We start from the raw sequence: 71,288 nt of genomic DNA, 5'->3' as shown, positions 1-71,288 counted from the left end.
TTAGAATTAATTGAACTGATTGTCAAAATTAAACAATTTTAATTAAAATAAAAAATTACAGCCTATTAAAAAATTTACACCTTTGTTTTTTGATAAATTAATAATTCTTGAATTAAATTAAACCATTTTTATTTAAATTACCATTATTAATTATTGTTAAATAATTTATTAAATATTAAATAAATTTTTCATTAAGAAACATGTTAGTAATACAAGAGATATGCATTAATCACTTATTATTTCTTTTTTTTTTTTAATTCAATATGTCAAACCAAGCAATTGGCATGGTGCAAGTTTTATTTCATTACTATGAATAGAAGTAAATGGCAGTAGCGTGCCAACACCACCACCCTATAATAGGATAAGCTAGTTAACCTTAGGATTAGGGGATCAATCTAGAAAAACTTTTCAAATTAGGTGACCTCTACATTAGTGTTTTAATTCTCCTCCTTATTATTAGAGGTATTTTAAAGATACATCTTATAACACGAACTCAAATTTATATAAAAATAAATTTAATAAAATTTAAATTAAATATTTATATTATATTTTATGAAAAATCAATAAATTTATAAATTACAATATACATATTTAATTTAAAAATTATGTCTCTCACTTGTGCTCTAAATTCAATTTATAGATATAATTTGTAAATCTTTCAAATTAGGTGATCTATACACTTAGTTCCCCCTCTATGTGACCATGGTTAGGGATATCTTAAAATAACATCATCAATGAAGTTTAAATTATTTCTTTATCCAAATATAAAGACGCCTTCCTTTTTAATTAATACTCACGTCTCTCACTAATTAATACAATTAAATATTATCATTTAGAAAATAGGACTCAACATTTAGAAAATAGTTATATAAATTTAATAATTATTAAATTAGATATCTATATTAATATATTTATCAAATTAAATTAAATAATTTAAATAAATAATTATTCTACTTAAAAATTAAAATTTACAAAAATAATACACCCCAAAAATTAAACAAATGATAAAATAATTTTTTAATAAAAATAAAATAATATAGTTTTTCGCATAAAATTAACTCGTGCAAACAGCGCCTTCGTCGACAATTAAGAAGGCTTGTTTATCCTCTCTAGTTGCGGTCGCGTAAGGAAAGTAAAACCGTCGGCGTGCTGTCACGTCGCCGTCAACTTAACAATTCCGGTCACATCAACCGTGACGTGGATTTTAATATAGAAACAAAATTTTAGCTCCTCAATTTTTTCGTTATTTTATTGCAAAACATTCACAAAAGTCTACCCTTTTATTTTTTTAATATTTCTATTATTTTCATAAGTTTGCTTTTATCAATTTCATTATTTTTAATTTTATTAAAAAATTACTTAAACAGTAATTTTATTTGAAACGTGGTAAATTTCTTATTACATTTTATTAAATGTGGTAATTTTTTTAATATGAAGACAGTGTGATGTGAGAGAGAGGAAGCGAAACCCTGAGAGGTGTGGATAAGCTAAGGAGTGACGTGGATCTCAAGGAGTGATGTCGACCACACATGACACATGTCATGCAACGGGGACCCACACGTCTCTCCATTTCTAAGTGGAGATGCAAATATTACGGACCTGGTGGGACCCTTCATTATTTATTTATTTTTTTACCATGAAGGTGCGGACACGTGTTCTCCTCGCTAATCTGAAGCCCGGCTCCCGCAATCACCGTAGCCGATTCACTTCACAAATTTTCGCATCGAAATTTCGCGATTACTTGTACAAGGAGTAAAACCGAAGGATAAATATAAAATCTATATTTGATTATCAAGCTATTTTTATTATTTTATATTTATTGTAGCAATTAATAATAAAAAAATTATTAACATACTAAAATAAATATTTTTATATATCATAAAAGTAAAATATATTTACTGGACTTAGCTTTTGGAACTGGGTAAAATATATATTATGAGATCAATAATTGATTTAGGCATAATAATATATATTATGGGAGTTGATTGCGTTTATGGGATAAACTTGACTAGTTGATTTAAGCTTGGTTTCTAACCTTAAGTTAAAGGTTGGGATTTAATTAGTGCTTAATTGTTTTATAAAAGTGTGATTTTATGCAAGGAGTCAAAGACGTATTTCAACTACATTCTTGCTTTTTCTTCAATCTTCTAGTTTTATGTATATCTATTAAAAGAAGATCTCTCTCCTGATTGTGTTCTAATCTCCTGTCCATTTGATGGGATGGACTTTGGTCATGGGGCTTGATCATTTCTCAATAATTCTCCTCTCTCTCTCTCTCTCTCTCTCTCATTATAATTGAGATAAGGTTCTTAATATTCAAAATCAACCAAAGAAATAAGTTTTGTGCGACTATAAACAGTGCTTAGCAAATTGGGTGAGCCTTATTTTACTACGAAACTCAAGATGGGATGTAATTAATCATGGCCTATTTCACCGATCGCTTTGATTAATAGTACTAAAATTCTCTCTAGTATTTCATGTAATTATTATTCTTTACATTATAAAACTATAATAATTAATCAACGAGAATTGATTATTCAAGAATGAAATTCTTAACACTAAATCGAGAGCCTTCTCTAAACCTTTCTTAATTCAATATATCCACTCGATTCTGCTATCAATGGATGGTGGATATATGCATGCAAAATTTGGTTACTCTTGTGAGGTTGACATGCATTTCTCTAGGGTTTGTAGATATAGAGAGATATTTCTTGGGTTTGGATTAGGCTTCTACGAGGACACGTGGTGGGTGGGTAGCGTGCTCAAGGCCAACCATCCTCATTCGGCTAAGATAAAAAAAAGGGTACCTTCGGATTTGAATTCAAAGGTGGAGAGCTGTGTCAAGTGGCTCCATACAGTGATTCCTCCTCTCCACTTTGAGGATAAAGAGAGAAAATGATTTTTTTTCTTTTATAATTATTTTCTTTTTTCAATGTTCATGTAAAATTTGGAATTATCTACTTCATATTATAGAGTGAAAACAGCTTCTCGTGATGATTAGGAGAGGAGTGCGTGAGTGTGAGGAGGTTTGAGAAACAAGGCAAAAGAAAAATCTCAATTAAATCACACGTTAAGTAGGTAGATATGTAACGATGATTACATGCAAAAGGAAAAAAGCAAGGCACCACACCACGTCCACGTGATCCTTCTCTCTAACTATCATGAGCTTAATGGCTTTAGATGTTGGGAAAGTAAAGAAATGGAGGGCAACCCATCCACTCATGTGCACGTTACATGTCACATAACAAGTGTTTTAAAAATTAAAAAAAAAATTATTATTAAGTTATTTTTACTCAATTTAATTGGTTTAATTCAATTAAAATTAATTATAAAATAATTTTAAAATAATAATAATTATCAATTTAATTTATTTTAAAAATATCTCAGAAAAATCCTATATATTCGGCTGTTTTATATATATGAATTTTTTCCTTATTTAAATTCGATGATTTAATTTTTACTCTTGCATGGTGGTTGGAGTACATGTCAAGTGAGACCCACGTGGCGCGTTATGTGTCCTCTACTTTACAGGTGCTGCAGATTAAGGAAGGAAAGGCTTCCTTTGATCCCTATCACGTGGAGAGTTGCATGTTCACTTGTGTGATTTGTACGTACACATGGGCCCGCTGGGGTTTAGGCAAGAAATCAGAATCGGACCAACAGTTTTGGTTTGAATAGTTAGAGACTCGGGATTGGATTAAAGGGTACTCTTTATGATTTTAGTTTAATTTTAATTCAATTTCAATTCAATCTCAATTTGATTCATTTGATTTGAACCTATTCAATCTGGTACTTATAATCAAATTGAAGGTTAATTTAAAAAAAATGAAAATTTAATTTAATTTAAAATCAACCGAATTAATGAAAATTGATTTAATTTAATTTTATTTCAATTAAAAATAATTATGATAAAAATTTTTAATTTTAATTTTAATCAATCCGATTTACGTACAATTTTAATCCAAACTACAATCAAGCCATATCTACTTTTTTTTTTTTTTTTCAATCGTAGCCTCAGCAAATATAGCAAGTAAGGTTAGGCACCGACATGAGGAGACAGAGCACGAATCCTACCACAATTAGTGCCATTATTATTTCCATTTGTGGACTAAGATAACTCTTGCCACTAGCAAGGTGGCTACTTCCCTTCCTTCCTCTCCATTGCCACGCCTATGCCTTTGCAATTCTCATTCTTGACCCACCATTACTACCATCATAATAGATATTATTTTAAAAATTTATTGATATTTTAATATTTTAAAAAAATTTCATCTCACTCTTCAATTTTAAAAATGTAAAATTAAATAAGGAAATAAGAGGAAAGATGAAGCGGCTGAGGAGTTTGTTGAGAAATGCGATAAATGAAAGAGGTGGGATCCTCTCCTATGCAACGTTACTGCAGAGAGATGAGAGATGGATGGAGATCATCGACTATGGAAGTGTAACCTCCTCTGTGCTAATATGCTAAAATTAGGACAGAATCTGTTTCGCACAGGGGCCCTACCTTGTGCTGGAACATTTACAGACAAGTGCGTTGTTTCCTACGAGTGGCGCACGGCTCTTTTCTGGATTAGATACGTGGCACAGTCACATACACGTTGCTAATCCCCTCCATTAGCCACGTAATATTAATAAAAAACGAAAATTATTATCTATATTGCTATGTACGAACACCTATCAAAATTCATCAAATTATATTTGTTTTATAATATAATTTATTATAAATTTTAATAGTACAAATATTAATTAAGTGGCAGTTAAAAAAAATATGAATTGAGTGAATATAATATATGTACTTATATATATATTATAATATTTTAAATATTTTAAAAAATTAACAAAAAATATTTTTTTAATAAAAAAATTAAATCATTTTAAAAAAATAATTATTCTTTTGACTTAATTTATTAAAAGAGTATGTTATTTAATATTTTTTTAAAATTAATTTTTATAAAAAATATTTTTTAAAAAATATTTTTTTAAAAAAATATTTTTTATATATAAATTATTTTTTATAAAATTAATAAAATTTTAGATTTTATTTGTTAACAAAAGTATTTTTTAACTTTTAAGATACTTAAAAAAAGTAATTAACAAAAATTATTTTTCTAAATAAAGAAAAAAATTAAATTGTTTACAAAAAAAATAAGTTTCTGTTTTCAACTTTCTCTTTCAACAAAAGAAAGTTATTTTTTATTTTTGAAAATTTAATAATTTTATAAAATATAAAATATATATATATAATAAATATATATCATTAATTTAATATTATAATCAAATAAAAAAATATTTTTATAAAAAATTTTAAAAAATATTTTTATAAAATATTTTAAAAAATATTTTTATAAAATATTTTTATAATAAATATTTTTTATATATATTATTTTCTATAAAATAAATGGATACTTAAACATAAATAAAAAGTTAAAAATATTGAATTAAAAATTAAATAATTAAATAATTATTAAGTATAAAATTAAATAATAATGTTTTATTTTAATTTTAACCCGATTTAAAATATTTCTAATAAATTTGAACCTCAATCCAAATCGGTTCCATGAATAGTAGCCGTTCCGTTTAGGGTCAACAAATTTGACGCCAAGGTACAAGCCAGCACTCGTTGCAATTTTGTTTTCTTCGATTTGGCATTGTTTGGAGACGACAAGGAGCCGCATTGGGGTGGCCCCCTGCTGCTGACCCTGACCCTGACCCTGTGCTCCGCCTCCTTGGCTCGCGTGATTTTACTTCGATTCTCCTTGCTCCTTGCGTGGATTACAAGTGATGTACAAATTCAAATTTGTGCTTCCTTCTTCACATGGTAATAATTTGAAATAATTAAATTATTAACGTAAAAAATTCCTTTTATTTACAAGATTCAACTTTCCATACAATAATTCATTTCACTCGTTTAATTACTTTTTCATGACAATTAAGAGAGATATATTACTAATACAAGATTTATGCTTTGAACGTGTGAATGGGATGAAGAAGATCATAACAATTAAGCAATTGGGTCGATTACTTTTTATGTAAAGAGACAATGTCGTTTCAGCCACTAAAAAACGTACGATAAAAGAACATGAGAACAATTGAAACACATGGTGGAATCTACACCACAATTGTGTGAATTTAAAGGTCATTTGGTAAGACCTTTTTTCATTCACAACCTTAAAAAGGAGGCCTTCGATGTGATGTAGAAATGCAGAAGACATATTCGGTAATTAATCATCCCCATTTGGTGGTACTTAGAACTCACACGTTCCTTGGTTTTTTGCCATTTGTATGTTGCAATAACACCTCGGAAGGTGGTGGAAGATTAGGTGCAAACTCATGGTGAGTGGTTGTAGATACAAGCTCGCAGGTGTGTTATGTAATCAAATTAGTTGAAAAACATGTCTATACCCAATTCACTATAAAGTTAAAATATAGCTTATATATAATATTTTAGGTCTACCATGCTTGAGTTTTAAAAAAAAAATTTCCATATTGTGTTTTAAAGCAAAGTGGCTATCATAGTTGGAGCAAGGATATTTGATTTTAAGGTAAAAAAATTAATGTATCAAGCTATAAATAAAACCCTAACGTAGAATTAAGTCAATCTCTCATTCCTTATTTAAGCACAACGCGTTGGGATTTGGAGGGATTTATAACTTGAACAGGTTGAAAAGATCTCACAAAATAAAAAAATATAGAATCTGATCTCAGTTAACACAGAATTTTCAGGAGACAATACAGAGGATGTTGCTTAACGCATTAGTCATTGGTTAGACCAGACTCCCCTCGTAACTGATGTGAGTGAGAAGTGAGAACTTGGAAAAGGGCTGGCTGTGGCTGGCATATGTTTGCTCACGTGATGCCCTTTGGCACAGGTAGAGTATGGTTCAAGCCAATGAATTTTGTGCATCGTTTTCACTGGACAGTGTGGACTGTGAAAAACTGAAAATCGATAATTAATTTATTCTTTTTACCACGGTAATAATTAATAATAATATTGAAATGAAATTGGAGCCCAAGAACAAGATAGACAAAAACACAGTGGAAAGTCGATAACCATTTTGCACAGCAGTCAGATTATGGTCTTCTTGCAATTGATTGTGGTTGGCATATTAGGCCCACATGTCTGTCATCCAATTTCAATTTGCCCTTTTTTTTAATTAGAGGATGAGTCGAAGACTATAGGATTTTAAATATTTACACATAATATGCATGGTAGGAATTAGGAGTCTGCCGTGTGCAGATGAAAGGGCAACAAGGGCCGTTGATATAAAGTTGACAAGATATAAAATTGATTGCATATGATCAGTGGCTGCTCTACAAAAAAGTAAAGAAAGAAAAAAAAAAATTTTGACAGTCGTTTGACCAGTCTAATTCATCATGTGAAGCTTTGCTTTTTCTTTCTTTTTCAGTATTCATTATTCACAGGAACAGAGAGAGAGAGAGAGGTTGTGAAGAAGAACACGCCACCTCATGAATCCTTCCTCCTTCTCCTACTGTGACTGAGACTCCAATTTAACATTTTGTCCTTTGCCTATGATTCATGTTGTCTCTGCCACTTACGTGACTATTCATTCACAGTAGAAAAATCTTAGAACCTTTCCTAGCTCCTTTTCTTTTTCTTCCCTTGTGTAAATGTACAAGCTTCGCTTATATAATTCCACAAATGACAGAAACATCCTCTGAGAAACGAATGGGATTGGTAGGGGTTTTCTTGGCATTTAAGGGAATAATTTCGCCTCTTGGCCTCTTGGGTCTCACTGATTAATTGGCCGTGCAAGCAACAAGTGGTTTGCTTTTTGCCTCCCAGTTCTGCGACAAGAACTAGTTTGCCTTTACGTGCATGGTAAGTGAGATTCAAGCTACCACAAAAATAACCAAAGGCTAGCCACCTACTTCTTCTACTTACATGTTCCCTCCAAAACAATATGAGAATTGTACTAGCAACCACCTTTTTTCCTCTCAAGGCCATGTTTCCCTGCAGCTCTTGAACCCAATCTTGTGCAACAGGAATGGATATATTTTCTAGTTAATTAACAAATAACTAAAAATTTTATAAACAAATTATAAATTTCTTAAAAGGGATGAAGATTTTCAATATATGAAATATTAATTTCTTAATTACATTCTGAGATCAATACTTATTACTAAATTATTAGTTTAATAACGTTGAATTATTTTTTTATAAATAAAATTACGTCGAGTCAAATGATAAAATTATGCTTTATTTATTTCATGAAAAATAATTTATTTATGAATTATTTAGTTATAATATCAAATTAATAATATATATTTATTTATTTATTTATGTTATGTATATATAAGTGTTTTAATATCTTAATAAAATTTTTAAAATTTATAAAATAAAAAATAACTTATTTTTTTTATCAAATAAAATATTTTATGTTAATCAACTTTTTAAGTATTTTAAATATTAGAAAATATAGATTTTAATTTTTTACTTTTTAAAAAATTGGAAGTTATATTATTTATATTTAATATTATTGGTAAGTATAAGAGGAAAATTCACTTTCAAAAAACATGGTGGATGAAAAATAGTAGGAAATTAAAACAGATAAGGTAGGATGAGGCATGTGTGGTGGAATATTAAATCTTTTCATTTCCCATCTTACCTTCGTGTGGTAGAGAATACGTTTATTTTAATCAAGTGGATTGTAACTAATCCTAGTCATGTTCTAGGAAAACAACTATAAAACGTGGCTTGAACCAAAAAGAATATTCTATTCGGTTAGGATTTAAATGGCTAAACTCAAAGTTAATGCGATTTTAATACCACTAAAATTGAAAAAGATATTTTATAAAGTTAAAACTCAAATATCCTTTTAACTCGAACCGTCAAATTAAAATTCACAAATAAAAATTAAATAATTTTAATTTTGAGACATATAAATTTTCTAAGAAAATATAAAATATATTTTAATATAAATTTAGATATTAAATTATTAATTAAATTTAAATAAAATAATATTATTTTCACAAATATCGCATGTACTATCTTCTGCAATTCATAGGTTAAATAAATGGCGTTAACTTGGATAACCGTAAGATAACGGCGGTTATATAAGCATAACAGCGTGAAAGGGCAGTTGCCATACGCGATGTAAAGTAAAAAAAAAAAATTAATTAGGAGAGGGAAACGGTGATATGGCAGCTCAAGGTAGCGTAAAAATCTATCATTCTCTGCTTCATTCCTTATAAAGGACATAAATTAATTAGAAAGAGTTAATTGGGATTTGTGAGAATTTAGCGTAACGAACCGTAAATCGGATTAAATAAGAGGGAACTAAGGATGTTGCTTAACGCATTTGGCATCTCTCTTCTCCTTATTATTAATTATTATTATCTAATTTCCACTTAAATATAGGGTAGAGATAGGTATGGTTTGATTCAAAATTAAAATTAAATTGATTTAATTAATTTAAAATTAAAATTAAATCTTGGTAGCTCGAATTAAAATTAAAATAAATCAAAATTAAATAATTAAAAGACATTTATCTATTTAATTTTGAATCAAATTAAAATTTTTTTATTTAAAAAAATAAATTAGTTAATTATTAAATTTAATAAAATCAAAAGTAAACCAAAATTGAAATTAAACTGACATTAAGAAAAAAATTTAAGGGATTAATTTTTATCCTCTAAATCGTAAATCAAAATCACAAATTCAAGCCTCAAACCGAACCGTAAGATCATTAAGGAGAGGAGGGGTGATGAAGGTCCCTTCTTTCCCTCCTTGGGCATCGTGTAGAATCCTAGTGAGCGTGCACACGTGCTGGCCCAATGCTTGAGTAATTCTTAAGCTGTCTAACATTCTCTGTCTCATTATCTTTCTATATAATTTCTTTTCATTATTATATATATAATTATATATTTTCTTCAGATATTATAAATGAATTGTTATAAATAAATTAAAAAAAAATAAAACTCATTTGAGGCTTTTTCCATTTTTACAGAAGTCATGTATAAGGTCAAAGTCAATGTTTTTGCTTATCCTTTCTTGTCCTCTTCTTCCTCTTTCTAAGTTTTATTTTTCTTTTTTTTTTCTTCTTATTTTTTAATAACATTCATAAATTTCAAGTTTTAAACTTGATATTTAATTAGGTATTAGTACTGTAATTCCATAATTAATTATCTATCTTATAATATAAAAAAATAAAAAAAAAACTTTCAATAATATTTAAAGGGCTTTTTGATTAAATAAATCTAAATATTTATATTAATTATGATTATATTCTAAATTTTTAATTTTTTTATAATTTAATTATAACTTTCAAAATTAAAAAAATTTTATTCAAAATTTAAAAATTAATTTGAGAATTTTTATTTTTTTATACTTAGATTGTCATGTCACATTTTCTATTTTTTTAATTTGATTCATTTCTCTCTGTCTCATTCTTTCTCTCTCTTATGAGCAATCAATCTCACTTTCTCTCTCTTATGAGTAATCAATCTCACTTGGTATGAAACTTTTATTCTTTTATTTTGAGAGAGAGAGAGAGTGAGAGATAGAGAGAGAACAATTCAAATAAATAAAAAATAAAAAATGTGACATGACATGTTATATAGTAATTTAAGTGTAAACAATTAAAATCTTTAAATTAATTTTTAAATTTTGAATAAAAAATTTTTAATTTTAAAAATTATTATTAAATTACTTAAAATTAAAAGTTTTAGATATAAAAAATAATTAATATAAATATTTAAATTTATTTATCAATAAATCTATTTAAAAATATTTTTTTTAACTATATTTTCAACAATAATATATAATAAATCTTAATTTAAAATTTTTAGTTTTAGATAACATGAGAATATGTAATTTGCACTATTTTCTCATGATGATGATCACGAAAATGATTGCGTATCCACATCATTAAGAAAGGATGAATTCCTTAAGATGTGATTTAAAAATCTCTATTAAATTATTAAATTAATATTATAAATCACATTTTTGGATGATTAATCAGCGTAACTTGAAGGGCGTTCTAACGCTACCTATTATTATTAATTGCTTCACATGGCAAAATAAAAATAAAAATAAAAAAAATAAACAAAGTAAATTAGTAAACATTGCTTACTGCCCTCCGATTCTGAAACACCCTTTTCTTGAGTGGTAAGTGAAAGATTGAAGATTACCGATACATATTTTTCTTTAAAATTAAGCTTTCTATGTAAATTATATGATTAATAAGAATATAAGTTTATTTTACGGAAAATATATTTTTATATATTTAAATTAATAAAAAATAATTATATGAAGAAAAACGTGAAAAAATTAAAAAAATTAAAAAAAAAATCCAATACGGCTATTACGGCCTTTTGGATAGTTCCATATGCATGCATCTTGAAGGGCAACTACGAAGACGTCATGGTTGAGAGCTCCGTTTAATCTAACTTCTCATCATTTGTATATTTCTTAAAAGTTGACCACGAAATTAATTAGAATGATAATCATAATTTATACATATTATAATTAAGGTTGACTGCGACGGAACAAACACATAAGATGGTGACGGAATCCGGCCGTCCAAAAGACCGACAAGTTAATATTCCTGTGAAAAAATATTAAAGGGTTGGATTAGGTTAAGTTTAGCAAGTAATTCCATCTATTAAAAACAAAATTTCTGATGTTTGGTCGGTGTCTACTCTTTAACCTCCCTCTAATCTCTTTCTTTTTATTTCTTTTTCTCTAATATAAATATTTAATTTATTTTTCAAATTATTAATTATAGTCACATCACATCTGGAAAATTGGGTGGGATCATAATTTAGTTAGAATTAGAATTAGTAATTAATTAAGTATTTTTGAACGTTCAATTTAATCAAAGTTTATTGAGATGCATTTAAATAATAAAAAATAAATATTCAGATTTTAAAAAATAATATTCACACGCATTGAGTTTAGATTCTATATGTTAGGTGATAATTAAATATAAAATATATATCTTTATAGTTATGTTTATAATTTTTATATATTATGTTTTAAATAAATAGGATTGAGATATCTTATAAAATTATTACATTTTGAAGTATAATTAATTATTAATAAAAATATTATTTATGCAAATTATCAATTAAAATTATAAAACTAAACAGGTTTGGATATTATTTGAATAATAATTATTGAGTTTTGAATAAGTTGAAATAATTTAAGATAAATTTTAATTAAATTTAAAACGAATTCAAATATTAAAAATACTAATCGGACTTTAATTTAATACTGTTTAAAGACACTCTAATCATTAATCTCCAATTTGAATTGAAATTGAATCGATCGAATCCTTAAATTATTGGGACAATTAGTTGTATGAGTGACATAGATTCCATTGATTTTAAGGGTTCGTAAATCTAACTCATGCCATGCAATTAAGTACTAATATTTAGTTAATTATTGTTTTTTTTTTCTTAATTTCAACTTTCGGGAAGCTAAATTGATTATAAAAGTGATAATGCAAATAGAATTCTATTATTAAACGATGTCCAAACTCTAGATGGATGTTAATATAATATGCAAAAGGTATATGGTTGGTTTTAGGAGTATGCACACACACTAAATTCATATTAATTACATTGTTTAGGGTTGCATGATAAGTGCATAATTAGAGTCATTAGGGCTGTCAATATCATAAACGGTGTATCTAATGTCGTAATCCATCGTCATGATTAATACTGATAGGCTGACAGCAAAAGATCAAAGCTTTAATAATATTAGCAATTAGCTAGTAAATCATGACATATGTTCAAACAACTCATTGTATTGCTTCCTGGTTGTTATATATATATATATATATATATATATATATAATTTCAGGTCAAATATATAAAAATTTATGATGTTAAACTTGGCAAATTAACTTGAGATGAATTAATTAAAGGAGTTGGTCATGAATTTATCAAATTGAAAAATTAAGAGAAAATGATTTGGCTTATGTGCATACATCACATCGTGCAGATGGGGGTTTATAATTATGAAGTCAACCCAAAAAAAATCCAAACTTGTGGGGGATTCAAGAAGTTTTAATTAGCTAGCTTTTTCCAAAAGTAAAAAATAACTAGATGGGGTGGTTGGCTGCTTAACCAACAAGAAAGGGTATTGTTTGATTTTTGCCCATTTTTTAAGTCTGTGTACTCCCTAAAATTGTACAAAATTATTTGAAATTAGATTGCTATCAATAATATGGTCCCTTTGTGTGGTTGTGTTATTTTTCTGGCTGGCAACAACATACATATATATATTTCTTTCCAAGACAGTAAACACATGATTATCAACACAGAAACATTTCATGTTCATCATAATTATCAAACACTTCTCATCATGAAACATTAGAATATCATATATGCACACATTTCTTTTAATAAAAGAGGCTAAAACAACAGTAAAAATTACACTAAGGTTACTTGGAATGAGAAATTATTCTACCTCTAAAGTCTCAATCTTTCACCATTAACTGATCCCTTTTGTTGAGTGTGAGGTTCTGGGATACTTTATTTTTCATGACCACCACTTGGAGTTGACCTACTGAAAACAAGACCTACAAGAATACTACTGCAAATGCTTTGCCACCATTGTTCTGATACTTACATCAGCCCACTTAAAGAAACTGGACCAAGCAATTACAAAATTGATGACTTCCATTAAAGCAATGGTCACACCGCTATTGTGATGGAGATGTCATCTTCCTAGGGTTATTAAAATGCTTCCCCTACACTGTGAGGATGAAAAAATCTCAACTATTAGTTGATGGTGATGTTACCTTGGGGTTATAATATTCACAAAATGCCCCATAAAAATTAAAATAGTCCTATCTTTGGTACTACTTGCAATGTACTCACAAATTTCAGACTAGGTGAGTAATGGAATTAGAATCATAGTATGCACTGAAGTTGTGTAATCTATGAGTAGTAATGGAAGCAACTAGCATGTGAAAACATGAACTGATAAATCTTATGATAATTTTTTTGGGGCCAAGTGACCCAAAGGAACATCCGACACTATAATCATACCTTTTAGAGAGTATGGCAAAGTTGTTATAGTAATTATAACAAAACCAATGTTGCACATTATTTAGTACTTTCAGAAAGTTATATGAACCATAATATCATTGTTCTGAAATTTTTCTTTTCTCCCACACAAGTCAATCATGCCCAGGACTGCCTCTTCGCTTCTAGACTCCGCAACTAAGCAAGGATGAAAATGACCTCTTGTAGAATTTGAATAATTGCTTCTATACATTGACCCTACTTACCAATTTTTCAATTTCGGTGTTCTATGATAGTAACTTGCAGTTTCTGTTGATTTCTATTCTGTAGTTACTCCATTTGAAACAATAGATTTAAATACGTTATTTTCAGGGATTATTGGGTGATCTTGAAGCAATGAAAAAAAAAATATAAATTTCATTTTTTTCATAAATAAGGAAAAATTAAATATAACGAATATCTACTATATATAAATTTCCTATACTACATGATATAATTCTAAGGCAACATGATTAGGAGAATGGCTTTTGGTGTAATTCATGTAAGACATAATTGCAAGTACTAATAGCTAGCACATGCATGCATGGAAAAAGTAGAGGAAAGGAATTCAATTTCCAAGTGAGAGAGAAGATAGAAGAATCATGCATATATGGTAGACCAAAGGGATTTTGCTAAATTCTATCAAGCATGCTTTGATATTGTTGTTAGACCTCAAAACATTCATTAATTACAATCATATGTGTAATCTTTTAACCAACCACCATTTGCTTCCTTAAAAGGCCCAGAATGGTCCTGGTTGGTGGCAGTGTCCTGGCAAAGAGAGAACCTGCTTTTCAAGTTGAGAGAAAAAGGCACAGCATTTTTGCTCCTAAGGCTACCAAACTAGATCTCCTGGTCGGTGCTTTTTACTGTGGAGTAAATATATGGCTAATTATTTTGATTTTTCTAATTACACTACATAGTGGGATTAATTAATTTGCTATCTTTACATCTCAGGAAAGATTAATTATAGCCCTTTGAAATCATGTGCAGCTTTGCAAGTAAAAATCATTTTTCATTACAGAAACATATCTGTTTTACTTTTTACTAAATCCTGATTAAAATTTTATAAAAATCTCTAAATTTTGATTAAAATTCGAATTCAAAATCTTACTATTCTGAAAAATGATTTCAGAATCAAAACTTATTAATAAACTTTTTACTTTATAATTATGGATCGATGAACGTTACTATTTAATCATTAATCATTAATCGCATCTGTCAAATAAAACATACCCTAAATAGAGGAACTAAACTTTTCTTGAAAGCTAATTATCATTTTGGTTCCAACTAAAGTAAATACAATATTTTAACTTTTTTTTTTAATTAATTTTTTAGGGATTTCAGTAGAGATTGCACCCAAAATATAAATTTGTAGGTTGAAGGCAAGCATGGGAAAACATGAGGCATTATGTGAGGGTGGTGTTACAGAGAGCAAAATTGATTAGATTTTCCAATTAGGGATTTGGAGGACAAGTTGGGAAAAGGAAATGATAGTAAAGTATGTGGCAGTGGGCCTGATTTTTATCTACTTGGAAGTGATACAAATGGGAGCTGTGATTTCCCCTTGGATATGAGGATAAGAACCCAGCTGTGGCAGCACCCTATGCTGGATTCTCCACTCTTTTTCTCCCAAACAAAAACCTTTTTTTTTTTTTTTTCTGGAAGTTTTGCTTTTATGCAATTTTTTTTTTATTTTATGTTTTATTAATTATTTCTAAGTTTTTTTTGCTAACATAAACACTCTAAAGAGGGGGATTTTAATGATTTTTAGTATTAGAGAAAATAATAATTGAGATTCTCATTTTAAAATTTTTTTAATTTTAATTAAAATTTAAATTCAAAAATTTCTAATTTTAAAAATAATTTTTATATTACTAAATTAAAGTTCATTAATTCAAATATTCAGATATATGGATCATGACAAAATTTAAAAATATTTTAAATGTTTGGACTCTTATGAGGAACTCTATTTTGTTTAGGTTTTAACTTTATAGTTATAACACGTGATTTTTAGGAGTTATTTCTAGTTATTTATATTAATGTGGTATTTTTAAATTAAAAAATTATATTTTCTTAAGTTGATAGTTTTAGGTAAATAGGTTATGGATTATTTAATTGTTGATCTATTTTAATCATTGAGATTGTGGATAGACAGAGAATAAAATTAAAATTTTTTTCTTTATACGTATCAAATTAATAAAATGAAAATATAATTTTTAATTTAACAAGTGTTATGTCTACAAAAATAATAAAAAAAATATTAAAAATTTTATGTTATTTAAATTAAAAATTAGGGTATTTTGTGTTATAAATTAATGTTATGTATCATACCATTATATGTCTTTAAGTTAAGATACTATTTATATAATTTACCCTTATTTGTACAGTGTTTTAGGTATAGCAAAGAGTTTTCCCAATGATTAATTTTCATTTTACTTGCAAATTATAAAAGGGAAAACCTAGTTCTAGTCTTCTAGACTTTTGTTGGAGGTTTCAGTCTTTTTGATGGGCGAGTTCGAACTTATAAAAACAGCCCAATCAATTCAAAGAGATCGTCATGATTTTGCCTGACCCAAATTACGAGTTCCAACTCAGAACTCACAGCAATGTCCATAAAACATTGCCCTTTCTTCTGCAACTAGGCTCTTATTCGACAAACATGAAGAATAGGCCATGCCCAGCAAAAGCAGTTATATGAACCCGAAGTTGGGTAAGGCTTTAGGCCTAATGCATTCCACTAAAAGGTCTAGTTCAAAATCTGTTGCCATTAATGCCTTTTGTCCCATAAGAGTCAAATGTGTAGGCTGTGGCAAGTGCATCAGAACACTAGCTTAACTATTATCACCTGCTAGGCCCAATGGCCAATTGCAGCAGATATTTAGATTATATGAACCAGGCGGCGGAGGATGTGAGCCACCAATTTGTGATTAACCCAACTAGGCAAAGGACGTGGATATAGAAAGTTTTGATATCAGATTCTGCATGCCACATGGCAACCCATTAGCCAATTACATATTCTTTCTCCTATCCTTTGAGATAAGCCCCTCTATACGTTAACAAATTTGCATCCATATCAACCTCCACAAACCATTCCAACACAGCACAATCTCATTCAAGAAGAAGAAATTGGCCAAAAATGGCTTCTGTTTGTGCTTCTTCTGCCATTGCAGCTGTTGCTATATTCTCTCCCAGGCAAGTTCTCTCAAAACCCATATCAGCAACTGTAATTTATGATGCTATTACCTAATTTTCTAAGCTACATTATGCATTTATAATCACTTTTTATAATATCATGTAGATGGATTGGCAATAATAATAGTTGAATCCGTAATTACTGATACATTGGAAAGGTAATAATATGAGAAGTACAAAGTAAATGATGCAAAGTCAATGTTGCAGTTCCCAGAAGACTGGATCCATAGGAGGGGCAACAAAGGCTTCTTTCCTTAGCGGGAAGAAATTGAGACTGAGAAACTACACATCACCAGTTGCTTCACGATCTGTTACAGTTTGTGTTGCAGCCGACCCTGATAGACCCCTCTGGTTCCCAGGCAGCACCCCTCCCCCATGGCTCGATGGAAGGTTTAGTTCTTTGGGTTTTTTCTCTGTGTTTCCATACACATGTTAGGGCTTAAATGATATGCTTCTAATGTGTTTCTTGAATTGAATCTTTCAAATGCAGTCTCCCAGGAGACTTTGGTTTTGATCCCTTGGGTCTTGGTAAGTTAAAGCTAAAATCTTCAGCTACTGTTCACTTGCCTAATCTAAATCAAGGAGCTTGTTTTTCTGTGAAATGCTCACGTATGTTTTAAATGGTTATTGAATAGGTTCTGATCCTGAAACCCTGAGATGGAATGTACAATCAGAGCTTGTGCACTGCAGATGGGCAATGTTGGGTGCTGCTGGTATTTTCATTCCAGAATTCCTGACCAAGATTGGCATCCTAAACACTCCATCATGGTACGATGCTGGAAAGCTGGAATACTTTACTGATACGACAACCCTTTTCATCACTGAGCTCATCTTTATCGGCTGGGCCGAGGGGAGAAGATGGGCAGATATTCTCAAGCCAGGGTGTGTTAACACAGACCCCATCTTCCCCAACAACAAGCTCACTGGGACTGATGTTGGTTACCCAGGTGGGCTGTGGTTTGATCCTCTTGGATGGGGAACTGGTTCCCCTGAGAAGATCAAGGAATTGAGGACAAAGGAGATCAAGAATGGGAGATTGGCAATGTTGGCTGTGATGGGTGCTTGGTTCCAACACATCTACACAGGGACTGGCCCCATTGACAACCTCTTTGCCCACCTTGCTGATCCTGGACACGCCACCGTTTTTGCTGTAAGCGCATCCCTTTTGCTCTCTCCCATATTACAAGTAACAGCTTAGTTACATTGAATCTGACTATTTACATAATGTGTTTCAGGCTTTCACCCCGAAATGAAAAACGCGGAGAGAATGCCAAGAAATGGCTTGAAAGATCTGTACTTGTGGAAAGAAAATCTTCCTGTCATTAGAACTTGTAATGCCTGTGTTTATGATAGCTTTCTATGCTCTTGTAGTGTACAAAAATTATAACTTAGATGCCCATGAATATATTTTAGCTAGTTACAAAAACTGTCCAGAAAAGCACCCATGCATTATGGGGTCTTGATTAAACAATTTAATTGAGGTCTTGATTAAACAATTTAATTAAGTGGCACTAACAAAGATTACTACCATTGAGTCCCCAGAGATCAATTAATTAAACAGTGCAACTTTAGCCATCCTTCTCACTCAAACCGTTCTGGATGAGTAACAGAATAGAATCACAATCAGCATAGTGGATCCACCACAGGTACAGTGGATGCCATAGAGTACACTATTTGAGGAGAAAGGAAAGGACTGCTGTTGCTATAAGAAAAATTAAATTGTCCAAAAAGAAACCATTCCCACCAGCAGAGTGAAGATTAGGAATTTTCCAATAAAACTTGCGTTCTATGAATTATGAAAGAGCAGAAACGTCCTTTTTGCATAATTCCTCCAATAAATGGGGTAAAAAAATGCATATATAATCTTTTTATATAAAGAAAACAACAGAATAGACTAATTCGTAAATTAGCAAACAAAAATAATGAATGATTACATCTCCGTTCACACTTTTTTCCTCCTACGCAATTAATTAACACACCAACCTGAAAAAGGATGAAACTCCCTTGGCTGCATTTAATCATTCTTTAATCCCATTGTAATCTACTTTCTAGCCTAGTTGGCTAGCATATCAGACTGCTTAAAGGCTTTCAATGCTGCGATATAGCTGGAAAGAGGAAAGATAAAACAACTCTTTCAGAACTCTTCTTTTTCACCATTCCCTGTTATCTTTCAACCAGTAAGTGATTCTCACGTATAAGGTCACTTAAGCATAGTTTGGGTGCCAGCTACCATGCATAAATCAACATGCATAGAATAATAAGCTGAATTGCTCACAACACCACTATACATTCCATTAAGTAGATATGCCCAATCGGCCAATCCAATCATTTTATGAATTATTAAACACTACAGTACTCTGCCCAACATACACTTCTTGCAAATTTGAGCAACTATTTTGGCTTTTTTTTTTTTTCGTATTGGTCACAGCACTTGAGAGAAAGACCTATAGTACTCACTTCTAACTATCCACAAATATACCAATTGAGCTTAACTAGCAATAAAATGTAATTTGAGAATGTTAACACTTCACAGGTCTGAAGTTATTGCTAAAATCTAAAATTTAGCAAGAAAGCAAATATGGAAGCACGTGATAGTCAAGAGAAGGCAAACCAAGGTCTGAAATTCAGTCTAGCACCCATGACTCCAAATAATCTAAAATTTCCACACCATAGCCATCCCTAATACTGCTCCAATCTAGTACACAAATCTTGGTTCAAAGAATGTAAATAATAGGCAAATACAAAGGCTATTAATTTCAGCTTTTCTTGTTGATTTGGCTTTAGCTAATAAAACATACAACTCCAGTTCATACTGAACCTTCTTTTATTGTTATCAATATATAATTAATGAAATTTCAGAATCCATATTTTATAAGAATTGGTTCCAATTTATCCAAATCCAACCTTATATCTTCTCCGAGACACTGTCTTGAGAGAATTTACGCTCATATTACTAACGTTCATACAAATTTCAGCAACTAGAAAGTGAGATTTTTTAAAAAAAAATAAAAAAGAAAGAAAATAGAAACCATAAGCCACTAACCAGAAAGAAATTAAATTAGATTATAAACTTATCGATTTTATAAGAATCTCAGTAGCCAATACATTACAAGTTAAACCTACTAAATCTCCCATCTCTTCCTTTTCGGTATCTTCAATTTTTAAATTACACAATTTAATTTTGTAATTTGGGAAAAAAATTACATAAAAATATAAGAGAGAAACGGGAGCTATATAAATCTCTAATCACAAACCACTTACGACGGGCGGTTCGTCGGCCTGGCAGATATTCGAACCGGAATTGGTCGACCAGTACCGGAACCACCGCAACTACTACACACCATGCGACCGGAGCCAGCACAAGTCCGACATCCCACATCTCCATCTGACCAGCGAGAGCAGAGACAAGTAACTCGACCTGTGCCGTTGCAAGTTGAGCACCGCTGGAATGGACCAGCCATGGGCTTCTGTTCCATCACCGATTTGACGAGGACGGCTCCGGCCAGCACGCTAAGGCCCGTCGCAAGCTGAGTCAAGACAATCGGTCCCATTTTCAGGCGGATCAGAGAGAGAGAGAGGGGGAAAGAGAAGTTCCGGAGCGAAATGAGAGAGGAGGAGGAAAGATTTTTGCTTGGGAAGTTAAATTGGTGTTTGTTATTTTTTTTGGAAAAATATTTATAGCAAAATAAATAATAAAGTGGCAATAGAATTGTACACGTAGACGCGTGATTGTCTGGCGGTGGCTTTGAGGGGATTTTTGGAGGATAGCGAGTATGCTATTGGTGGGCGTTGCTTTGCTTCCATGCTTTGCTTTGCTTTCTGCCGCAATTCATAAATCGTCCCTTCTTTCATTTAGTTAAGAATTTTTTTTATATTGAATTTTAATATAATTGGAATTAGAATAGGATGAGTTTAAATTAAAATTAGAATGAATTAAATTTGACATTAAATCGGATTTAAATCAAGTGATTAAATTTTAAACCGAATTGCAATATTCTCTTTTAAAAAATTAAAAACAGTTGAAAAAATTTCAATTATTAAATTTAATTAAAATTTAAACTAAATCGAAGACAAATAAAATAAAAATCAGAATCGAAAGAACCACTAAAAAATCAATTTCAATCCCTAAATTTTGAACATAATTCAGTCCTTGATTAGCTCTAAACATAATCATAAAAGAGTGAGTTTTTAAAATCATGTTTTAGTTTTAATTGTTAAAATTAACGAAGTAGCTTAATTAAGACTAAATAATTATGTTTAAAATTCCCATTTGTACTTGTCTACTAACTGGAGAAAGAAAGCCGATTCCAGTCCACTACTTGCTCTCTGATTGACCAGGCATGAGCATCAATACAAACAAAAATAAATTTTATAACCGCATGATCGGATGAGATGTAGTACGATTCGTGGCAGCCGCCGCCCAACGCAATCAGTCCACAGATGGAAGACTGCCTCAAGGCATGTACCGAGAAAATTCGAAATAAAGAAATTGCTTTTGACCGGTCTTCCTACACCTTTTCAAGGTGTTCGCTTTTACCTAGTCAATTACAGCTTACGAGTAAGCCCAGTTATGGTCCGATTTCAGTATAGAACTAAAATGACAAAGCCAATTTAGACTTTGACTAACCTTAGTGACAAAAGCCAATTTCCAATTCAAAATGACATATTCAATAATTTGCTGAAGACTTAAAAAAAGAGAAACTTCATTACAAAAATTTGAACCGTCAACTAAATCCTATTTTCTTGTTTGACTCGTGTAAGTCTTCATTCCCTCAGCAATAGCAATTGGGTCTTTTCCCATGTTAATTATTAGGTGCATTCGGTGCACTAAAAAATAGTGATCTCTCTCTCACAGAAAGTGAGTCATTCCTATTATATAGAAAGTGAGTCCCACATGATTGTGAGAGAGGGTGTATATGCACCGAGTGTACCTAGTAATTCCTCATTTTTCCATTGTCTCTTTTCTATTCTTTCTTATCTATTATTTGGCCCTTCAACTGAAAAGAAATCAGTATTTTTAATGCTATACTCATTATTTCTTTGTTCTAATGCTTCAGAGATCTTCAACAATTTCATCAATTTTCCATCAGTGTGTCCTTAACCCTTACTATGGGGAGGCCTTTTCATTTGGACACTAATTAAAAGCTCACAATTTGGAAGGCAGAGAATCAGTATGCTCTAGTTTAGGTCTTCAGTATCAGAAAACTTAGAGCCTGAAAGTTAAAAATTTACCATGAAAGCATTCCCTTGCTTCACCAGCCATAATCACCACTTGGGAGAAACATGGCTATTGGTGAATCCTCCCTAGATTTTCCTCCCAAAATGGAAAATAGTTTATTATTGCAGCTTCTGGGTGGAATTCTTCTCCCATATGCATTGCAGCCAATCTTTTAGCCAGTTGATAGAGTGCTTCAGGGATCTTGTTATATGGGAGAGAGAGAGAGTGTAATTCCACTAAAAACTCATTCTGCTTGTTAAGGGTCTCCGTCGATATGTTATGTCGGGTTTGATTTGTTGGCCTCCAGCATACTGAATCAATCTACCTAGGCACCAAAAGATATAGATAAAACAAGAATAAAGAAACTTAAAAGCTACTGTAAGTCTTAGAATTATAACTCAAAATTCTAATGGTATTTGGAGAGAGATATTTTCCTAATTTGAGCGTGAGAAATATTCTTCAATAGAACAGAGGAATATTTCTTATAATGAGTAGAACTTATTTTAGTGTTATTCCTAAATTGAGTATGACTCCTAATCAGATAAGAATTAAGGGAATTAACACTATAAATAGGGAGATAATGGAAAAGGTTATTTGACCTTTTGCCCATTGAAAAGAGTGACTTTCAGCTCATGGGGTGAGGTTATTGCTCATTGTAGAGAAGGGCCTTGCCAATTACTGCGTAACCATTGATAAGTGGCTCTTACCCATTGCAGTCCTATGCAGGGAAATAGGCTTTGGCCTGAGGTGGAGAAATGACATAGAATTCAAGATAAGGAATTTTTGTCTATTGATGAGAGGACTCTTGCATTAATTAATATATTTACTATGAGCAGTTTGATGTAATGTGGGTCTCTTAGATGTAATTGGGTTAATGGGTAGTATAGCTATAAGCTTGTAATAATGATTTATTGATTGTTGATAGTAGAAGATGATATGCCCGTAGATGTAGCTCAATATTGAGAGAGTAAACCACATAAATATTAATATTTTATATATTTATTTTATTTTTTTGCAGTTTACACACTTTCACAATGTATAATAATAAGCTGAAGTTTTTCCATGTGATTTCACCACGACTGGCTAAACAGAGTTGCTACCTTCAGCCTTGAGGGCACAACCTACATACAAAATGAGAAGAAATTGCCATTGTCCAGCCACCAGGCATACGACGCTATGACCTTCTACTAGTTCCAAATACAAGATATCATGAGTACAACATATCATGACTATGAATCATTTATCATGCTGTGAGTCTTTTTGACCGATCTTCGTATATTAATCTTGTAAAGTATAAAGAATAAGTGAGTTTTATGATCCATTAAACAATCACTCTAATGCTCAAGTTAAATTAATGATTGATTGAGAGATTAGAGAATTGTGAGAGCAAAGCCCAATATAATATATTGAGCTATTGTGCTTTCCAATTGAACCATTAGTTACGGAGCTCTAATTCACCGAAATTGCATGGATTTGAATATATTGGGTTTTCTCATCTGCAAGTGAAACTCAGGATAGCCAAGAAAATATAGTAAACATAATAGTCATAACTCACCCATATATGTAATCATTATTATAAGTGTTTAAAAAACATGTTTATGAATATTAGCATAATTACAGCAATTAGCATGATTATAGGAGATTTGTGTAACATAATTACAGCAATTAGCATGATTATAGGAGATTTGTGTAGCATAATTATAGCAATTATTATTCTTGTCCAAATTAGTTCATATTTTCATGTATAAATAGATGTAATATCTCTATAAATGAGACACAGACAAATACACAATCATTTTCTTCATTACTTGTATTCTTTCTTCTAACATGGTATCAGAGCCATAAAGCTTTTATTTCTAGTTTTTTTGGGTCTCTCTGCTCTCTCTACAAGCTATTCTGGTTCATTCTTTCATACCTATTATTATACCATTCTTTCATACCTATTATTATACCTATCGTGAGGCAAGTACTGACCCTCTTTGGCAGCAAGCTATGACTGACGAACTTCAGGCTTTAGAGAAAACTCATACTTGGGATGTAGTTGATCTTCCACCAAACAAGACCCCTATTGGTTGCAAATGGATTTACAAAATCAAGACACGTTCTGATGGAACTATTGAACGCTACAAAGCTCGCTTAGTAGCCAAAGGGTACACTCAAGAGTATGGTATCGACTATGAAGAAACTTTTGCTCCAGTGACCCGATTAACATTTATTCGCAGTCTCTTAGCTATTGCTACAGTTCGTAAATGGAAACTTTTCCAGATGGATGTCAAAAATGCTTTTCTTCATGGTGATTTAACAGAAGAGGTTTATATGCATCCTCCACCTGGTTATCATTCTCCTCATAAGGTTTGCAAACTTCGACGAGCCTTATATGGATTAAAACAAGCTCCCAGGGCCTGGTTTGCCAAATTTAGTTCCACTCTTGCTCAACTTGGTTTTCTCTCTAGTCCACATAATTCTGCATTATTCACTCGCCGAACTGACAGTGGTATTGTTCTTCTGTTGCTTTATGTTGATGATATGATAATAACAGGAGATGATTCATCTGGTATTCTAGAGTTACAACATTATCTCAATCAACATTTTGAAATGAAAGACCTGGGTTCTCTCATATATTTTTTGGGTCTTGAAGTTTCTCAAAATTCTGATGGCTATTATCTATCTCAAGCCAAGTATGCATCCGACTTACTTTCTCGAGCAGGCATCACTAATAGCAAAACAGTATCAACCCCATTGGAGCTCAATTGCAAACTTACACCTCTTGATGACACTCCTCTTGATGATCCTACTTTATATCGACAGCTTGTCGAGAGTCTTGTTTATCTCACAGTTACTCGACTTGATATTTCATATGCTGTTCATCTGGTCAGCCAGTTTATGTCTGCTCCTCGCTCAACTCATTTCTCTGCAGTACTTCGAATCCTTCGTTATATCAAAGGCACTCTTTTTCATGGTTTGCACTTTTCCGCTACCTCCTCCCTAGTATTATCTGGCTACTCTGATGCTGATTGGGCTGGTGATCTGACAGATCGTCGCTCTACAACTGGTTCTTGTTTCTTCTTGGGTAATTCTCTTATCTCTTGGCGTAGCAAAAAGCAAACTATTGTTGCACGTTCTAGCACAGAATCTGAATATCGTGCTCTTGCTGATGCTACATCTGAATTACTTTGGTTACGGTGGTTATTAACTGATTTGGGTGTCACTCATTCTTCTGCCACAATGCTTCATTGCGATAATAGAAGTGCCATACAGATTTCTCATAATGATGTATTTCATGAGCGTACCAAACACATCGAAATTGATTGTCATTTTGTACGTCATCATGTTGCTCATGGCACTATATGTTTGATTCCTGTCTCCTCTGTCAGCCAAACCGCTGATATATTCACCAAAACGCATCCTCCCGCTCGCTTTCAGGATCTCTTAAGCAAACTCAAGTTGGCACTTGTGCTACCACCTTGAGTTTGAGGGGGGGTGTTAGCATAATTACAGCAATTAGTATGATTATAGGAGATTTGTGTAACATAATTACAGCAATTAGCATGATTATAGGAGATTTGTGTAGCATAATTATTGCAATTATTATTCTTGTCCAAATTAGTTCATATTTTCATGTATAAATAGATGTAATATCTCTGTAAATGAGACACAGACAAATACACAATCCTTTTCTTCATTACTTGTATTCTTTCTTCTAACAATGAAAAAAAATTTTCTTTGATTTTATGCTTTATTATTATTTCATTCTAATTAAAATTTAAATTTAAAATCTCATAATATTTAAAACGCTTTCAATATTATTAAACAATATTATGAAGTTGAACAAAAAAAAAACTAATATTTAACAAAGTCAAAATATGATTATTTAATATTTTGGCATTAGAAACATAAAATTATATTTGATGAGAATTAATATTAGCATCCCTATTAGGTTTTTATTCTCAGGTTGAACAATAAGAGTTAAAGAAGGCAATCACTCATTTTTAAAATCAGCGTTTTTAAGACTAAAGAGTGAACGAAAAAGAATAGAGCTCTCCGTTCTTGATTTTCCTATAGGTGAATTTTTCAGAATCACAAAATTCTTTAATTAGAATAGAATTTCAACTCAACACCTTTTGAGATAATTTATTTTTGTATCATTAATTTAATTTATTTTGAAATACAGAGATGAAAAGTGTGCACTTCGATAGATAAATATTGAAGTAATTCACTTCAAACTCACTTTATAACTTAAAGATTAGTTACTTAAAAATTCACCTTATTCAAAATCAAATACTTTTAATATCTAAAATTGTACTAAATTTGATTATTATTAATTAAATAATGCTATCTAAATTAGTATAGCTTTATATATTTTAACTAATATTTATATAAAATATATTTTTATTAATAATTTTATAAAATATTTAAATTTTATTTTTTTTAAAAATATAACATATAAAAATATATAAATATTATTATAAAATATATATTTAAATTTAATTAATTATTTATATAAATAAATTAGAATAACAAGTAATCAATACATAAAATTTAAATTCAATCCAAACAACGATAATATTTACTAAAACTTAAATCTATTTAAAATTTGATTATATTATTATTAAAATTCTCTAATAAAATTTAGTCGCATCAATCAGCTAAAAAAAATTTCAATTCATTACTATTTCTATTATAGCCTATGTTATGAATACTTAATTTCATGATTAAGTTGATCTTTTAGAGATTTTTATCATTAACTCGAAATTAATAATATATTGAAAAAAATTTACTACACTGAGTATATATACTCAGCTAACTTATAAATAATACATTGTATAAAATCATAATAAATTTTAACTAAAATTATAATAACACATTTTTTTATGGCACATAGTAAGACTAAAATTATATTTTACTAATTTTGTTATTAATGGAGTGTATTTACATGCGTACAGAGTTTTCCTACTTTGTTGGGAAAACTGCCACGTCACCGATGATAGGGAAAAAAAAAATCTCGCTAATCGGATAGCCAAAACCAAATGCAACATAAAATAGTTGCGTAAATGGAAGAAAACCAGAAATGGCTTGCCGGACCCTTGTGCGTTGCTCTGTGTTCATAACAGAGCCTTGGAGACCTCTGCACTACCAAAATCGATCTCTCTATTCGCTTCCTTCGAGAACCGCTGCCTCTGGATTTTCAAGCCTTAAATCGAGCTGCGGATTTTGTAGGAGAAGCATTAGGGCTCGCGATTTCCACTGCGCGAGACCAAGTCACCTCAATTGCTCTGCTTCTAGTGGTGATAATACCTCTCCAGCTTCCGAGGATGAACAGGACCAAGAGCCTCCACAAGAAGCTGTTCTCAAAGCTATTTCAGGTTCTTATTTAACCATTTCCTTTCAAATTATTGCTTCGGTTGTGGTTTTTTATTGTATTGATAGATAATTTTGCTTGTGTTTGGTTCCAGAGGTGTCTAAGTCGGAAGGGAGGGTTGGGCAGACGACTAATGTGGTTATTGGAGGTACAGTAACGGATGATTCCACTAACGAATGGCTTGCTTTGGATCAGAAGGTATCGATTCGTTGCTTTGTTTTGATTCCCACTTTGCTTTGGTTTGTTATCTTTCCTGCTTGTATAAAATTCTAGACACTATTCTCCATGTTGCTTGTGGATTCAAACTGCATTTTAGATGATATATTAATCATAATTAAATATTTGAAAATGCAGTAAACGGTTAAAAACAGCTTGTAATACTTTAGTGTTTCCTTAATCCCCTGTTTGGATCATGGAAAGTCATGGTTTATTAACGTAGTGTATGGTTCTTAATTGTATTTGGGAAGAATGGCAAGTCCTGGTCATGGTATTCCATGGTTTAAAAACTATGAGATTTTCCAAGTTTTTGAAATCACTAAATCGATGGGTAATGATTTTCCAATCTCATTTTTATTTTAAAATTGCTCATAAATAATTAATAAAGTTACCTTTTTGTCCCATACATAATTAACAAATACAAATTATGAAGTTTAATAAATTATGTTTTTAATTACTGTAATGAGTAATTCTTTATAAATTAATATTTTATTTAAAAACATATATTCTAAATCATTTATATATTTAAAACAGGTAAAGAGCATTTTAGTAATTTTTCTGTTTTATTTTATCATACTATCAAACTAAATAAGAAAAAGTTATTAAAACATACCATAACATCAGAATAATTACTGTACCATATCATATAGTACCATACAATACCATACATTACTAAACCATCTTACACTCAATCCAAATGGAGGGTAAAAGAAATGTGAAGTAGACTTGTGATTTTATCCGTTTGGGAATAGTGTCTTGACCTTAAAGCATATCTTTCACTCTCCAGGTAAACTCATACCCAACAGTTAGAGGGTTTACAGCGATTGGAACTGGAGGTGATGATTTTGTGCAAGCTATGGTTGTTGCTGTTGAATCTGTAATTCAGCAACCAATTCCTGAGGTGCATATCCTTTTTCTCCCATGTTGATGCAATTGGATTTAAAGATGATGTTTACTCGCTGGATACTGATGCATTGAAGGGGGAAAATCGAGGTGGCTTGTTTGTGCAAGTGTTTTGTGTTTCTTACCATATATTGGGTAGATTTCTTCGAAAGTTTGTTAGTTTAGGGTATTACTGGGTATCTATCCTCTGCTTTAAAAAAGTGGCGATCATTACAAGACAGTCTAGTGCAATATAAAAGAGAAGGAAAGCATAACATGAATGAACAATTGTCAGCAAACACTTTTATCTCCTGAGTGGATATTTGTAAAGATGTTAATCCAATGCATGCAGTAAGTAGAACTGTAGAACATGACAGAAATTTAAATATTTCATAGTTACTTTTTTATCCTTGCCAGCTGAGATTGGAAAACATTGTGTGTTGAATGATCATTTACATAGGTGATTTTTTTACTAACTTGAACAGTTCAATTCATTGCAAGTGTTGTTACCTGCTGAGATTGCATTCATCCAAACCTGAAATTTCTGAATGAAGGAATATTTAGATGGAGAATGTCTTATCATTACATCAGTGAAATATTCAATATTATATAGTTTACTAGACTAATGAAGGCAACACATTGCTCTAGAGAGTAATGACTGAAGATTTTTTTTTTTTTTTTGTCCCCAACACTTGATATAATAGCAAATTAAGGATCTGTGTAGAATTTGTTTTCAATTCTGACTTTTGGTCTCATAAATAGTGAAATTTGGGGTTCTTATTAAAGAGTGATACTTGTTATTACTTTTGAACTCATTTGTTTTATTGTCAGTGATTGCAGAGTCAGGAATTGTGAAGTTGTATTTAATTATTGGCTATTTGTTTCAAATCTCTTATTGTTCTAGAACTTCTTGCTATTTGAAATAAATATAATTGCTGATCATAGATAGGCAAATTTGATTCTGATGCTCGCTTCGTAGACTGGTGAAAATGTGTGATGACCAGTTGAAATTAACTTCCCACAATAATTTTAATTGAGAACACATATCTGATTCGAAAAAAAATGTTGTCAGGGTCATGTGAAGCAGAAAGTATCATCGAGGGGCAAGTACGTATCTGTCAACATTGGTCCAGTTCAAGTTGTTTCCAGTGAACAGGTCTCTTTGTATCCCTCTCTTCCTCACTTTCAAAACACATGCATGCATGCAGAGAACACAAAAGTATTAGTGCCGTACTGCTTGTCAATTTGTCTTTGTCATGGAAAATAAAAGAAAGAGGTTGATATGTGGACACTCGTGATTTTAATGCCTCCTCCCTGCCTAAAGGGGAAGGTAACAAAAATGGGGGAGAGAAGGAAATTTTATGATTTGTTTTGGCATCAATCAAAATACCGGGGAAACTTGGTTCACTATTAATAAATGATATGCCATATCTTTTTGCTTTGATGTGGACATAATAGAACAAAATTCGTTGATACGAACCTTTTGTTTTGCTTTCCAGGTCCAAGCTGTATACATTGCCATGAGGAGAGATGATCGGATGAAGTACTTTTTGTAGTATGGAATTTCTTTCGTATAGAGTGCTAATCATGTGGGGCCCTACAATTGCCTCTCCCCAAATTTTCTTTACCGTCTCTCAGTTGTGTTCTTTTGATTAAGCCATGTGTTCCTTGTGAAGAAATCATGATTTATTATGATCTGTTCCACACATGCACAAGATGTATATTACAGTGATTTGATGGTAAAAACTAGGCTGCAAATTTATCCATTCATTGTCTGTAATATCATGTTTAATCAGCAATAGATGAGTTGGTTATGGATAAGCACTACTTATTGGTCAGGTGAAATGAATTAATTTCGTTATTTAACTTTTGTTGTGTTTTGAATGCATTGAAAGCGTGGAAGTTATTAGCATCCGCTACTATTTGAGTCGTTGAAGTGCAGAGAATGTGAGACTGGTACCTGCAAATTTTGCCCTCCACCCCCAACCCCAAATTGCCGTCTACCCGTTTAAGTTGCATCCCATTTGTTCATATTTCTAAGCTCTGCTTTCCAGCAGTAATTACAATTTTGAACATACCCGTCGTGCCATATAGGATGGCGGAGTCTGATTTTTCCTTGCACAGTCATTGAGAAAGAAAAACTGGGGGCCAAGCTGGATTTCAGTAGTTGTATCATCTAGAACTTGCTGGTTCTGGTTACTTTTCTCTATCCATATTGCATTATTTGATTATTAGCCAGCTCAGGTATATTGTATTAGTGATAAGTGTTCTTGTAAGTACACTTCTCATTGATCGGGGTTGCTGTAATTTCCTATTTCTATTTGCATTAGTCAAAGTAAGCGCTATCATTACGTCATGAATTTTTGGTTAATTCCTGTTATCATTTAGATTGAGATGATAATTTGTAGTCAGAGTCATAATACGATGTTGATTAGGCACAGGAAAAGTAGTGGTTGAAAAATGCTTCTGAGATGCTGTTTAAACTAAATTCCAAATGCATGAACCTGTGTAGCCACTAGTCAGTGTTGTTGGTTGTCGGCAGCTTGTTAATTTCACCTAGCTATGACTCAATACTTACGAAGCGTTAAGAGCTGCCAGATGCTGCGATGCAAGCATTTGAGCCTGGCTTTGCCGCTAAAAATTGCGAGGCTAGAGAAAAGCCTGTATTCTTCAATTTTAATCATTTTGAATTTATGGGGAGGAAACTGTTATTAGAGTCTGTTACCGTTTGGTATTGAGATAGTTTTTTAAAATTTTATAATTAAAATATGTTAAATTTATTATAAAAAAAAAAATTTAATATCTTATAATTTAAGGTAGTGTTTTTACAATAATAGTTTAAACAATATGCGTTCTCCATAATGCATTTTTTTTATCATTTGTTCTTTCTGTTATTATATTCTCTTTCTATATATTGCATAAACTATTCTTTTTTCAATTGAATATGAAATTAGGACCCTAGAAGTTTGATTCTTCGGATTTTGAGACATTATTAGATTAGCATAGTTCTACTCTCTATGGCAAATAAATATATAAATGGGAATGAGTCGAATGACAAGAATAAAATTAAAATATAGAGGGACTCTTTTGTCAAAAACAAAAAAAAAAGAATCCAATGCATAAACGACAAGAAGAATCACGAGGCCAATGAACAATTTTCTAATCTAACACAAGCAATTTTCAAATTAGTTCTAGACTGACTCCATGACCAATCCTTTTCAGTCCAAAAAAAGATTCCTACTCTTCCCCTATTCTCATTACATGCCTCCCACCACCCAAATGGACCTTAAGCATAACGTAGAAGCTCCAATGTCCTCAATGCTCTGCCAGTCGCCATCTCTTCTTCATTTTATATTAATGTGGGTGACTTAGCATCCCTGATTAATAATAATAAGCAAGTTGATGCCATTTCCAAGCTTTGTATCAGTTTCTGCAACTCAGATTGATAGGGGCAGGCAAATAGTCCAAATCAGTGACTATTATTATTATTATTTTTCTTGCTTCGGTTCAAAGGAGTGAGAAGGAAAATTCAGGGTTTTGACTGCAAGTTCTTAATCATTAGATTAATCCAATGATCAAATGAATAATTATAGGTATATATATACATTTTTAAACATGCACTGTATTATTAAAATGAAACAGTTGACCCACTGTTTCATAGCTCCATGTTGCAGGAAAATGCTGTCATCATTAGTTATGTTTCTCTCTCTGTCCTGCTTCCTTCAATTTCATAACTACCCCTGTTATGATACATTTCTGCTGCAAAATTTGTTTATATGGTATTGGCTGGTACTCACATTTACCTCTGTGGCTTTGTTCTTCCTCTTTTTTCTTTTAAACAGCTCTTTAATTTAGCCTTTCTTGCTCCGTTTAGAACTTTACGAAAGAAGCAAAAAAATCATGCTGAATAACCCAGAACAAATTATCATAAATGGAGAATCTGAAGTATTTTCTTTTCCTATTAATTTTCAAGATTTTTTTCTTAGCCCATCTGGTATTTTCATATATTCCTGATATGTGAGGTTTGTGATTTATAAAATGTTCAGGATATGATAGAAGGTAGACTGGAAGAACCACAAGCTTCTATATCCAATAATTCACCATTGCAGAATGGCAGGCCAAGCAGCATGGTTTTCAAGGCATGTCTTATCCTAATCTTTTGCTCTTTTCTTTTTTCTTTGATAAGTTTTGCTCGAGTTAGTAGGTTACATATATAACTCTTATGGATGTTTGTCGCTTGAATTGATTCAGTTTTTGCCTTTATTATAACAGAAAGCACATAGGGTAATTCCAGCTCACTTGATAGCTGAAGCCATATCAACCCTCAGAGGCCTTGACCTGAGATGGTCAGGACCAATAACTCCTAGTGAAATGGAGTATGTTAGGCAGTACGTGTTCACCAAGTACCCTCAATATTGCAATGGAATTGTGGAAGAGGGAGACACAGTTGATTTTACCAATCTCTCTATAAACGAGGAATCATCAGACTCTACTCGGGATGAGAAGCGCAACAATTCCCCCAAGAATCTTGCCTCTAAGGAGTCTTCTTCTTCTCCTCCATACACTCGTAGCCTCTCTGATCTTGACAAAACGCAATTGGAGGCATCAAGACTTCTAGATATCCTTTCCAAGAAAACTTCATTCCAAGGGAATTTCATTTCAATCCCAGAAATCCAAGCTCAAAATCGAGCCCTGAAACACACTGGTCTTACTGAAGATGACTACTTGGTTATTTTCATGCCAAGCTATAGGGACGCTATGGTGATGATTGGAGAGAGCTACCCTTTCTTTAAGGGCAACTACTACATGACAATTCTTGGTGAAGAAGTCGACACCATCAGGGAATTTGCAACTCATAAAGAATCAAAGGTTATTCCTATGCCAGAGACTTGGTTGGACTTGAGGATCAAAGGGTCACAGCTTAGCCAATACTTCAGAAGGAAGTGCAAGTATACACCAAAAGGGCTTTTCTCTTATCCAGTAGTTGTGAATGAGAGTAGATACTCTATGCATTGGATTTCAGAGGCACATAGAAATTCCTGGCACGTTCTTCTTGATGCTACAGGCTTGGCTTTTGGGGAGGATCGGCTGGCCCTTGCACTCTATCGGCCAGACTTTGTGCTGTGTACACTTGATAATACGCATGGTCAGCCTTCAAAAATCACCTGCCTATTGGTCAGGAAATTATCATTTGATACCTCGGCAGCTTTGACCTAGATTCTTAAGAGGAAAATTGCCAGTAATAAGGATCTGGATGAAGTTTACCCTTTTTTTTCCATAAAATTGTGAAATTTTAAGTTGGAATTTAGATTAATTAAGAAAAGTTCTATTTTCTTTTCCATTAATGTTGTGTTTGGGAAAAAGAAAAATTTGAGAAAAAAATAATTTGATTTTCTACTCACTTCTATTTGGTTAATGAGAAAAATAAAGAGAAAAAAATTTTAAAAAAAAAATAAGAGTTAAATTTTACTTTTATTTTCTTTCCAAATTAAAAGGAATGTAGAATTAACATGTTTGAAATTAATAAAATATTTATATATTTTTTAAGTTTTTTTTAAGCATTTAAAAGTAATATTGTAATTTTATTATTTAAAAAAATAATTTTTTTTAATATTTTTCTTTCTAATTTAATCATAAAATAAAAAGATTATTTTTCTCCTTAATTATTATATATATATATTTAATTTCTTTCTCCCCATTTAAACATAGTGTAAAAGATAAGCTAATTACGTTAATTTTAATTTAAAATATTTTATTTAATTTTAATTCTAAAATAAATTGATTTAGTTGAGATTCTAGATCATGGCCAGGTGTAGATGGAAGGACGGAGCACACTGTGGGTCTTTTGAGGATGCACAGGCCCGTTTTAAATCTGAATTATGAAATGACAGAAATGATGAGGCCTACAAAGCCAAGCACTGCGGACAAACTTTTACAATTTTAAAAGGCAAGCACCCAATCCAACGTCGCCCTTCACTATTCCAGTTTCCAACCTATCATATCCGTTTCCCAATGCCCACTATCGTCTATAGAAAGCTCCTGCCCCGAATCAACCCTATCAAAATGTAGTATTTTGAAAATACATAAAAATAATATACTTGTATATATTAATAACTCTAAAATGTTGGGCATTATAGTAATTTACTAACAATTAAAGCAATTGACTCAATAGTGGCACGACTGTGACGAGATGGGAGAAGGTGGTCCACTTAATAATGCCCAAATAAAAGAATATATATATATTCTTTAGTCAATGTTATTATTTATTAATTAATCATTTTATATATTTTAAAAATTATATTAATTAGCTTTTATCATTTAATTTTATAAATTAGTAACTTATGAATAATTTGCAACTGTTAAAATTGAATAAAATGACTAATTAATTGATTTAATTAAACTTTATAAATTAATTAATATAATTTTAAAATGTAAAAATTAACTTATGAATAATAATATTTATAAATTAAATAATATAAAATTTTAATTAAATTAAATTATTGAATTTCACCCTGTTAGTTAACGGAACAAAACTTCATGAATAACTAAAATGTAGAAACCGACAAAAATTAAGGAGTAAACTGGAAACCAATATATATATATTGGCTGAAGATATGAACTGTGAACCAATATGACCCACTTATTTATTATGATCATTATAACACTAAAACGTAGGAGGACACTTGTCCAGATATCAACGGTGAAAAGTTACCCCACAACGGAAAAGACACGCGAAAATAAAGTAAATAAATAATAAATAAAAAGGCTCCGAGTGCCTTTACGATTGTGGATACTGTTGTCTGGAAACGACAACAACCCGCAGGCTACTGCCAGAATCCAGACCAACATATTTTTATAAGTCGCAAACTGCGGCGAGCACTACTTTTTTTACAAAAAAAAAAAAAATCTTTCTACCTCAGAAAAACGAAAGGCCGTCCTTGATCCTACCTTTATCTCTTCCTTTCAAATTTCTAAAAATTCACCTGTGCTTTAATAATTACTAAACAGCTACATTAAATGGCATCGTCATCGGCCAGCGGGGAGCTTTCTAGCAAAACCATTCGCCGCCGGCGCTGGTCGTGTTAGCTGCAGGTGGTATTTCGAAATGCCATAGCCTACCCACAGCCTTTACCATATGTTTTCTGCATAAAAACTCCTCCGCGTAAACCTTTTCCACCTTCCTGTCTATGTCATGCAGAAACACATGCGTCACACCGGATCCCTTCCTTGCTCTCGCCATCACTGCTGCAGAAAATATCGCAGCCATTCTCCCTGGTGCCTCTGCAAAGTACCCTCGTGGCGCGTCGATCATGATCAGATCCCATTCCTTGTCGTACACCGCGTCCGGTAATCCAGTCAGTGCTAGCTTGCAGTTATAGTTGCCGCGTATATATGCTTTACTTGGTGAACAGTATGGTTCGCTCCGGTAGGTGGAGAGAAGCTGGTCTGCCTCCTGGAGCTGCGTCCGGTACTGGACGGTGTGAGCCTGGAGTGTAGGAGCGTCCTTGAGGACGGTCTGCACCCACTTGGGGTCTTCTTCGAGGAATATGGTGGTGCCACGTGGATTCAGCGAATTCCACATGAGGGAATCGTGGCCGAGACCGAAGACGAGGAAGTTGCAAGGAGCGAGAGCCTTGAGGACGTCGAAGGTAACGGAGATTTCACCCAATGATTGCTGTGGGACGATCCGTGAAGTGGCGTAGTGGACGATGGCTTGGAGCTGGATCGGCGTGGCTGCATACTCCGCCGTAGAACGGGCTCTGGAGCTGGCCAAGGAGCAAAGGAAGGTAGTGTCGCCAGAGCGCATGAAGCTGGATAGGATCAGCCCGCCGATTATTAGACCGGCAATGGCCACGCCTAGGAGCCACGATTTCTCGGGCAGATAATGCCGATTCTTCATTTCTTAGAAATTTTTTTCTAGGGAATAATGTTTGGTGTTCGTATCTGAAAATGAAATGATAGAGTCTGTGCCTTGTTGGTTGCGAATTGTTTGGGGTTTGGACCTTTAACTTATGCTATATAGAGATAATAGAGCTAGGGTTGCAGTGAAGCATGGAAGGGAAGTGGGCTATTGTTCTTAGTTATTTTAATGGACATTAAATCCCACGACTATGACAGAAGTCTATGACATGGTCAGTCCAACTTAAAATAGAATCAGGTCAAATTAAAATTAAATTAATTAAAATTAGAATTGATGAATGTAACAATTTTTGAAATTGAAAATTAAAAAAATGCATTATTAAAATTATATTTAAATTTCAATAAAAAATTTATATTCAATTATTGAAAAATATATTATTAAGGTGGTAGTTATAAGACTGTTTTTTTCTTCTAAATTGATAAAAAAATTAATTAAATTAAATTTTAATAAATTTATAATTGTCAAATAGTAAAAATCAAAACTTAGAAGCCTATATATTAATGAAATTCTTAATTCCACGTAACCCTGCATAATTGGTCCACAAAAGTACGATAGTAGAATCATAAAAAGCGGACTTTCACTTGATGGAGTTTGCACGGATTCTTGTTGACTTTTAATGGTTTGAACCTCAAATAGAAAGTGTAGTTGTGAATCATGATAGAACAACGAGAGTTCACCAATTTTGGTAGAAGGCTTACCGTGATTAGTGGGTGTCAAAGGAGAAAGAGTGAACTACCACCCAATAGGAGCTTGCCTCAAGAGCCTAACTAATAATAATCTTAATATCCAAGTTTACTAGTGACCAATTAATAATCAAACTCATTTTAATAGAGTTTGATCATATTGAGTAAAAAAAAAAAAAAACCAATTTATTACTGTCCCTAATAACATATATAATATATATTTATTTATAATGTATGCTTAATATTTTTGGGCCCATGCATGATTAAAAAAAAAAGGGAAAAAAAAAAAGTGAAAAATGCCCATAGCCCAAACCTAGCAAGCTCATTGAAATCTGAAAAGGGTTACACTTATGAGCCCTGAGCATTGGCCGAATCGAATGGACCAATTCTCATGCTTGCCCCTCAAACACAATACATAGATGGGGTAGTTGAAGCTTGGACTTCAAATCTTTAAAAATAGTGCCACAAGTGCCCAAGAAAATTTGGGCCCATTTAGGACCAACGTCCAAATATAACATTTCTTCCCATCAAAACCTGGCCAAGGCCTGTTTCAGTCCTTCCAAGCTTGAACCGGTAGTTCCAGTCCAAGGTTCATGAATTAAAATCCGTCTTCTAGAGCTTTTAGTTTTGGTGCGGTTTCAATTTTGGTTCAATTTCAATTTAATTCAATACTGGTTTTAGTCAATTTGATTTTAATCAATAAAGATTTTGATTTTATAATGTATAAATTGCAGGACAATTTCTCTAAGCTCAGATCGAAAATAATATTAAAAATTTAAACTCTGATTTTATAGATAAAATTAATCTATTATTAATTGTGGTGCTTCATTTTGAATATATAATTTCATGATAGACTCTAATTAATATAATATGGTGAGTCCAACCAGTGACAAGGAAAATATGTTCTAAAAACAAACTTCTTATGTTCATACTCTAGCGGTTGGGGGCTGTCCAGTGTCCTAAAAGAAAAGAAGATGTACACACGCACACACTTCTTGCATGGGTTTCCATTATCATTTCTTACGTAATTAAAAATAGATCCACTTGCCTAATTTATTCATATTTTAATATTTTTAAAAATATAAAAGACAAAAAATTTTAATGTAAGTCTTGAATTTTTACTTTTTTAAAAAAAAAAATGAAAATGATGAAATAACTATTTATATCATTACATGATTTATCATATCTCCCTCAATTAAAAAAATATATATATAATTCCTTTTTTTCAAAAGAATTTTTCACTTAAATAAAATTTATCAACTCCTATTTTATTTAAATTTAAATTTAAATTTCGATTTTAAATCTGAAAAACAAAAGGTTGAAGGCCCAAACGTGTGAAATTCGTCTATGCTATTTTTGAAATTGAAGTTAACTTCGATTAGACAATGCAACAATGTGAAAGAATTATTTGGAGAAAATGATAAAATCTTCAATATCAGCCTCCATTATAGATTTATTTCACACTCCAATCCATTGATAAGAGCTTGTGAATCAAAATCCTAGCCGTCCGATAGAGACACACAACATGGGCATTCCAAACCGTGCCACATGGGTGGTTTTCAGGACACGTGCCGTCTCTACTTCTAACTTTAAACCTCATTAAAATCCAAAACCTCTTTATGCCCGCTGCTAAAACCTACAACCACCACCGCCTCTCTACTTAAGTGCATCCCCAACCACTTTCGTTTAAAACCTTCCATCTCCATCTCCACCGTTGATGTAGAACATGGTGGGCTCTTCTCTTACATAGACTAACGTTACTCCAGTGTTAAAAGCGTGAACTTTCTTGAAAGCTTTGGTATTGGGAAGCTTTAATTTCTGTCTAGTTCTGAAATTTTTAAGCAGAAAAAGAGCTTGGAGGATCAATATCAGGAAATGGGTTGCCACTCATTATTTCTGTTTAGTGTTTTCTTGATCATTTTTTTGAGTTTTTGTGTTTTTAGAGTTGTGGATGGGGCTGGAGCTGGAGCTGGTGTTAGTGAGGAGTGTAGGACTGACTTTCAGAAGGTGATGCCCTGCCTGACATATGCAACAGGGAAAGCGAATACACCTACAAAAGATTGTTGTAGTGAAGTGAAGGATTTGAAGGACAGTGACCCAAAATGCTTATGTTACATCATACAACAGACCCGTAATGGTAGTGAGCAGATCAAGAGCTTGGGTATCCAACAGGATAGGTTGCTTCAGCTACCTTCTGCTTGCCAGCTCCAAAATGCCAGTGTTAGCTTTTGCCCTAGTGAGTTAATCTTGTCTCTCCCTCTGCGAACACTCCTTATATATATGCTATGCAAACAAGATTGCACTTCGCTTCATTATTTTCTCTATTTAATACGATTATATGTTCAAATTCTATATTTCCTTCGTTAATCCTATTTAATAGGATTCGAACTCGAGCTACTTGAGACTTGTTTTACTTTTAACTACTCAAATGATGATCATCATTATTGATGGTTACGGGAAACCTGGATAAGGTTCTGTTTGATCTGCGCGCTGCACTGTTGGCAAGAAGCCAGTCAAGGATTAAATGTGCAGCTCTAATTTAAGGCAGATCTCCATTTTTTTTCTTTTCCTTCTTCTGAATACAAGAGCAAAAACTTCTTTAGACTTGTTTCAACATTTATTTTATACGTGGATTCCATTGTATATATAGTCTTGAATCATAATCGATCGGACCTGTACAAGAATTTCCCAAGAGCAGAAAGACATTCCAAACCCTCAAGGCTAAAATCCTGTAGAAATAAATTGCTAATTTCTTACCAATGCCGACTATGATCTCTAGGAGCCAAGGCTTTAGAAATTCCGGTGAACAGGGTGTTTTATTTATTTATTTATTTACGGGAGGTATAAAGTTTTAGGATTCAGAAATTATATCACGACATAGTTTTAAGGACTGAATCCTCCCTGTATAGATAAAAGAAACTTGAAAAGAAAGCTTTGATTCTTTTAATTTGTTGCGTATAATAATAATTATTATTATTATTTTAATTTTCACACGACAAATTTGTATGTAAACCAATGGCTTTCCCACCGAAGAGTTAGTTATTCTGACGTAATTTCTATGTTTATATTGAATGTACAGAGCTTCTTGGCCTCTCTCCTAGCTCCCCAGATGCTGCTATTTTCACAAATATTACAGCAACAACTATCCCCACTACTCCCACCGGAGGAGCATCAGCATCGGAGAAATCTGACGCCTCCATTATGACCATGCATAGACCTGATCACCTTTTTGGTCCTGTGGCTATTGCTATGGCCATTTTTATCTACACTTTCTCCACTGATCAATCTACGTTTATGTTCTAAACCTGAGAACATCCATGGAAGGCCACAACATTTGGGGAATGGTGAAAACTGAAGAGTGAAGCTTATTTCTTTCTTTTTCCGTTTTGTTGTTTTCTTCTCAACATTCCCAGAATTTCATTTGAGCTTAAACGCATTTCATTGTAATCTTAACTTTTGCATCTTCTCTATCATGTGTTTTGGTATCCAAGGCCATTATCTCCAAAGCTCTCACCTTAATTCTCAAATTTATGTTGCTGGTTACCGTCCCATGCTAGCCATAAGGTCTAGCCTTTTAACACCGAAATAAAAATTATTAAGCTCCGTTTATATGAAGAGATGACCATATAATTCTTAAAAATCTAGTGACATTTGATTTAACATTGTTATATATATATATATATATTTAAAATAAACAATTTAAAAATATTCTTCGAAACATAATAAAGGAAAATGGGAAATTTCTATCTTTACTCATTGAATTAATTTATATATATCTATTATTTGTTAATTAGTAATCAAAAGTGTAGAAAAGTTTATAATTCGACTCCAAGGTTTTAAGAATTTAGCCAAATATGAACCAAAACTAAAATCCCAACTGAATTGCTTTTGATAAAAAATAGACATACCCAGTTCATTTTCCTGCATCCTTTTCCTTGCACGTTAATGCTTCGCAAGATACATCCATATAAAAGTGTGATGGAACATGAGTTCCACGACAGAACTTGAAAACCAAGTATACATTATATGTAATATGCCAATCTCATCTATCTTATCAAAGAATCCAGATAATGTCCATGTAAATTCAAATATAAATAATATCAAATAAATGGAAATAAAAACAGAGAATTAGAGGTGTTATCAAGTTCAAACTTCCTTGTTCAGGACACCTAAAAGAAATTTCTTACCTATCCAATTAGCTGGATATGCTGTTTCTATCAACATCTTTTTCCATGTTGAACTCCCAAGGCCCAATGAGGGAGATGTGAAATAGATAACTTTGTTTCAGTCTCTTTCAGAGAAACAGCTTCAGCTAAGCTCTTAGACATTTTCTTCGTGAAATCATTAGAAATTGAAATAGAATTTTGTTCACCATCTCCAATCGCTAAAGTAGGCACCAGGCTTGTTTGCTGCTGCTGCTGTCTTGACTTCCTTGCCTGTATTGCTTTCTGTCTCTCTTCATAAAAATGAAAATCATCTAGGATGGACGAATGACTTTCATAGTTATTAAATATTTTTAACATTTCAACACCACGTTCCAGTTCCACCTGTAATAAAATAATATTTATAAGAAATATAACACAACTGACAATAGATGAAGCTGAACTAAAACAAAAGATTGTGCCCAAAGCAGGCTTCACTTTCAAGAACCAAGGAACACAAAACCTCACATACATACGCAGTTATATTTTGCATGCATTCATCATTTAATACAGTCAATCAATAAAATGTATGCAGTAAAGATCCATCCATCCACAATCCACAAATTAGTCATATTGAGTCGAAGCTTGGGAAGAGTAATGAAAATTAGGCATTGATACAAATGTGCAGCAACCTGACTTGAAGGGACGAGCTAGGAGGATCTGGATCACTTATTCCAGAAGGCACAAGAAGGTTCTAGAAGGTTCCGAGTCAATTGGCAAGCTAAGTTCAAATCAGTTGGAGGAATTCTCAGAAGGGCAGGTAACCACAGCAACAGAATCAGCTATATAGAAAGAAGAATTAAGAAGAGGAAAGCATGAAAACAGTTCATTAAGTTTGTTATTGTAATTCTAGCTATTCTTTAGCTTGGGGGCTGAGTGTGAATCCGTGAGAGGGATTCCTCTTTGCTGTAATTGTTGATTTGTTGTTCTTTGTTGAATCTTCTTGAGAAAATAATATAAGTTGAACTCTTCTCTTTTCCTTCAGTTCTTCCTTGTGAATTCACTTAGATTGTTCTCTGCATTTAGAATAGGATTCCTTACTCTATCAGACATGGAACTCTTACATTTACTTTGTGCATGACAAGGTTAAGTAATCAACTTTCAAGGTAAGTAATAAAGCAGGGAAGATAATTAACAAGCAAAGGAATGGTTTTTTGTACTACAGCCTTATGTATAAGAGTGTTGAAAAATGAAGCTAATAATGTCTAAGTCCCATATGTGACTTGAAATATCTGGCAATTAATTCACAGGCATTAGATAATAACCACTACAGCCAGTTGACAGGAAGTTGATAAAAGTCAGCGAGTGACCTCATGCAAATGGAACTTTGCTTATTGGCAAGTAAATCACCATATTGTTACCACTATCAACAAAAAAAATTGGAGAATGTTGATGAAACCAAATTAAGTCCTACCTCTTGAGTATCTCTACTGTTAGTTACTGGCTTGTTGTCATTATTTTCAAGTGCAATATGACGAAACTGACTGTTAGGAACATCTTTAATAATGCACCACTTGACAGAAAACTGTCCAGACCACTTATCCTGTTGCCAGTAATCCACACTCTTGTCAAAGTCCACAGGCCCAACCATCTCAGCCACTCCACAAAACTGGGCACTAGCATTCACCTGTATATAATTATGCAATATAAAAAAGAAAAAAGTTGGCAGTTCAATGTTTTGCTTTATCATAAAGTATAGTCAACTAAAAGAAGCTAGGCAATGCAAGAGTGCAAGTATCTGTTAATAGCTGGCTAGAGAACTCAACTTGACAAACATATTCTGGCAATAGCCAAATAAAGAGAGAAAAAAAAAAAAAAAAAAAAAAAAAACATAACTCTGGGATATTTTTTGCTTTCATAGAGCAATTATAAACGAAAAGTAAACATAAAAGTTGATGAGTGAAAAAAAAAAAATACATGCAAAGATGCATTAAGTTGGCTGCAAGTGTCTTTACCGCCACCAACCAACCATGAGTGTAAGAACCAAGATGCATAACCTAAGAAAAGTAGTTAAATCACTGACCTTTGCCAAATAAGAAAGGGATCATATTTCCCTAGATTTTTTCCAACTAAATATCTACCCCATCTCCCACTTCGGCCTTTCTTAAACTACATTTCCCATACACTCTCTTGACTTTCAATGTTCCTAGCAGCTTATTCATTTATTCCCAATTGGATTAATATGGATATATCTGATCATAAAACCATCAGTGCATGGAGATTGGGTAAATTACCGAAAACAACAGAAAAACTGGAATTGTCCCATGTTTCTCCTTTGCCTCATGATAAGCAGTATCTAATTTCTTGTTGCCATTCAGGGTACTTGCCCAAACACCATATTTTATGCTCTTATGAACATTATCTTCACTGTAAGATTTGATAACAAAGAACTTTGCATCCTTGTAGTCAGTGACAAAATCCAGGCAGTTATATGACTCATTATAAACATCAGAAACTGCATTCCTGTAATTATCAGTCAAAGATCCATTTGGTGCCATCTGACTTCTTGGCTTAAATGCTCTAGGTCCTTTATTTCGTTCACCTAATGTATCAAGCGCAACATTACAACTGTATGAGAAGTCAATGCACCTTCTCCCTTGTATTGCTTCATGAAGCGTGGGCCAGCTCTGACCGTTCATTCCAAACATAGAAGAGGAAACGTCATAACCAGAGTTTGGATTAGTTTGACCTTGAGGATAGCTTTTATAGCTGGGGCCTAAATGAGATCCAAACCCATAAAATGATTCTTTTTGTTGAGAAGCCTGAATAAATTTTTATTGTTAGATGATAAACTAAAACTTGATAATACTAATAAATAGGCCTCACAGATCTCATATGAATGCTACTTTTCCATTTAATAAAGAAATAGTGAACATTAAAAGTGAAAATTATATTCACGGATTAGAAGACTGACCATTCCAAAATGATTTGGAGAAAAACCTAGTGAAACAATTGTTTTTGGAACAGCTGTTGATGATGATAAATGCACCAAAGAACCCATCCCATTCCCAGGTTTTGACCAATCTGACCACAACCCACTGTTTTCAAACCCATCATATCCTTGCTGCAAAAGCTTAAAGCCTTCGGAATCTCCTGAAAAATTACTTCCCCTTCCAAAAGATCCCATTGCAGGCAAATAACCTGGTTGAGGCCCAACTCTGTTGCCATCTCCTTGGGGATTAATGCTAACTGGCAAATTAGCAGAAGAAACTGGGGTTTTTAAAGCAATGTTTGGTGTCATGAATTGTTGGTAGAAAGGTGGATCTGAGTTTGGTAAATCTTGGACGTTGTATAGCTGACCATGACAATTTATAGGAGGGGGTGTTGTTGTGGATGAGGAAAATGACCTTTGTGGCATTTCAGGAGTGTAACCATGGCCATGAAATGGAAGTGATGAAGGGTCTTTGTAGATACCCTTATAAAAGACGGAAAAGAGACAAATAAATCAGAGTAGAACTTAGAAGAACTCAGATATGGGAACATAACAGATAATGGAAAAGTGAAGGCAAATAAAAATTCTTACATAAGAACTATTTTCCAAGCCTTCAGCATTAACATCTGGAAGACATGTACCCCATGTGCCAACCATATTTCCATTACCTGACAAAAACGTAACAAGGCCATTTTTTGATGTGTTACAAACTTTTGTGATCCAAGGATATCCCAAATCATCTTAGTAAGAATAACCCCATGCAGCTCCCTGAGTAGATCACTTCTCAATAAATACGATTCTTACCACTTAACATTTATTTGGAAACACATGCTGACATTTAAAAAGGGAGAGTGGGTAATCATAAGATTCTGAGCAGATCATACACACAAATGAATGAAGACTCAGTCAAAAATCGAATATCACTAAAACAAGCAACGAAAAGAGACAGTACTATGAAATTTGCTATTTCAAAAGTTTCTAGGCTGTTATACCTGAAACAAGAATGCTTTTATATGATCAATACATTAATTAGGTCTAAAATTCAGCTGAGATAAATGAGAGTAAGTTTTGATGAGTCAAAACTAATATAGCATGGAAATATCGAGCAAGATTCTGAAGTTCTATGTTTAAAAATATCTATGAGCATAGATGACAACACATAAATGGACAAAAGCCCATCATATTCATCTCATCTTAAATAGACAGCGGACATTAACTTACGTTTACATTTTTCACCCATCCAATGGCAGAAATAAACTTTGCATATTAACAGGCAACAAGAACACAAAATATCATTTCTTCAACTTACTTACCGATAAATTTAAGGAACTAACCTCCATTGTAGACTGACTGTGTCTGAGAGGGACAAGCATTTGGTGAAGCATCAACGCTCAAGGAACCAACAGCAATAGCAGGCCGTGAAGAATCAATCACATTTTCATCTAGGGCCAGAGAACGCTAACAAAAGAATTCAAAAGACTTGTCACACCAACACAATAACCTCATAAAAAAAAGAAAAGGAAACTATATATGAAAAGACTAGAATTACCTGATCCTTCGACATGTTTGGACCAGTAGATTTCTTGTATTGATAATAAAAATGCTAAAAGCTCCAGCAGTACCTACAAACTTAACATCTCAAGATACTGAAAAACATAAATTACACATCCAGCAAAGCAAACAAAGAACCCAGAAAAATAAATTGTCAAAGAAGCGTAGATTACAAATTGCACATGAAAGGGACTAATGCAGAATTTCCATGATCTTTTTCCCTATATTTTTTCCTTGATCATGGATATCAATATAATCAAAGCTAAAAAAACAATAAAATACAATTTCTTAATGATAAAAACAGACCCTTTTGATCGTTTGGAATTCTTCAAAATTTCAGGAATAATAACGTCACTTCTGAATTAACAAACACTGAACAAAATAAAGAAAATTAATTGCAAAACAAACAAGGCACTATAAACATATATAAGGAATACCAGTAGAGCTTAAGCGATCATAAAGTGTAATAGGCGGCAGCAGACATGCAAGAAAAGAAGAAGAAGGAAGGTGAGGCTTAGGAGAGAGTTATTTAAAGGCGATTACGGTACATTGTCCGTTTGGCAGGAAGAAAGAAAAAGGAGGAGAGGTTCACGGTATAGAATCGATAGAAATTGAGAGAAGAATCTTATGCTGCTCGCATTTTGGGATAGATATTCGAAGTGATGAGAAGCGCCGCGCCATATGCAAACGTAACTGCAACTTCAGACTTCGCTGCCCAGTTAGCTCAACCATACTCGACCATCTGCTCGCCGATGGTGTCTTCACTCTGCTCTCGAGTGGCTGGGGTTAAAGATGAGATTTTCTTCCTTTTACTATCATCATCGATTTATAATTTTTAATATTATTTTAATATTTTGAATATATATTATTTCTCATAAAATTCAAAGAGACATGCGATTAACTTTTTTTTTTATCTGTAATTTTATCATTGCATAAAAGCCCAAGTATAATATAAATATAAGGCTTGAAGCCTGATTTTACAATAGAAGACCCAACCCAAAGTACAGGCTCAGTAATAGAAGCCCAAAGACCCTTCCTCACCAAAGACCCAGCTCTACATTCAAGCAGAGAGCCAAGAAGCTTGCTCAACGCCGCCTCTTCAATAGAACCAAAGCCACCCATCAGAGGTATATGCAAAGCTTGAAAAAATAAGCAGGCCAAGAAGAAACTCCCATCATCTCTATAAAAGCCACTGAACTTCCATCACTTTCGACTTGGGAAAGAGGAAAACAGGGGTCATGGCCTTTTAACCATGAAGTACCAGTGACTTGCTTGTATTTTTGAACGCCAGCTCTTAATCTTTGATATCATCTTCCTTGAATCTACCCCAATCCGATGACCTGCACCAAAGCTATCACACCACAGCAAACACAGATCAAAGAAACAACAGTCCCTCCGTAAATAAGCACAAGATCTGCAAAATCACTCAAATCAGAAGGATATCTACACCCACAACTAAAGAATAGGGAGGGAGCTAAGCTTATACTCTGGCCAGGTAAGGGCTCCTTCTATCCCGAAGGGCAAGGGAGTAGGGGAGAAAACTCTGGAAAAGTTCTCCCCTACTCACCAGTGAAGTATGTATACCAAGATAAGCCGGGAGCCCTTACCACTCATAGAATGAACTCATGCTATGCCTCTTCCCTATCCATAGGTACTCTCTGGCTGTGCCCTTTTGTTCATTATACAAGTGATAATGGGACCGTCGCACCTTAATGTCAAAACAAAGATATTTCTGATACACAGGATCCTCTTAAAGAGGCAAGTGTAGAGCATACGTATCTCTGATTATAAGAGTATGATACACATTCAAAGATTTTCAGAGAGAAGGAGAAGAGTTTAGAAAGCCATAGAAGAGAACTTCAGAGAATATTATTGAAAGAAAAACTGAGTCTGAACATAACTGAAGAGAGCAACTCCTTATATAGGCGATGAGGCTCTTAACATTACAGGCAACCGGTTAGAAACTGGCTACCGACACTCTTAAAGCAACATAAAGAAAAGCAAAATAAAGACAGATACATTATTACATTATTGACTGTCAAACTTTTTAACTTTTATCATGGAGTGGCAGACAGATTAAGGGTGTCAAAGTCAGAGTCATCAGAGTCGATTCCAAAAAAGTCGTTTGGCCACCGCTTGCACGTGAGATGGTGGGTCAGCACTTTGAATGGCATCTCGTGACTCTGTGTCCATTGGATCCTGGGAATCTTGCCACATAGGATGGGTCCAGTCAATGGGCTCATCAGTGAGAGACCGGATGGGACCAAGTGATGTACAATTCACATGGGGAGGCACCAGGCAATAATAGCTGTTGATTTCACAGAGGTACTCAGCTAGTTGCTTTCTCAAGGGTCCCATGGCATCTTTGTCAATAATTGACCCTTCGTAAGTCCTCCACTCATATTCGTGATTCGGGTCCAGAGGAGTCCATCTGCCTTCTAGAGAAAGGCTGTGAAAAATGAACAAGGTTACGATGTTGAGCAAAGAATGGGCCTCGCTTTCTATTCCATGGGTGTCTATGATGCATTTCAGTCAGAGCGCCATGCCGAAATGGGCTTGAACCATTCTAGAAACTCGATGGGAGAGTCCTGTTAGTATTGTTCATAACATACCGATCTGGGGCCATGAGCGAGAATTCCAGTGTGGAATAGAGTGTAACCATGCACCGAGGAGCCATAATTCTTCTAGGATGAGTTCTCTCACGGGTTGGATCTTCAAACAGTGAGGAAAGAGTTGTCGTGATAAAGACAATGAGGAGGGAGTAAGCCCCTGAGGGTGTTTCTTGCTCTCAGGTAGTGAAACATATGATCTCTTGCGAACTTAGCCATCTTTGTGATAGTGGTTGGGTGAGCATCCAGAGGAAAACTGCAGATTAGTAACCAGGAAATTGTGCATTGGAGAAGGAGTATGTGGAGAGGAAGAGGATGATGCCATAAGGATCAAAGGAAGTGTGGAGAAAGACTGAATCAGGTGGAGGTTTTTGGGCCTGGATAGGAGGTCAGGAACCAAGTTGTGTTTTCCTTTGATATGCTGAACTGAGAATTTATACTTGGCGAACCAGTCCTTAAGCCTCAGTAATTGTGGTTCAGGAAGAGACTTGTTTTTGAAGTCTAGAACCTTTGGGAAGGATGAGCTGTCCATAACCACAGTGAAATGGTGGCCAATCAGATGAAATTCGAATCTCTTTATCCCATTTTTGACAGCTAATATCTCTTTATAGACTGAATGATAATGTTTCTGAGGTTCTGGGAACTCTCCACTAGCATGTCCGCATATATGCTTTTCTCCTTGAATTTCTTCGATGAGGACTGCACCCCAGTGGGTGTCACTAGCATCAGTCTGAAGGATGCGGTGTCCAATGCTGGGAATCTTTAGTGGTGGCGGGTTTAAAGCCACTTCTTTTAATTTTTTGACTGCACATGTCTGTTCTTCCCTCCATGGTGGGGAATCCTTTTTAAGCATCTTTGACAGCTGGCAAGTGTGGGCGGCCACATGCGGGATAAACTTCCTGATGTAATTGATAATACCAAGGAACTGTTGTATTTGTTTTACTGTCAAGTCCTTATCAGGAAACTTCAGTAATTCTTCTGCAATGTGAGGTCCCGGTTGGTATTTTCCATCCTTGAATCTCATTCCAAGGAAGTCGATATCAGTTTGGGCCAGTGAGCTCTTCTTTTCTGATAGCATAATTCCATAGGAATCCACCAATTGTTGGAATGTGGAGAGGAGTGCCCTATGGGTTGTAACATCTTTGGAGAAAAGAAGGATATCGTCTATATAAATAAGAGCACTATGCAGTATGGGCTCGAATATCCTTGTCATGGCCTTTTGGAAAACTGATGGGGCCGTCTTAAGGCCGAATGGAAGGACTGTCCATTGGTATTGGGCTGTAGGAATGCGTATGCGCCTTGGGCCTATCGAGAGGATTAATACCCAATTGCCAAAAACCGGCTTTAAGGTCAAACTTGGAGAAAATATAGGCTTCGTGTAGTTGAGTGAACAAGGCTTCAGGCTTTGGTAATGGGAACTTATCATCTTGGAGGAAATGATTCAGAGGCTTGTAATCTATGACAAGCCTTTTCTTCCCTCTTAGTCGTTCCGATCTTTTTTCAACATAAAAGGCCTGGCAGGCCCATTGGGAGGAAGTGGGTTCTATGAGGCCTTGTTGGAGAAGCTGTCTGCACTCTTCTTGGGCTAAAGCCAAGTCTGTAGGATTCATTCCCGGGTGTGATGCCTTTGTCGGATTGATATCTTCATTGAGTTTGAATGGAAGACTGACAAAGAATTCCGGGTTTTTCCATAGGGGATGGTGATGGTAAAAATGTGCATGGGAGTCAGCACAGGACCTTAAAAGGAGCTCCTTGTGCTCTTGGAATTCAGCTGAGGCATCAGCCAGAGAATATAACCTTGGGACAGAAGTAAATGGCTGAAAATTTCTCTTATATTTCAATCCTGTGGGGAGGATCTTCAAATGCTTCGCCTGTTGATACAAGTCAAAGCCTATCAGCAAATCCTTGTCAGGAAGATCCGACCCGATGACCTTAGTCCAAAGGATACAAGTGGGGAAGAACTGGATTCCAATTGGGTGCTTAGTGATAAGGCTAGTTTTGAAAACATTTCCATCTGCAGCCTTAAAGTATTCTTCATGAGGGACCCAGTATTCTGAGGGTAAGATGGCTGGGTTCATCATACTTTTGTGAGCCCCGGTATCCAGGAAGCCAATGACACTAATGGGCCGTTCATACTTACTGGGAAGAATATGAATCGGGACTAAAGGAATTGGAATAGTGTCTGGGCCATAAGTGGATTGGGAAGATTGGATATGTTGGGCCAGGTAAGACGGGTAATGGGCTTCAGTATCCGAACTGGATTCTTCTGAAGTGATTGAGTAATCTTCTTCTGTTCCAGTGTCCATTCCAAGGGCAAAGACTGTATCTTCATCGGGCTCATCCTGTTCAGAGAACAAGGATTCGACATCATCATGCTCCAGGGAGATGTGAGAAGCCTGTTGTATGTGTTGTAATAGCTTAACTGCCTTATTGGGGTTCTTAGGGCAGTTCTTGGCATAGTGGCCTCGGTTGCCACAGATATAGCATCTGTCAGACTTCTTTGTACCCGTCCTTTTCTTTCGGAAGTATCTTACTGACCTTCTTCCTTTCTTTTGCTTGAAAGGGGGTTTGAATCCAGAGGGATGCTTCTTGTAATGTGCTTTCTTCTTTGGTTTGCATTCACAGTTCTTTTCCTTGCATTTAATGGCAAGGTGAGACTTCTGGCATACATTCTTCAAAGCTTTGCTGTTGTCAATGATATCTTTGAACAACTTCTGTTGTTCACACATTTTGTCAAGACAGGCCAGAGTCATTTGATGAATTTCCCCTATAGTGATAGCATTCATTGCTCTTCTGGTAGCAGCAATACTTCTGTGGAGTTCTGGTTGTAATGCTTCTGGCAATGAGGCAATGTAGGTATGCCTGAGGTTGACATCATTATATCCATTAAGCAGATAATAGCGTTGAGTCATGCGCTGGTAGTGTCTCTCAATGTCTGATCTTTTTAAAGAACAGCAGCGCATATCAAAGAACTCTTGTCTTAACTGCTTGCTGTATAAAGATGCATCTCCGAGAAACTCAGCAAAGAGAGCGTTGATTGCTTGTAAGGGAGTCAGGTGGCAAAATTGGGCTTTCTGATATTCTCCAATGGAGGAAAACCAATCTTGCAATGTGCCAACAGTTCGAGAGATGAATTCTCTGAGTATAGTGTGGGAGTCAGCACCTTCCCGGAGCATTTGAACATCAAGCCAAGCTTTAAATTCTGCAAGGCGATCTCTCCACCTTGATGGGGGAACATCATCTAAGGTGAACCATGGGCCTGAACTGGGCCTGGGCTGTTGTGGAGCGCCTGGTAGTCCAAAGTCTAGAATTGGTTCATCATCTGGGATTTCAACATGGGGGTCTTGGGGAGGTCCTGTAGGGCCTGTAGTGCCACTGGTAGAATCTGTGGTTGGTGAAGGACCTGTTTGGGAGGCTGTTGGCTGAGGATCAGCCATGAGCAGTGTCGTGATATCCATTCGTCCGTCCTCACTGTCATCAGACAAGTCATCAGAAGAATCTTCTTCTGGTTCTGGCTCAGAGGGTATGGACACCATATGCTGAGGAGGAGGATCAGGATACATTTTGTCCTTCCCTTTATCAATCTTTCTTTTTGGAGGATGGGATTCTTCTGAGGAAGATGGACTCTTTTGTTCATATCTGGCAGGTGTTGGAGCAGGTTTGAACAAAGGAGACGGGTGATATGTTGGAGGTGGTTCATATGAATAGTTAAAAGGTCCAAAAGGGGAGTAAGCAGGTTCAGGAGTAGGAAGAAAAGGATTAGGAGTTGTTTGAGCAGAGAAAGGGCTGAATGGGCTGTAAGAGACCGGAGCTTCTGTGGGCTTATGTAAGTCTGCCTCAACTTGGGCCAACTGTTTTTTCAGCCTTCTTATCTCCTGTTCCTTTTGGTTGAATTCTGCACCAAATCTCCGTTGTTGGATCAAAGCCTTCAGATCTCTATCAAGCTGGGTAATTCTGCTTTGTAAGTCCTTGTACATGTTTTGGGCAAAAGCAGTGAAGGAGTCAATCTTTTGATCAACATGCTGAGTCCTGGTGAGGACCTGGTCAATCTTGGAATCAATACGTTGTAGTGCCTTATTCTGGACAGCAGCATTCTTGGTTTGCCAGTTCAAAACTTCTTCAGCTTGAGTGATCGGGGTTGTCTGACCTTCACTATCAACCTTAGTTGAGTGAATGAAAGGCCTGGTGGAGATTTTAGTCTGCTGGTCAGTCTGTTGTGCTAATGGAGGAAAATCTGCTTCATAAGAGGTAGGTGAGAACATCATACAGGGTTGTACCAGAGGAAGTGCAGGAGGAGGGGAAGAAACTGGTTTAAGAGGGGGTAGTTTCTTTTCTTCCTTTCTGATGATCTCAAGGGCAAGCTCATAGATGGGAAGAGGCTTCTTCTGCTTGGTTTCCTCATGGATACCAATCCATGGGCTACTATCTGGATAGTCTCTTCTGAGAACTCGTTGTGGCTTGCAAGAGGCTCTTCTTGTTTGTTTGGTGAGCTTCCTCCAATTTTTGTCAGACAGAGGATGATCATACTCATTTTCCCAGTAATTGTCACGACAGTCACAATCTTCGTCGCATGCTCCAGAACCTGGGAGATCCCAAGGGCAGTGACCATCTATTTTCTGAGGATAGATGTAATGATTGTCTGGTGTTACTGCTCCAATGGGATAGTCGTTTTGTTCCTTCTCTAATGGCTGGACCATCATGGTCTGGAATACAGGCAAGGATCCTGTAGAATGCCGTGGTGGCTGGAAGGAAGTTTGTACTGTTCCATCAGGATTCCGTCTGAAGGAAGATTCTGTGATCTGGATAGGCTGAGAGGTTGAATGAAGCCTTTCGTAATTGGTTAACCAATCCTTTGGGATGAGCTATTCAAGCTCATTTCTAGGCAGTTGCCTAGGTATCTGGACAATTGTTGGGGTGGTCTCAGTATCAGCCAATACAAGCAGAGCATCATTGGAAACAGATGGCTGTGAGAGATCTACAGCATGATCCTGCAATCTGTAGATAATTTGATGGTGTAAGGTGGCCATCATCGAAGAGGTCACCTGAGCGGCGCTAGTGAGTTGAACCTGAACTTTAAAGGCAGTGCTAAGATGTGGATCTCTTAGCGAGAGATTATAGTTTGGGAAGAATGTCAGCACCACCCTCCCAGCATGTAAGGTGGTGAGGCAGGTTCCTATAACCGCATGTTCATACTGCAAGAACCGTGTATCAAGGAGAGACACTCTGGCTGTAACTGGAAGCCCTCGTCTCCCATGTAGACTGAGGATAAGTCGAACAGCTCCAAAGTGAAGATGAGAAAACCCTTCTTGTCTCCATCTAGGAATGAGTTGAGGAGGGATTTCTAAAGTCACATATTGTTCAGCAGATGAACTTTGGAGAGAGCATTGATCCATCCTGGAGGCCTGAACATATTCTTTTGACAAAGATCTTCTAGATGAAATGAGAGATCTGATAGATCTGGTTAAAGATCCAGATCGTCTGTAGATGTTGTATGGACTGAGAAGAGGAAGGAGAGATTCTCCAACCTGAGCATCTTCAGGTAAAGTGGATATTTCTACGAGATTATCAATTCTGGAGGATAGTGTTCTTCGAAGTGGTGAAGAGAAAGAAAGAGAAGAGGTGAGGTTAACAATCTCAGAGGGAGAAGGGGTTTGTATATGAGTTTCAGAAACAGGGTTAGGTGTTTGGCAAACCATATTTGGTACGTGGCGTTGTGGCCAGAGATCGCTCTACCTTCTAGGAAGGAATTAAGCAGTTACTGGTTTCCAGCCGATATACCAAGGGCAGAAAACAGCGATACAAAGATTAAGAGAAAATACCAGAGTTGGAAAAGTTCTCCCCTACTCACCAGTAAAGTATGTATAATAGAGAGAAAACTCTCTCTCTAAAACCTTAGAGAGAGAATTCAATTATTTTTTAACAAAACTGAAATTTTTTGAGACATGCGATTAACTGTGGAATGTTTAAATGATTTATATAATTAAATTAATATTATTTTAAAAAATAAAAATATATTATATAAAAAATAATAAAAAATTATAAATTAAAAATATAAAAATATTTAATTTTAGAATAATAAATTCAATATCTAAAAAATAAATATATGAAAAAAATAAAAATTATAAATTAAGAAATTATTTTAATTTTTAATTTTATTATTATTATTATTTATTGAATTTTTATCTTTAAACACATTTATTATTATACTTATTAACATAAATAAATTTATTTTTAATAATATATGATTTTTTTAAATGTAATTATGTTGTAAAAATATTAAATTATTACATTTTTATGAATGAATATTTTAAAGAAAATAATTAATAATTATTTAATAAATAAAATTTTATTTAATTTCATAGATATATAATTATTCATAATTTTAATAAAAATTTAAGTTATATTTAACTAGTTAAGAATTTTTATTAAAAGGAAAGAATTTTAACATTAATAAAATTTTATAATATAATTTTAAAATATAAAATTAAAAATATTAAATTATAATATTAAAATAAAAATAAATAACCACGCAACATGTAGATAACAAGAATAGTTAAAATTGAAATTATACTAAAATTTAGTCATCTTATATTGATTTCATATTTTGACATAATTAAGAGAAGCAAATAGCAATGAACAACACAGAGGTTATTATATATATTTGGTATACAAATATCTTTTCTTTGTAAATATAAGCCTTATTTTTTAATAAATAAATAAATTATTTTATTATATTTAAAAAAATATTATTTTTTAATACTTTTAATATATTCAATAATTAGCCTGTACAGCGAGGTCCATGTACCTCATGCCGAATTATCAAACTATCCATCCGCAACCCAAGTTAACGAAACTACCCAAACGGTGAGCGGCATGCGGGATCTCATTTGAATAACTGTGTGTCCACATAATGAAATGAAAAAATTACTATTTAATTTATATATTTTAATAAATTTAATTATTTAATTTTTTATTTTAAAAATATATTATTTAATTATTATAATTTATTTTTATTAAATTATTTAAAAAATATTTAATTTAACTTATAAAAATTAATTTATAAGCATATAATGTTATAAATTAATTTAGATTTATGAGCATTTAAAATTTTAAACAGTTATATTTCTTATGAAAATATTTATAACTAGCTGATAAGCAGTTAATGTGTTTGGTAAAAGATAATTTATTAGTACATTTATTATTAAAATGATTAAAAGTGATATCTATAAAAAAAATTTAAAAATTAAATGAGAATAATATTGTAAAATATTTAATCAAACTAACTTATAAATAGATGTCTTATAAACACAAAAATTAAAAAGTTATCTCTTTTTTTTTTTTTCAACTTAAAAGCTTAAAAATTATTATAAACAAATAGCTTAGTCTATTTTTAAAACTTGTAAGCTAGTAAAACCAGCTTATAAGTTAACACCTTTTTAATCTCTCAATCAATTTTTTAATAACATAATATCAAACTATTATTTAATTTATTTATTTAGTAAAATTAATTAATTGGTCTTTGTATTTTAAAAAATATATTAATTAATTTATACAATTTAGTTCAGTTAAATATTTAGTTCTATAATTATTGTCACGACCCAACCTATGGGCCCGACCGGCATTAAGACCTAGGCCATCGTAAAGTCCCCGAGGCCTGTAATAAGCTAACTATTCATCAACCCAACTCTAAGGCCCATTTGAGCCTACTTTCAAGAATTCAACCGGATAGAGTCCGACTATAAAATGGACCATTCAACGGGAAGTTTTTGATTCGACCAACCTGTAAACACAATATATAATAAATTTGGAAGCTCAGCTCACCCTTCACATAATTAAAATGTCATAACTCAAATAGGAGCTTAGCTCCCTCATCCAATCCTATCATGCATACAGTTAATAATTTTACAGGTCCAACATAACTTTTATAATACAGGCTTAAAATAAAAATAAGTGTTTCTAACACATGCGAAGTCTAAAATTTAACTCAATCGTACAAAATACATTAAATACTATTAATAGACATGAGAAGAAGCAAAACAGGTTAGCCACAATAAATAATCCTCCTGTAGCCTGGAAAAATAGATGAACAGGAGTGAGCGTTCAACTTAGAGAGTAAAATACCAATTTTAATCATAATCTCTATAACTATCTAAAGCTAATGCACCATGTAGAGTGAAATGCAACATCGTCATAATTTTCATATCATAACAGCAAAAAGGCAATTTGGAGCACTCACACACCCAACATTGTCAAATAATACATATATGGGAGCTGATCCCCTATACAACCCTCTTAATGCAACCTCTGCCAGCAAGTGTCTCTCAAGCTGAACTTTCGCTTAATAAACCAAATGCGGGGTCTCAGCGAGTGTCTCTCAAGCCGTGTCTACCCGTCCTGTCCATATCCAATATCATACCACACACACGCGCACGTGCACGCACATACACTGCTCCAAATTACCACAAACAACATCCATGGCACTTCAACAATTATGCATGCAATATAAAATGTGTCTAGTATTTAACTACATAGATACATATTTATAAGTGATGCATGGGCATGCTTGAACATATAATAATATCGAAATTACAATTAAAATTAATATTTTACTCATAAACTTGAACCGAAGTCATTGAGGAGGCTGGGCGAAAGAGGAAGGCTGTCCCGGCTCATCTGGCAATTTTATTATAATTATTTAATATATTTGACTCAATACAAACTAAGAAAAGACCAAAGATATCCTAAGTCATGCCGAAAATCCGGCAGAATCTCTCATATACCTAGGACCTACGCAATCTGTAAAATTGTTCAAATAACACTTCTAAACTCAACCCATATCTCATCATCATTATATGGCCCCTCCTGGGCCCTCCAAACCAAGCAATAATCACAACATCAGACAACTCAATTATAAGACTTCAAAACTAATATTTTTCAAAAACTATCCAAACTAACTTTAAAATTTCTATAAACCTGCCCTATGATCCTTAACAATATTATAAGGCTATTACAATAGGAATCGTAATTTTCTTATCATCCACGAATATTTTATAAATTTTATTATAACTCAGTACAAAACAAAAATTGAGTAATGTAGAGTTCGAGTTTACCTATGCAAAATTTGACAACTGGAACGCTTCCAGAAAGTTTGAAAATGGTGGGGTAGCCTATAATTTTGACCAAGTTCTGAAATGGTTACAGCAGCTTATCTGCTCGGCCCGAAATTATAGATCCGGGCGACGATAGAATTTCTACGAAATAAAAGTACATACGCGAAGTCCACAATATCAGGTTTAGAATAAATATATATATATATATATATATATATATATATATATATATATATATATATATATATATATATAAATTATTTGAAAATTATGGATGTTACATTCTTCCCCCCTTATAGAAAATTTATCCTCGAATTTTACACAAGGCAGAACAATTACACATAGTTGCATATCAAACTTATGAGTACTTGCTGCGTATATCCCACTCTAACTTCCAAGTGCATTCCTCCATAGATTAACTCCTCCACAGGACTAACCATAGAGATTTGCCTTGACCAAAGTTGTCTCATCTGATAGTCTACTATGGCTACTAGTTACTCCTCAAATATCAAATTCTCATTTAACACCACTGTGTCTGGTCGCAGCACACGAGAAGGATCGGGAACATACTTTCTAAGCATGAAAATATGGAATACTAAGTGGACATGAGAAAAGTTTGGTGGCAATTTTAACAGATAGGCAACTGCTCCCACTCTGTCCATGATCTTAAAAGGTCCTATATAACGGAGTGCCAATTTGCCTTTTCTTTCCAAATCTCATAACCCTTTTCATAGGAAAAACCTTCAAGAACACGGTTACCCATTGCAAATTTTACATTTTTTCGCCTTGGATCTGCATGGATGGTTAAAAATTTTTATGTCTATCTGCCCCTGTCATAGTATGCCAGCTACCATCCTCCTTCTGAGTCTAAACCATCACATATGACTACTCGTTTACCCCTCTTTTTTTTTTTGGTCATCTTAGTACTTATTATAACTCTACTACTCTCGACTTGATATCTGATAACTTTAATCAACTTTGGCGCTTACCTTACTTTTATTACGTCCTAACGTGTCTCTTGGTGACTTTAGTCCTCATTCCTTTATTTCAATAATCTCTGTTTCCCAAAAATATGACTTATGTTCCTTACCCTATAGTATCCTATAAAATGCTTTCCTGTAGCACCTATCATATACATCTCGTTCGAAACCTTTACTTGTCCTATTACCTCAATGGTCAATACCTATAAATCTTCTCACTCCCATGATACTTCAAATTTTCAATCTCGTTTGTGTCATTACTAAGGTCCTTAGACCAGCTACTGTCCATCTTATGTAACTAGTTATGTAGAGCTCCATCCAATTGTCAAGCGTACCCTACACCACTTATTAATATTGGAAAGTGAACTGGGTCTCTTCTCTTATAGGACAAATATATTTGTATTCCCTGACAACCCAGTTAATGCAACTTTATCATTTCCCACTCCTTATCTGGAATGGAAATATCTAGACTTCTTCCTAAAGCTTCTTAGTATGTGGCCTACTTCTGACACATTGGCACTTAGATCGAGACATTGGCACTTAGATCGAGGCTCTACTACTCCTTTAATCTATCATCTCATAATAACTTGTTTCAAATATCTCTTAGTGTGTTCCTAACATACCTATTTCTTCTTATCCTCATCATTATAACTAGCTCTACAGAGCTTTGTTCCTATCCTTTAGATCTTATCCACTATCTTTTCTTATTTCTACTATCGTTGATATCTTTTCAACATGCTGTACTTATTCCTTAATCTTAGTCCTATCTCACCCTTACACCTTTTCCTTCAAGGATGTCCATCCCATCATCAACTTTAACTTTTTTTTTCTTAGTCTTATCTTGATTACTAATTCCATTACTTCAAGAATTCTAACTTTACGATTGACTCCTACCAGCACATTCTTCACATTACGTAACACTTGTAGTTACTGATGGATAGGAGCCCCATAAATTATAAGTTCTATTTGAACTAACACGGCTGTGGGAAATATGTGCCATGCTTTAATTCTGAACAAGATACTTCACGTGTTCATTCTCCTTAATATAATCACATATACTGTCCATAGCTTTCCAAACTTCAGCCTCAACTTTTCCCATTAGCAACAATTTCATTCGCTGTAACTCATTAGCAAATAGCACTTCCTCCAGCTTATAGTTCAAAAGGGTTGTAAGCCCTAGTAACTAGCTCGATTTAACTCCTATCACCTCTCTGATCATTCTTTCATACTTAACATTAGGTACACCATTATCATTAATTTCGCCTCAAAAGATTGAATACGTACTAACGCCCATCAAATTTTCAATTAATTGGGTCACTTTGACATGACTTCTCTTCTTAACATAATCTCCTAGAATCAAAATACGAGCAAATTTGAAAAGAAGGATAAATGTTCTCCCACCATTTATAATATATCATTGTTTGATAAACAAGATTTAGCTCATACGCCTTAGTCTTCCTTTTTAGTTTCATTATTTCTTTGTAATTATTGTGCGTTATTACAAGATATCAGTTGTATCTACCATTTGGTATACTGTTGTCCTGCCTGACATATCATCTTATAATTTACTATTTCCTTTTTACTTTCCATTTATCTTCCATACTTATAATTATTTGTCCAATGCTCCTTATACTTAGTTATATTCCAGAAGATAAAAGCACTTACAGATTCTTTCAGATCTACTCCAATCTTACCAACAATCACTCTTCTAATTCATGTACTTCTCAATATCTTATAATTACACCTATACCTATCTTGTCCTATTATGATCTTTACTCGCATTCTACTACATATTGTCATACTATTATTTATTTATTTATTATTACTCTTTATTTTTATTTTTATTTTTTTTTACATACTTATCTTATCGATCGCATCGAAAATATCTGTCTAACTCCAATTTTAAACTCTAGGTCTCACCATTCTAAATTTTAACATCAAGCCTCTGTGACATTATCTCTCATCTTGCATTTTTAAATCCCTTATGTTGACTTTTATCCAGCTTACTCCTACTGATCTTACTTCTTTATCTGACAATACAATTCAAGTTACCACAGCACGTTCAATAGCTACTACCTGCTTTGGTCGCACACCTCACCTAATTTCCATTATACTGTCAACAACCAAAAGGGTTCTTATGTCATTGCCCCATTATCCTATCTTGGGGATAGAAATAGATAAAGTCTAAATCCAGATCTTGTAACTCTAAGCTCTAGGTTCATGCACCTAACACTACATCAATTATGACCTGCTCTAGGTCTTGTACTTCCGGGTTCCATAACTTGCCAATGTCCTTCCTAATGCCATTCTTTTCTATGCTATCTATCCTTACTTTTTTGTTTATCTCATTTACCCTTCCTAGAACCACATTCACCTCCTCAATATCTTGGCTCTATTTTTCCTAATCTTATCCTAATATGTTTTTCCAGTTTATTCTTTAGCCAACTCTTTTTAATCTTACCCAAATCTGAACTTTCACTCTTCCATCCTTTAGCTCTATTTTATTTTTGAATTTGATTGTCATGTCAGAAACTTATACATTTACACTATCCCTATTACGTCATCTATACCTCAATGTTACTCATAATTGATCCTCTAATTACCCTAGCTAAACTTCTACTAGCATTCAGGCTATCTCTCTTACTACATTTGAACCGCACTCCATCTTTGTCTCTCTCTCTCTCTCTCTCTCTCTCTCTCTCTCTCTCTCTCTCTCTCTCTCTCTCTCTATATATATATATATATATATATATATACATATTCTATGATTTATCGATGCTAACTTTTATCCTTTTTCTTTTACTTTATTTGGAGTATACTTTTGTCTTAAGCATTAAAAAGCTAAGGATGAACTTAGGGAATAGCAGTCATATTTCTCCTGCGTGATATCTGTTCTTACCCTCTTGGACTACATACTACCCCTACTACCTTAGGGAGGGGATCTGTAGCAACTCTAATTTTTCATATCCATTTAATTAGCTGAAACTTAAAATACTAGGTATCCAAACCCGTTATTCAATTTAAAGGCTTACATACATCTTGATCTTACATCTTATAATTCCTACATGGAACTTGTACCCTCTCCAAAACACCTGAGCTAACAACTCTCTATCTCACGCTACAATCCCATCTAGGACACTACTCCATAAGTCATCATTATCAGTAATAACCTTCAATCCCTTCTGAAAAGATAGGACTATACCCTAACTTACTGCAACAAAGGTACTACATTTACCACCTTGCCAAAACCATGTCAAATTAATGACTCTATTATCATATCATAGCTCTGTAAATCATCAATTCATAGTTTTGACCTTCCCTAGGTAGTAGGGTTGTACTTTCACTTTGCTGATACACACAAGGTATACTATTCTCACTAAGCTCTAAGTAAAACGTCTGTCGTACTGCAAAAACCATCCAAAATTCCATACCAAATACCAGATGGTCTTACTCTATAGATGTCACCTTTACTTTGCAACTAATCCACAACCTCTGGTCTGATTGAAACTCTTGATGTAACTCGAGCTCATGATAGGATAACCGAGTTACTGACTCTAGTTACCACCCAACTGTGATCTTTCAATATTCTAGCTCTAGATCCCTAACTAGGAGTTCTCAACTCCTCTACAGATATAGAACTCTGTTCTAGCATAATTGTACCAAAACAGAGACCATCCGCAAACACCCTTATTATGGAGCACCACGAGGATGTACGCAGCTCTACACAATAATCACATGTCGGTACTATAATCTGTAGCTTACAGAGCAGACATTGAGAACATTATATAGTTACTACAATACGTCCTGACAGACTAGGTCTCCTAATCTCTTATCTCTCTTGAATCTACTATTGTCATAAACTTACTCTGACTGGGTCATCCACTGACGACTGCTAGCAATGGTATCCTCACCCTTATCTAGTGCAATTATACTATCAAAACTCACCTTTATGTACTCGTGCCTAGCACCAGATAGGCACAACACTTAGACCCATACTGATAGAAATATAGTGTTTATTGGAGAATGTATTTCCATGGCAGACCTCAATATGTCTGCTAACTCTATTTCACACTTCTATGTACTTCACAAAACTGAGGTGCTAAACTGAAGCACTCTTATATTAACCGAGGAATAACGCAGAATCTAGAAACGAAGAATTACAGAAAAAAGATGAAACAGAATCCTATACTCCGCATGTGACAACTCTAGGTGCACACTTTCCCATGAATCTAAAGCCTAAGCTCTGATACCACTTTTGTCACGACCCAACCTATGGGCCGGACCGGCACTAGGACCTGGGCCAGCCTAAAGCCCTCGAGGCCCGTAGTAAGCCTAACTATTTCTCAACCCAACTCTAAGGCCCATTTGGGCCCAATTTCAAGAATTCAACCGGACAGAGTCCGACCATAAAATGGACCATTCAACGGAGAGTTTTTGACTCGCCGGACCTGTAAACACAATATATAATAAATTTGAGAGCTCAGCTCACCCTCCACATGATCAAAATGTCATAACTTAAATAGGAGCTCAGCTCCCTCATCCAATCCCATCATGCATACAGTTAATACTTTTACAAGTCCAACATAACTTTTATAATACATACCCAAAATAAAAATAAGTGCTTCTAACACATGCGGAGTCTAAAATTTAACTCAATTGTACAAAATATATTAAATACTATTAATGGACCTGCGAAGAAGAAGAGAAGGTTAGCCACAAAAAATAATCCTCCTGTAGCCTGAAAAAATAGATGAACAGAAGTGAGCGTTCAACTCAGAGAGTAAAATATCAATTTTAATCATAATCTTTATAACTATCTAAAGTTAATGCACCATGTGGAGTGAAATGTAACATCGTCATAATTTTCATATCATAACAGCAAAAAGGCAATTTGAAGCACTCACACACTCAACATTTTCAAGCAATACATATATGGGAGCTAATCCCCTATACAGCCCTCTTAATCTAACCTATACAGCCCTCTTAATCCAACCTCTACCAGCGAGTGTCTCTCAAGCTGGACTTTCGCTTAATAAACCAAATGTGGGGTCCCAGCGAGTGTCTCTCAAGCCGTGTCTATCCCGAAGGACTAGGTCCTAGCGAGTGTCTCTCAAGCCGTGTCTATCCGCCCTGTCCATATCCAATACCATACCACACGCACGCCACACACATGCACTGCTCCAAATTACCACAAACAATATTCATGGCACTTCAACAATTATTAATGCAATATAAAATGTGCCTAGTGTTTAACTACATAGACACATATTTATAAGTGATGTATGGGCATACTTGAACATATAATAATATCGAAATTACAATTAAAATTAATATTTTACTCACAAACTTGAATCGAGGTCACTGCGGCGGCTTGGAGGAGGAGGAAAGCTGTCCCGGCTCACCGGATAAATTTATTACAATTATTTAATATATTTGACTTAATACAAACTAAGAAAAGACCAAAGATATCCTAAGTCGTGCCGAAAATCCAGCAGAATCTCTCCCTATATCTAGGACTTACCCAACCTGCAAAATGGTTCAAATAACACTTCTAAACTCAATCCATATCTCATCATCATTATATGGCATCTCCTGAGCCCTCCAAACCAAGCAATAATCACAACATTAGACAACTCAATTATAAGACTTCAAAACTAATATTTTTAAAAAACTATCTAAACTAACTTTAAAAATTCTATAAACCTGCCCCGCGGTCTTTAACAATATTATAAGGCTATTGCAATAGGAATCGTAATTTTCTTATCATTTACGAATATTTTATAAATTTTATTCTAACCCAGTACAAGGAAAATTGAGTAATGTAGAGTTTGAGTTTACCTATGCCAAATCTGACAACTGGAACGCATCCAGAACGTCTGAAAACGGTGGGGTAGCCTATAATATTGACCCGGTTCTGAAATGGTTCTAACAGCTTATCTGCTCGGCCCGAAATTGCAGATCAGGGCGACGATCGAATTTTCACGAAATGAAAGTACATACACGTAGTCCATAATACCAGGGTTAGAATAAAATATATATATATAAAATAATTATTTAAAAATTAAAGATGTTACAATGATTTTTTTATATCTAAATTACGCTAATCATCTCTCTTATTTCTCTATTAATCTCACTTATTTCTATTTCCCAATGTTTTATCTCCTTTACCCACACCCACCCCCTTTTCTTTCACATTATCTCTCTATTATTTTTTTCATTTTTTTATAAAAAAATATAAATTATCTATGCAAAAAATTTAATCAGCTCTTCTAAATTTATAAGTAATAAAAAAAATTATTTCCTAATAAAGAAAATATGAAAATGATATCCATAAAATTAAATAAAAATACTTAAACAAATTTTAAAAAATTATAAATACATATTTAACCTAAATATAGTAAAATTTTTATTTTTATACATATTAATATCAATATAGTAAATTTTTATTTTTATCTAATACTATATTTTTTAAAATATTATGTTTTTCATAATGTTAATTAGTTCATTAAAATAGATAGATTAAATAATATTATTTTTTAAAATAAAAAAATTAATTAATTAATTCTTTTAAAGTAGATAAGTTAAATGGTAGTTTGATTAATATTGTTCAAATAAAAATTTTTTATTGAGGGATTGGATAATTTAATGAAAATAAATTATATTAATAAAATAATAATTTTTTTTTTAAAATATAAAAATTAAATAATTAATTTTATTAAAATATGTAGCGCACTTTTTTTGAAATGAAAAAAAAAAAAAGAAAAATATAAAAGGAAATTTATTTACCTACGCGGAATCAAGCCACGGTTTTTTACTCAGCCCGTCGTCGTAGCAATAACACAGTCGTCGGGCCTCCCAATCTAAAGCAGCGAGCTTTTGCTTTCTTCTCATTCTCTATCTAACGCCATGTCTCAGGTACTCATTCATCTCATCCTCTAATTTATTGGTTTTATCCTTTTTTTTTCTTGCGTGTAAAACCCTTGAAGATTCTATGATTTTTCTTACATGTTTCATTATTTCAGAAATTAAGATCGATAAAACAAAAATTACCACAGCCTTTTTTGTTCCGTTTTTACTTAATCTTGTGATATATCGGATGCAAATGAAGCTAGATCTTTAAAGTTTATGAATTCGTGTAGTCAATTGCGTAATGGATTCTGTAGTAGTTGGTGAATTGCTGTATTTTCTTTTTTTGTGCTCAGGTCGATAACAGAAATTCCTCCGCAGCCAAGCGGGCTAGAACTGACGGTATGTTCTTTGCTTCTGTTAGACGCGGGTTTTTCCTCTATTTGAAATAGAATTATGAGCTGATGTCCCTAAAGGTAATTTAGAATTTGGGATTTCAATTTGGGTCTGAGGTTTTAATTAGTGGGGTTTTGGATGGGGGATTTATGGGACGGAAGAGGAGTAGCCTGGCCACTGGACCAAACAAAGAACAAATAATTATTGGCTACAATGCTGGGATTTGATCATGTTTAGTCCTTTTTTTCTTTTTTAATGATTTGTAGGTAGTCGCAGGGAAGATGATTGGACATGTCCAAGTTGTGGCAATGTCAATTTTTCATTTAGGACAACTTGCAATATGCGTAATTGCACCCAGCCCAGGCCAGCTGATCATAACTCGGTAAGTTACGTTTGGAATTATTTATTTATTTATTTATTTTTTAATAGAGATAATTTGCATGATATTATCTAGAATTATGGAGTTTGTCTCTACAGCTCATTGTTAGGATACAGACTATATTTTTGTTTTCCTGTCCTTTCTTTTACAGTTATTTGGATTTCAATTTAAGATTGGATGGGTAAAATTCTAATGCATCCATCAATATTTACTTGCTATCTAAATTGAAACTATGTTCAATTGTAGCATACTAGCATGCAATTTTAAGAACCAAACAAGAAAGTTGTGACATAATTTCTGTAGCAAGCATCTGGTGTCAACTCATCTGGTTGCATTTGAGTGCAGGGATAGGTTGTTGCAGCAGGATTAGTCCATACTTATTTATTTGAATGGCATCTTTCTTTAGATTCCCATTGTTTCTATTGTTGTGTTGTACTATTTCTTTACTAGCCTGTCATTCTCACGTATGATTGACTAATCATTATGAAGAATACATTCCTGAACTCCATGCCCTTTGTTGTTGTTGATACACTCATTTATTTATTTTTTTGGCTTATTTTATCTTTTTTTTCCCTAAAAAAAATATAACCTTAATTGTTATTTTCTAAATTGTACATTTGTTTTCCCTATTCCAGAAATCTGCTGCCAAGCCAATGCAAGCCCCACAGAGTTACTCATCTTCAGCTCCTTATGTAGGTTCTGGTGCACCTTCTTCAATGTATATGGGTGTGCCACCATATGGATCATCCCTTTTCAATGGATCTTCTTTTGCTCCATATGATGTTGCATTTCCTGGGGGTTCAGCTTATCATTATAATTACAGCAGCCGCCTTTCTGCTGGCAGCCCGTACAGGCCACTGCATATGTCTGGACCGCCTCCTTTTTCTGGTGGATCTATGATGGGGAATGGTAAAACCTTGTTTCACCAACTTATTTTTCACATATTTAACTTTTCACTGTTGGACAACAACAATTTAAAAAAAGAAAAGCATGGATACAGTACAGAACTGGCCCTTTAGGGTTCCATTGGTTGGGTAATGACTTTTGCTGTTTTCTGTCAGGTGGGATGTATGGTATGCCACCCTTGATGGACCGGTATGGGTTGGGTATGCCAATGGGCCCTGCTGCAATGGTATGTATATGTTACTTTTTCCACCATTGAAGTTTGGAATTTACATTACAAAAGATGGGATTTAATATTTTGACATGATACTTAAACTTTTATCTGTGGTTAAACTTTTATCTGTGGTGAATTATGGAATTTGTGTGTATCAATGGTGATTAGTTGATAAGCATGTTAAAATTTTTTTGGACAGCATTGACTTCTCAGTATCATTGAGTCTGTATTTTTTAGTGCTGTGCACCTTGCCATCTATTTTCTGAAATGCAAAATCACAAAACAACATGCATAGACACTTCTAAAATTTTTCAGTCATTTTAAACATGATGTTGAGTTTAGAGATTCACTTTCTTTTTGACCAGGGGCCTAGGCCAGGCTTCTTTCCAGATGATAAATCTCTGAAAAAGGGTGCAGGTTCGTCATTTCAGTGTGTGGATGAGCAACTACTTTGGGAACCTCTCTGTGCTCTAACTTTGATTTTTCTTCATATCATGTGCATGTAGATGCAACGCGGGATAACGACTGGACATGTCCAAAATGTGGGAATGTCAACTTCTCTTTTAGAACTGTTTGTAACATGAGGAAGTGCAATACACCAAAGCCGGGATCCCAGGTTTGTTCTGCTTTTATACTTCAATATATTAGAATGAATTTATAGGAATTGTGTTTGTTCATGTTGTTCCTTTGTCATATAATTACCTTTTGTTGCTAACATTCTATTGTTTGGGAATTGAGATTAGAAATTTATTTTGGTCGTTAGATCTTTGTTGGTTTAGCTTGTTATTTTGTTTAGTAATGGTAATTTGTTTGATTTCTCATTTCTGACAATACCCTCTTGCAATTGCAGCCTGCAAAGTCAGAGAAAAATTCCAGTAAGTCTTCCTAAATTCCTGAAGATGGTGAACTTATTAGTTTGAATTTGATACTTATGTGTTGCTTTTCAGGACAAAAAATGCCTGAGGGAAGCTGGAAGTGTGAGAAATGTAACAACATAAATTATCCATTCAGGACCAAGTGCAATAGACAGAATTGTGGAGCTGAGAAACCCGCTCAATCAAAGAAGTCCCCTTCACCAGTGGCAGATGAGAATGATCAGGTTTGTTACGTGATTCATCTTGTTTGTATTTCTGTTTGTTGCTTGATACTGTTGTCTTTATCAATTACATGTGTATTCACAAACTCAATGAGCATTAGTAAGATGTTTCTAATAAGGCAAACTCTTCCTCCTTATTTCTCTCTCTTACCCTTACTCTCAGTCCCATCTCTGTTATTCTGTAGATATATGTACCTTGTTAATTGTCGATTATATTTCCACTATGCAACAATTGATTTGCAATTGTCTACTGTTCCAGTGAGTTCTAGGACATGTTTGAGGTTTGAGAAGGTCCAGAGTTGTCGTCCAGCATTGCTCAATATGGGTGTCTGAAAGTCAGTTGTGTCATCCTCATGTTGCAGCGGTTGTCAAGTTACTCTACCTTCTCATGATGTCTGTCAAGTTGTATTACTTGTGATAATATTTTTGGTCTTTATGGATCCTTTTATGCACTATGTGTCTGCCAGATTGATCTGGCAAACATTCTACAGGTTGGTTCTGGTTTCCTATTAGTTAGGCTTTTGTAATTTTTGTCATCAACTCATCTGTTTTAGTGGGTATGCTACCATGAACTTAGAATACTGCAGGCAGCATGTTTCATGTTCATTTGGGTTGTTGTCTCTATGCCATTCAGTATCACTGTTTCAGTAGATGCTTCTGTTGGAAGCGAATGGGATACCAAGTTCAAAACTTAATTATGTCTCCACTAGCAAATAAGTCCGATAGTTGTGTAGTTTGAATCAATGCAGCAACCATTTCCCCCTGTATAGTTGCCTGTAATATGGTCATGTGACTCGTAAAAATTAGGTGGTCTAGACTTTTTAAAAAGTTTTCATTACCCACTCGTATAGTTTCTGGAAGCTTTGATAGTGTGGCTATCATGTGCTTGTCTTAGTTAACTAACTGTAATTGTTGGCTATTGCTTTAAGGTTCATGGATTTAATATTTGTAATTGTACCTTTGCAAGCGCTGATTTCCTCACCTGTTAGTGTTAGCCTGTTTCAGCGTTCATCGTTTGTTGCTTAGTGACAAGTCTGTTCTCAATTTGGTCCATATTCAGTCCAAGATGATTTCAGCTTGCAATTCGATTGTGTGAGGATCCACCTATCCTCATGTTTTCCTATTAATGTTCATTTTGAGTGGAAAACTATCACCTCAACCAGGAGTTTAGAAGACTAGTAGGATTTTGGATTTTGAAAATTTTGAATATGAATTTGAATCTCAATATGGACCAAGTGGTGGTTCTCTATGGAACAAATCTGTTGTTTTAATATCATTCGAGTACCTGAGATTTTAGTAAATTCAAATTTAGCTTAAACTAAAGCATCATTTATAGGACTGAGTGATTCCAGCAGGCAGTATCTTGGTGCTGTTGAATTACACTTGAGCTTTGGATGGCTGGTGCCTTTCCAGCCTGGTATGCTTCAAGTCACAAGTGTGGTTTGTATTTGAAGCTGGGTTAAAAAGAGTAAAATTTCCAATCCATCTTCCCGGTAATGAATGCTATGCGCAGCATGGTTGAGGTGAAAAGATAGTACACCCAATTTGTTGTGGGCGAAGCGATGAGATTTGGCATGTTCCTTTTTAGTTGTGGGTGTGCTCTGGACTGTATTTTTCTCTGCTCGGTGCTCAAGTAGCCAATCCATTTTTTTGTGTGACAATAGATTTTTCTATGCTCCTGGTCCATGCATAATGTGGGAACAAATAGAAGGACCACTAACTATTAGTAGGAGAAGAGTTGGAATGGAAAGGAAGCAATGGTGCTATTTCAGAATCATGCATTTGATTACGTGGAAGTATTTGAGTGATTTTCTTTATAATATCTGATTTTGGGATTAAAAATCGAGTAGGGAGGGTTTTATATTAAGGTTTATTTTGTTCATGGTTGGGATTAATTTTTTTAACAACATTTTGAAAATATAAATTTTTAATATTATTATTTTTTTAATTGAAAATGTAAAAGAGAAATGGCATAGTCAAAGCGAGCGACAGCCACCTGTTAACGATTGAGACTTGGGGATGTGGTATGCCGACTTGTACGATTTTATAAGTAATTTATAATTTTTGGTAATAGATATTTTTTCGGCAAATATAAATTAGAAAAATATATTCGTGATGTACAATTTTTTTACAAATTGCCATATTTGATTTAATTTAGTTCAATTTCATATCCTCAGTTTATCTCCAATCTTTAAATACTTATTTCAAATTCCCATATTTATTTCCTTACTATCTAATGAAAATCGAAGGCATGCAAGCTATTTAATATTTCATTCTCTATTAAACGTCATCAATCACACAATTTGGTCCAAAAACTCGAATAGTCGTAGCTAATGATTAATAATAAAAAAAGTTTCAATGAATTGTTGCCGAGTTTTCAAGAACTAATCGATTTTTAAATGTTGTCGATCAAGTTGATTAATTATGATTATTGAACTAATAATTCAGTAGTCAAATGTCTGCCTCGTAAAATAGAAATTTCCAAAGTATAAAAGAAAAAAAAAAAGGTTAATGGTTGGAATCAAACGTCTATGTAAACGCCCTTAATTTGAAAATGACTTT

The 71,288-nt window shown here is 33.7% G+C and overlaps 8 protein-coding genes across 13 annotated transcripts; 5 read left to right on the top strand and 3 right to left on the bottom strand.

The window, feature by feature from the left end:
- Positions 1–16,996: 16,996 nt before the first annotated feature.
- LOC110638170 (chlorophyll a-b binding protein, chloroplastic) lies at positions 16,997–18,655 on the top strand. The gene is made up of 5 exons (XM_021788628.2): positions 16,997–17,229; positions 17,437–17,619; positions 17,720–17,757; positions 17,865–18,379; positions 18,465–18,655. Exons 1-5 carry the CDS (start codon positions 17,174–17,176, stop codon positions 18,480–18,482), a joined length of 810 nt encoding a protein of 269 aa, XP_021644320.1. The 5' UTR covers positions 16,997–17,173; the 3' UTR covers positions 18,483–18,655.
- Positions 18,656–20,287: 1,632 nt separating this feature from the next.
- Positions 20,288–20,890, bottom strand: LOC110638171 (uncharacterized). The gene has a single exon (XM_021788629.2). The coding sequence runs from the start codon at positions 20,778–20,780 to the stop codon at positions 20,487–20,489; it is 294 nt and encodes a 97-aa protein (XP_021644321.1). The 5' UTR covers positions 20,781–20,890; the 3' UTR covers positions 20,288–20,486.
- A 6,576-nt stretch (positions 20,891–27,466) lies between these two features.
- On the top strand, positions 27,467–30,770 carry LOC110638169 (uncharacterized). The gene is made up of 5 exons (XM_021788627.2): positions 27,467–27,810; positions 27,901–28,004; positions 28,810–28,923; positions 29,977–30,060; positions 30,404–30,770. The coding sequence occupies exons 1-5, from the start codon at positions 27,516–27,518 to the stop codon at positions 30,458–30,460; spliced, it is 654 nt and encodes a 217-aa protein (XP_021644319.2). The 5' UTR covers positions 27,467–27,515; the 3' UTR covers positions 30,461–30,770.
- A 1,749-nt stretch (positions 30,771–32,519) lies between these two features.
- LOC110638156 (uncharacterized) lies at positions 32,520–34,243 on the top strand. The gene is made up of 4 exons (XM_058149593.1): positions 32,520–32,693; positions 32,779–32,849; positions 32,951–33,043; positions 33,177–34,243. Exons 1-4 carry the CDS (start codon positions 32,681–32,683, stop codon positions 34,119–34,121), a joined length of 1,122 nt encoding a protein of 373 aa, XP_058005576.1. The 5' UTR covers positions 32,520–32,680; the 3' UTR covers positions 34,122–34,243.
- Positions 34,244–35,517: 1,274 nt separating this feature from the next.
- Positions 35,518–37,005, bottom strand: LOC110638168 (probable methyltransferase At1g27930). The gene has a single exon (XM_021788626.2). It carries the CDS (start codon positions 36,802–36,804, stop codon positions 35,953–35,955), a length of 852 nt encoding a protein of 283 aa, XP_021644318.1. The 5' UTR covers positions 36,805–37,005; the 3' UTR covers positions 35,518–35,952.
- A 2,175-nt stretch (positions 37,006–39,180) lies between these two features.
- On the top strand, positions 39,181–41,014 carry LOC110638167 (non-specific lipid transfer protein GPI-anchored 1). Its single transcript, XM_021788624.2, has 2 exons — positions 39,181–39,744; positions 40,588–41,014. The coding sequence occupies exons 1-2, from the start codon at positions 39,384–39,386 to the stop codon at positions 40,809–40,811; spliced, it is 585 nt and encodes a 194-aa protein (XP_021644316.2). The 5' UTR covers positions 39,181–39,383; the 3' UTR covers positions 40,812–41,014.
- A 498-nt stretch (positions 41,015–41,512) lies between these two features.
- On the bottom strand, positions 41,513–47,024 carry LOC110638165 (YTH domain-containing protein ECT1). Of its 3 annotated transcripts, none has more exons than XM_021788623.2 (8): positions 46,737–47,023; positions 46,192–46,264; positions 45,977–46,100; positions 45,234–45,310; positions 44,625–45,125; positions 43,945–44,472; positions 43,125–43,337; positions 41,513–42,055 (listed from the first exon to the last, which is right to left on the bottom strand). In XM_021788623.2, exons 2-8 carry the CDS (start codon positions 46,204–46,206, stop codon positions 41,726–41,728), a joined length of 1,788 nt encoding a protein of 595 aa, XP_021644315.2. In that variant the 5' UTR covers positions 46,207–46,264; positions 46,737–47,023; the 3' UTR covers positions 41,513–41,725. The 3 variants fall into 3 exon arrangements, with proteins under 3 accessions (XP_021644315.2, XP_021644311.2, XP_058005575.1); XM_021788619.2 differs by having other exon boundaries at positions 46,631–47,022; XM_058149592.1 differs by lacking the exon at positions 41,513–42,055 and adding an exon at positions 42,343–42,726 and having other exon boundaries at positions 46,631–47,024.
- An 18,636-nt stretch (positions 47,025–65,660) lies between these two features.
- On the top strand, positions 65,661–70,849 carry LOC110638151 (ranBP2-type zinc finger protein At1g67325). Of its 4 annotated transcripts, none has more exons than XM_058149590.1 (10): positions 65,661–65,807; positions 66,095–66,140; positions 66,401–66,516; positions 67,149–67,422; positions 67,575–67,645; positions 67,996–68,047; positions 68,137–68,246; positions 68,481–68,505; positions 68,578–68,729; positions 70,082–70,849. In XM_058149590.1, the coding sequence occupies exons 1-10, from the start codon at positions 65,799–65,801 to the stop codon at positions 70,100–70,102; spliced, it is 876 nt and encodes a 291-aa protein (XP_058005573.1). In that variant the 5' UTR covers positions 65,661–65,798; the 3' UTR covers positions 70,103–70,849. The 4 variants fall into 4 exon arrangements, with proteins under 4 accessions (XP_058005573.1, XP_021644294.1, XP_058005574.1 ...); XM_021788602.2 differs by having other exon boundaries at positions 70,079–70,849; XM_058149591.1 differs by having other exon boundaries at positions 70,063–70,849.
- The last annotated feature ends 439 nt before the right edge of the window (positions 70,850–71,288 follow it).

Source organism: Hevea brasiliensis, chromosome 7 (genome assembly GCF_030052815.1).
Source record: "Hevea brasiliensis isolate MT/VB/25A 57/8 chromosome 7, ASM3005281v1, whole genome shotgun sequence".
NCBI lineage: Eukaryota > Viridiplantae > Streptophyta > Magnoliopsida > Malpighiales > Euphorbiaceae > Hevea > Hevea brasiliensis.
Note: the sequence above shows the minus strand (reverse complement) of the source record. Positions and strands in the feature narration are given on the sequence as shown.

Excerpts from the sequence above, each read along its gene's own strand:
- LOC110638169 (XM_021788627.2), top strand. The coding sequence starts at position 27,516 with ATGGCTTGCCGGACCCTTGTGCGTTGCTCTGTGTTCATAACAGAGCCT. Across the intron at positions 27,811-27,900 it reads TGTTCTCAAAGCTATTTCAG|AGGTGTCTAAGTCGGAAGGG; the intron begins GTTCTTATTTAA and ends GTTTGGTTCCAG. Across the intron at positions 28,924-29,976 it reads TTCAGCAACCAATTCCTGAG|GGTCATGTGAAGCAGAAAGT; the intron begins GTGCATATCCTT and ends AAATGTTGTCAG.
- LOC110638167 (XM_021788624.2), top strand. The coding sequence starts at position 39,384 with ATGGGTTGCCACTCATTATTTCTGTTTAGTGTTTTCTTGATCATTTTT. Across the intron at positions 39,745-40,587 it reads CAGTGTTAGCTTTTGCCCTA|AGCTTCTTGGCCTCTCTCCT; the intron begins GTGAGTTAATCT and ends TTGAATGTACAG.
- LOC110638156 (XM_058149593.1), top strand. Across the intron at positions 32,850-32,950 it reads TCATAAATGGAGAATCTGAA|GATATGATAGAAGGTAGACT; the intron begins GTATTTTCTTTT and ends TAAAATGTTCAG. Across the intron at positions 33,044-33,176 it reads CAAGCAGCATGGTTTTCAAG|AAAGCACATAGGGTAATTCC; the intron begins GCATGTCTTATC and ends TTATTATAACAG.
- LOC110638168 (XM_021788626.2), bottom strand. The coding sequence starts at position 36,804 with ATGAAGAATCGGCATTATCTGCCCGAGAAATCGTGGCTCCTAGGCGTG.
- LOC110638151 (XM_021788602.2), top strand. Across the intron at positions 66,141-66,400 it reads CAAGCGGGCTAGAACTGACG|GTAGTCGCAGGGAAGATGAT; the intron begins GTATGTTCTTTG and ends AATGATTTGTAG. Across the intron at positions 68,048-68,136 it reads ATCTCTGAAAAAGGGTGCAG|ATGCAACGCGGGATAACGAC; the intron begins GTTCGTCATTTC and ends ATGTGCATGTAG.
- LOC110638165 (XM_021788623.2), bottom strand. Across the intron at positions 45,311-45,976 it reads ACAGTCAGTCTACAATGGAG|GTAATGGAAATATGGTTGGC; the intron begins GTTAGTTCCTTA and ends CGTTTTTGTCAG. Across the intron at positions 42,056-43,124 it reads ACAGTAGAGATACTCAAGAG|GTGGAACTGGAACGTGGTGT; the intron begins GTAGGACTTAAT and ends ATTTTATTACAG.
- LOC110638170 (XM_021788628.2), top strand. The coding sequence starts at position 17,174 with ATGGCTTCTGTTTGTGCTTCTTCTGCCATTGCAGCTGTTGCTATATTC. Across the intron at positions 17,230-17,436 it reads GTTGCTATATTCTCTCCCAG|TTCCCAGAAGACTGGATCCA; the intron begins GCAAGTTCTCTC and ends TCAATGTTGCAG. Across the intron at positions 17,758-17,864 it reads TTTTGATCCCTTGGGTCTTG|GTTCTGATCCTGAAACCCTG; the intron begins GTAAGTTAAAGC and ends GTTATTGAATAG.
- LOC110638171 (XM_021788629.2), bottom strand. The coding sequence starts at position 20,780 with ATGGGACCGATTGTCTTGACTCAGCTTGCGACGGGCCTTAGCGTGCTG.